The sequence below is a fragment of the Osmerus eperlanus genome, chromosome 7 (genome assembly GCF_963692335.1).
Source record: "Osmerus eperlanus chromosome 7, fOsmEpe2.1, whole genome shotgun sequence".
In the NCBI taxonomy this organism is placed as follows: domain Eukaryota; kingdom Metazoa; phylum Chordata; class Actinopteri; order Osmeriformes; family Osmeridae; genus Osmerus; species Osmerus eperlanus.
The window spans coordinates 10316443-10386952 of record NC_085024.1 but is presented as its reverse complement, the minus strand read 5'-3'; the positions used below and the strand labels follow the sequence as shown (position 1 = coordinate 10386952).

Here is a 70510-nt window from a genome sequence, read left to right as displayed (position 1 = left end):
ATCTACCTGACAGAAACTAACTGGAGTAATGCGTGCTGGAGACATTGAGGGGAGAGCCCAGTCAGAAACCTGAGGGCTTGCCTCTCCACTACTGAGGCAGAGACGACTCGGCAAGCCGCAGCCGTGACACAGGTCCGTCTCACGGTGCCTCTGTCAGACTGTCTACCGAGGCAGCCTCTTCCACTGAACACACCCTCACATCTCTCTCCGGCTCCCTGCCTCTCCCCCTCCAACCTCTCACACAGCAGGGATCAAGTAGCACAGGTGACCTGTCTCTCTCTGTCTCTCTCTGTCTCTCTCTGTCTCTCTCTGTCTCTCTCTGTCTCTCTCTGTCTGTCTCTGTCTGTCTCTCTCTGTCTCTCTCTGTCTGTCTCTGTCTGTCTCTCTCTGTCTGTCTCTGTCTGTCTCTGTCTGTCTGTCTCTGTCTGTCTGTCTGTCTGTCTGTCTGTCTGTCTGTCTGTCTGTCTGTCTGTCTGTCTCTCTCTGTCTCTCTCTGTCTCTCTCTGTCTCTCTCTGTCTCTCTCTGTCTCTCTCTCTCTCTCTCTCTCTCTCTCTCTCTCTCTCTCTCTCTCTCTCTCTCTCTCTCTCTCTCTCTCTCTCTCTCTCTCTCTCTCTCTCTCTCTCTCTCTCTCTCTCTCTCTCTCTCTCTGCCTTCCTCCCAACCTCTCTCAACCTCTCGCTCCTTCTCTCCAGTTTACTCCCACTCTACCTCCTCCTGGCCCTCTCCCTTGCTCCCCATTTCTCGCTTTTCATTCCATTTCCCTCCCACTCGTCCCTCCCTCGAACGGTCTGTCAATTGTGCGAGCTGCAGAAAACCTTCTATTCCATCTGAGTGGGCCACTCTCGACAGCAAACGAGGTGCTTCTCTCCTCTAACAGCCAGAGCAGCAGCGTCCCGGCAACCGAGCGGCGCTCCACGACCGGAGCGCGATTCCTATTGGACCACTGCAGACAGACACGGCTTGTGTTCCACCGCGAATCCAATTACAGACTCTCTGATCTAATCTTGTGAAACAACAACAGTAGTCAAAAAGATATGATGTGCCCGTGCTTGTGTATTTGATTTAAATGAATGAAGGAGCATTAACCGAATGACTATTGTCCTCCCAGAGTGGATGCTATGTGTACTCATTTGTTTCATGTAAATTGTTAGAAACCTCACCTCGGTGTTCCCCTGTTAGGCCCCTGTAAGCTTGTGTGTGTGTGTGTGTGTGTGTGTGTGTGTGGGGGGGGGGGGGGGGGGGGAGGGGGGTTTGGGGGGGTTAAAGTCCTCAGTTCTCTGGCTGTCTAGGGAGCTGCCCAGTTTGTAAACACCCAAACACCACCCCCCCATGTGATGCAGATGAGGAATGAAAGAGTCCCCCGGACTCTCCTCCTCCCCCTTTCTTTCTCCCTCCTTCTCTCTCCCTTTTACTCTTACTCTAAACTTCACTCTCTACAGCCCCCTGGGGGCTAGAGAGCTCCTGGGGGGGGGGGGGGGATTACAGAGAGAGGCCGAGATAGAGGAGTCGTATCTCCCGCTGTGTAAAGCTACACCGCGGCGCTGTAGAGGACAGTGCAGCACGGCGCAGGGGTGATTACATCAGGCTCAGGGGCTCGCCCGGTCTCCCCCGCTAGCACAGCGCGCTCCTCTCCCCTTTTCTTATCCTCCACGCATTCTCGGATCTTTCTCACACGCCCTTTTAAGCTCGCCCTCACCTTCTCGCACACAAAAACACACACGCGCGCAAGCTTTCTCCGTCACTTTACTTATCCATGACCCTCTCTCTGAGAGGCTCCTTCGCTCCACTTCCCCAACCCGGACACTACGCCCAGGCCTCCTAGGCCTGTCTCCTTGTGTTCCGCATCTCCTATTTCCTACTGAGAACCAACCGGAGCATTCCTCCCTCAGGTCTCCCAACTACTGCAGCTTATCAGCCCGCGGCTGGGAGGCCTGGGAGACGGAGAGCTGTGCTCGGCAGTAAACCGCACACCGACCCGGGGGAACAGAGTGAGAGCGATAGAAAGGAGCCGGGACCCGGTTTTCCAGTCACGTCGAATCAGTATGGCCTCGACTGCATTGGAACACGACACGCTAGGAAACCCAGGTGGACTAACAGTCCAGTAGGCCAGGCTCACATTTTGCCTGTCGGCCCTTTGGGATTATGCTTCTCCGAGTCTGGCGCAGTGCTGGTTATTTATTGGAAGAGGACAATCACAAACATTCCACTTAGCTTCGCTTCAGTCTATCTGTGTTTGTGATACGATAGATTAGAACACATATATTCCAGGCAAGGGAAGGGAATACCATTTTTTTCACTCCAGAAATATATAAAAGCGTGTGTTTGTGCGTGCACATTCCAACAGATCTCCTCCCTCCCTGGGAGTGAACGCGTCGAAGATAGCTGAGCTCAGCAGAATCCCCGAGCCTCGCTCTTCTATCTCTTTTCCACCCTCTCTCATCCTCATTAAGACCTGCTCCTACAGATGGGATTAAAGACGACTCGCTCCCCTCATCCTATCCTCCTCTGATCCCATCATCTCCTCCCCCGTTCCTAGCCTCCAGTTGGCTTCCTTTTCTCCTCGACTTCCTCGTTCCCTTTTCGTGCTCTCGCTACGTCTCCTCTCCATCCTTCCGCCCACCCCGTTCGCTCTGCTTCCCGCTCCACATTACACCGGGGTCTCTTCCTTTCACAATCTCGAGGCTACGTCCTCACGCAATCAGCCGAGAAATAGATGGAATACGTATCGCGCCGCCCCCGCAGTTGTCCCATAGCACCCAGCAGAGATCATAGATACTTCGTACCCTCGTCGCCCCCAAAGCCCCTGGACCATCATGCCTGTGAGAGCTGGTGCCTCGGAAGGTTGATTCGAACCCCAGCCTCAAGTCAGAGGAGGAGGAAAGAGATCTGTTGCTCTGGCAGCGTTTGCTCCCCCCTGGGCGCTGCCAGCCACTGTACCTGGCCTACTTCTCAGCCCCCACGCCGCCCCGATCGACCAATCACTGCCTGTCGCTTAATCAGTTCACGGCTGGTGGGAATTCCGCCCCTCCTCCAGTCATGGACCCACACTCACAGGCTGTGGCAGGGCCGAGAGAACCAGTCCACAATTAAGTAGAGTGTGCTTTACCAATATAGCACAGAATACTAGGAGTACTCCAAAGCGGCAAAGTTTGTATATGGAGTCGATAAAGCTATGTTGTGTGTAGTGGATGATGAGGATGCATAATATAGGCGGACAGATAGTGGACGAGGCTGCAGTCTGTGCGAGTACAGTATACTAGTACGAGGTAGTGTAGGAAGCAGCAGGCTGCATACATACTTGGTAGAGGCGGAGCGTGTGCGTAGACGCAGGCCCCCCGGGCCCAGCAGAGGGGAATGCAGCCGCTCTTCTCCATGGTCGCCCCCCCAGAGCCACCCGTCGCTCTGTCCCAGGCCCAGCGGCCACACGACTGCCCCGGCCCCGTGCCCTCCACACCCGCATAGAGCCCAGGGGCTGCTTCTGCCCCTCAGCACACACGCGCACTCAACTGTGGTGCCCTTGCCCACTTGGAGGGGCCGTCTACGGCCTGCCTCGGACCCCCACACAGGTCCTGACACGACGGGCAGGACGGAGAGCCAGGAGAAAGGGTTGAAGGCGGGGAGAGAGGTGGCGGATCAGTCAAAACGAGACGGACATTTTCCACAAGCCATTCTGCCTGCCTGGCAGTATCCAAGCCAGAGAAGGTGTTTGTCCCTCAGAGAGAAAGAGAAAAAGAGAAAGATGGAGGGAGAGGAAGAGAATGGAGAGACACACACAGGTGAAGGAGGGAAACTGAAGCAGATGGAAAAAGACAGAGGGAAAGATAAAGAGAGAAAGAGAGAGAGAGAGAAAGAATGAGAGAAAAAGAGAGTGGAAATTGATGTAGTCCGCCTCCGTGTCCTCTGATGACTTTCTCCTCAGGTCCACTGTTGGCTGTGGCGGCAGCACTCGACACACACCCGCACGCACACACACCCACACCTCACCTCCCCGCCTGGTGACTGTCAGTACAATCCGCAACGACACCGCTACGAAAACAGGAGAGTCCGAAAACAAAACAATCCTTCCATAGTCCAAAGGAATTACGTGTGTCTGTGTGAGAGAAAAACACCGTCTCTCGCAGGCGTTTCAGGCAAGGATAAGCTATGGCTGGTGCTGCTGCTGTCGCGCTGCGAAAAGCTGCCAAGCCGACTGTATCAGAGGAGCGAGAGAAAGATGGAGGGAGCCAGAGAGAGAGAGAGAAGGAGAGGGAGGGAGAAAGAGAGTGAGCAGGGTAGGTGAAGAGTGAATGTGAGAGGTGGGTGTGTGGGTGGGTGGGGGGGGGGGCTGTGTGAATTAATAGGGGCAAAGGACGAAAGGAGGGAACTTATTCGTGGAGCCGGCTTATTAGCATGCTAATCTCCTGCGTTCTCAAATTCACTCACTTGCGAGGGCTGTTTACTAAATACTCGGCCTCTTCTCCGACGGCAGGGCTGCAGATCAGGTCTGACCAGGGTCACGACTGACACCCTGCATCCCGTCAAACACCCTCCCTCTCACTTTCTCCCTCCCTGCCTCCCCCTCTCGCTAACTGCCTCCATCAATTCTATACTCTTCACCCATCCCTCCCTCCGTCCTCACTTCTCCTCCCCCAGCTAACAGCCTGTCCCTAGCCCCTGGCTAGAATCTAGTTTGGGTCCTTCTCACCCCCCTCCCTCCTCCCTCCTCCTCCTCCTCCACGTCCCCATTGGAAGCAGTATTTTCTCAGAGAGGCGCGGACAGGTGAGGAATATTAATTGCGTTACGTGAGCCGAGAGAGAGAGAGGTGAGACTACCTACCCCAGAACAGAAGACCTGCGGGCAGTCACTAAACCAGTCAAGGGACACGCATCGTAAACAAAACATGATCCTTGCTAATACTACACGTTAGGGCCGGCTGCCTATAGAACTATTAGATCTGTTGATATCCCTCCCTGCTTGAGGGGGAGCGTTGCAATGAAAACCAACCACTGCATTTTTACCCCGTTACAGTCGTGCGTGTGTGTGCGCGTGTGTGTTTAAGTGGTACACACGGACATGCTAAGCTCCACAGATCTCTGCTGTTAAGTGGTCATGATAATCAAACACGGCATCACAATCAATTATTCATTATGGAGAGCTACAGGGAGGAATACAGTTATCAGGCTATGCTTTTTTAGCATGCGTTCAACTGCACAGTATACTGCCTCTGGTTTTATGCCAATGAACTTTATGGCAGCAGCAGTGGCGCACTCCACTGTACAGCTCAATGAAACTGAATCTGAGGCTGCCCAGTTAGTCAAAACAAGGTTACCACGATAACCTTGACAATTGCTATGGCTACACCGGCGTCATGGCAAAACAGGATGCGTATCTTCATCATCCAATGCCCCAGTGTCTGTTTTGAGTCTCTGGAAGGTGTGTGCGTCTCCCCTGGCCTACATTTACCAGACCTGTCACATCTTGGGACTTATTTGGTTTTCACAATGTATGCTTCATGTTTGGCTAGCCGCAATGTTTGTTGCGGGTATTGTTATGATCAGTGACCTATGCACTTTTGTAAAACTCTCTCTTGGAAGTCGCTTTGGATAAAAGCGTCTGCTAAATGCGTAAATGTAAATGTAAATCTTGGCCTGGACTGGAAGGCTGGAGGTAGCAGGTCAAGAGCAGCAAGGTAACAGCAGGGAGCAAGGACAGCTTCCATAACCAGCACTCGGTGGGTGATTTAGGACCAGGATATCTCCCTGAAGGCTGAGCACCAGAATACCTGAGCCCCAGGCTGGCCGTCATGCACTGCAGGGTCAGTCCCAACACCAGCCAAACCCCCCTGCCTTCCTTTCTGCCTTCCTTCCATCTTCCTTCATTTCTTCTCTCTTTCCTTCATCTGGCTGTCTGCCTCCCTGCCTACCTACCTACCTGTCTGTCTATCTTTCTGCCTGTCTGTCTGACCTACACATGCACAAAGCCAGTGAGACAGAAGGGGGACGTAGCAGTGTCCTTCAGAGGACATGGTGACAGCCAGCCTGCTGTGCACAGAAGCAGACAGGACAGGGACACACGCGTCACCCCTCCACGCGTGTTTGCGTTTTCTCTTCCCGTTACCACGTTCGTCCGTACAGCGTGACGCGTCAACGAGCTGACCCCCCCCCACCCGGACCCTCCCAGGTCACTCCCGTGTCCCTCTGCGGCATTTAGGGTCGTGCCGGGCTTCGGTGCGTTAGTCCAGACGCGATATGGCAATACCGCCGAGTCACACTGCCGATCAATACGACCATTATGGAAGGGTAACTGGGCCCGGCTCTCGGGTCTGGCTCTCAGAGACAGGAGACCCGGGCAGGGTCCTCCCAGTCACTCGACACTCCCACTGGGAGGACGCATGGAGGCAGGCTCACATGGCATGATGGGAGCGGCCAATGCTATTCTTGAGAAGACAAAACCTTCTCAGATGCATAGAAACGCACACAAGGATGTCTCCGTTGTCAGAAGGATCTGCTCTGAGTAATTGGACACCCAGATGATGGAACCGCGATTCAATAGTTGATCTGGTCTAGGTCACCACTGAAGTTAACAACCATTAGTGAAGTGACTATAAAATGCATTTGGAATTTTTCCCATTTATTTTGTGACATTCTACGGACAGAATGTCTCCTGTTAACTACATGCAGTGTTTATATTTTAGAGATTAAATATGGATAAGGGATTAGAAAAAAGCTGTTTTCAAGTAAGTGAGCTAAGCCCAATCAACCAGGACACTGGTAACCAGGCTCTGCATCACTGCCAATACTTGGGCCCTATGTTACAATCTAGAAAGAAAAAAAAAACATGCCCTAACTGCATCTAGGCACCATCACGTGAAATAAATTCTGTCCCCGTCTGAATCCAAGACTTGTGTTGAATTCCCTTGGAAATTGTCTTTCCCACTTTGGTTCTCTCTGATCTAACACAACTGGATAGGTGAAAGCTCATTTCCCCTGCACGGCTGGTACACTCCAGTCAAGTCAGATGAGAGGTTTCCCTAAGGCAGGAAGGAAGCGAGCCTTTTGAAAGAATGAACACAGCCCCTGTGCTGGATCGAGACGTTTGTCTTTGTATGCATTTACAATAGTAGATGCAGCTCTATCTATTCCACTCAGCCAGCCAGCACTCCCATATAGATGTGAAAAGACAATCTCCCCTATAATTACACAAGATTAAAGGAAAATCTCAGCAAATTACAAGACGGCATAACATTCAGGTAGGTACTTACCAGCATAGTATGATATCCTGGAAATATCTGCAAGACAAGAAAGAGAGAGAGAAACAGAGAGTTAATTGGGTGTTACTATGGGGATTTTCACACATATAAACAGACAGCTTGTGCTCCATTCATAGCTAGCTGGGATTTCCTGTTGCGTGTGAGTCTCCGGTTCAGTGGCTCTGGCTGCTAGCCTGACCCTGGGCAGACAGACAGGCTGGCTGATGGGCAGGGAGCTGTGGCGCCCCCTAGCTGTGGAGTGTTTAGTGAAACAGAGTCTGGCACACAGAGCTGCCAGCGGCACTGCGATCCTGGCAGAACCAAGCCCGCTCCGGTTCTGCTGTCTCCATGGTGACCGCACAGCACCTCCTAACTAGTGCATAACCTAACACGGTAAACTAAGCATGTAAATACGAAGAACGCCCCCCCCATCAGAGACCAGCTATACATATGGGCGGAGGTGGTTTTACTTGGTGGTAGGCTGGGGTTAACCACTGTTCCTGATATGAGCGTGTAAGGAGACAATGGTTCAGGCAGACAAACATACCTAGACAAACATACAGAGCCCATCTCCCACAGCAGAACTATCGGTGAAAAGCCAGGCTCCGTATAGCTCATCAGTTGAAGCCGTTTATAATGACTTTGACGAGGCACAGCGGGGGTCCGGAGGAGGAGAGGATGGTGGGATGATCTGAGAGAGGAATGATATGAGGTTGCTCACCAGCTATTGCTCGCGAGACTAAGGCAGGATGAATTTTAAGCCTATTTTAAAAAGGGGTTTGAATGAAAGAGAGGGGTTGAAGGAAAGGTCAGTAATCCATTATGACTTTTGCTGTGAAGAGAAACAATGTTTGAACTATTCCATTCAAACGGTTTCATAAACTATTCATTTAACACCACAGTGCTGAATAATATTGACAAGGAAGGGTGAGTCATTGCACAGAAAGGGGCTACTGATATGTTACCCTTACATCAAGGGAAAAGGAAACAGAGCTTCCTTTTTACGTATCGACGTACATAACAGACGATGTTCAGGTTACACAGGTAGCTGAATGGTCAATAGTAGTGTGTGTCTTATTTGAGTGCAGTGTAGTGTTGGGGGTCAATAAAGGTGTTCTTTGAGACTCCAACATCTACACACACTTAGGTGCCACATTTCTTTAAGCCACACCGAGAGAGATAAAGAGAGAGCGGGAGAGGAATACACACACACACACATATATAAGGTCTCCTCTCCCATGCATCTTTATTTCGCTATTTGTTGAAAAGCACTGTCTGTCAGTTTGACTGGCACGCTACCAAACACCTGCTCCTCAAGCTGTCTGTTAAGATGGTGTTGAAGTGAATGGTGGAGAGGGCTGAGAGGACACTGGCACACCACACAGCTTTCCCTGAGATGGGGGCAGTCAGCTGTGTCATTAGTGACTCCCGCCTGTCTGAAGGGCTCCCATGGCCTACTGTAGACCGGCATGGTTGACTGACAAGCCTGATTGTACAATCATTTTAATGATAAAGTGCGTCCTGCTGATTGACAGAACTGATTATCCAATCATCATCAATGATTGCACAGCGATGATGTATGAGGACCACAGGTGTGTTCTGCTGAGGCGGCAGGATGTTCGCATAGCCTACCTGAAGACACACACACAAAGGCATATTATTGATAACCAGTGCCAGAAAGAAGCCCTGACTCAGCAAAGAGAAACAGCTCAGTGACACACTCCACTCACTCACCTAGACTGCAGTGACCCTGCCAAGGCCCAGCCTAGACAAGAGCCATCTATAGTAAAAGCTGCACAGTAAAACACCTTCATAACACACACCCTCATAACCTTGCTGAAAATTAAGTCAAAGGAAAAGTGCCCCCTCAGTCAGCAACCTTGTAAAAAATAAAGAAACAATTCCCCCGACAATGAATTACTGATTCAGCCTATGACATTAACTATCGTAATCATTAGTATTAACATTGGCTCTTTGCGTTGTGCGGGTGATTTTGAGAGAAGTATGTAAACTAGCAATGGAGGACAAAATGGAATGGAGTGTACTTACAATTTACATAATTTCTTAGTCTAATCACTTAATCCAATTTGTCTCCTGGCAAACATTTGGGTCACGGTTTGTTAGCTCCAACTAGCCGTCATCATTGAAGACATAATGTATCACCAAATGTATGGATAAGTCAGGGGTAGCATTTGTAGCATAAGGCCTGAATGCCCCTTGCTCGGAGTACCAGAACCGAGTAGCAGAACACTTCTTCGATTTTAGTTTAGTAGAAAGTCACAGCACAAACACAAATGAAAACCGAAGCGTTTCTCTTCGGATAGCAAACACTATGCTCATCTATGCACGAAACTTATAACAAACACGACCAGCACCAAAAGCACAGTGATACGCAGAAACCAAAATGGACAATGCCTCGCAGTTATTTAGGTGTTTTCTCTGAGTGGTAAAGGCTAGTAATTGGGTATAGAAGTGCTCCCAGCACTGAGATGATAAATGCTGGGTGGGACAGAATGCTGTGGTCTCAACGCTGGATTCCTGGGAGTCCTCGGCTTCCAAGGCCCGAGATTCGGTGTCAATGCTACAGGCTTAGTTAGCACCAACACTTTATTTTGAGTGTCTCATTTCATTTGGTCTTTGTATGTTACATCAGCTGAACTATGCAAGCTATCAATGTAAACTGTCAACAACCCTTAATATTAACCAAGTTGAACAAGTTGCATAAAAGTAAGTTGCATGACATCGTTTGTTGACAGCCGTGCCTGGCTTGATCATCTGCAAATCGTGTCCAAAGGCAACCTGATAGAGATAAACGGTCTAGCAAAATACAGAAAGATCTAGTTTATGCATTCTCTAAATGTGGTGAGGCGTGACATACCATGACTGCTCTGAGGACATCGGCTTGTTCCATAGTTCCAGTAGTGCTGGACCTACTGCCACAACCCCATCACTGCCAAGTTCATTAAGAGCCGAGTTACTACCCAACCACTACAGCTATGCTAGAATTCTCACAAGCTGCATTACAATTCTCACAAGACCAACATGCACTGTTCAAAATATACACATATATATATAGTAGCTATGCACATCAGGAGGCAACTGTTCCTGTGCAGCATGGTTTTGATTGATGGCCCTATTTTCTCAGTGAATGTTAAATGAAACAGAGCATGACAGGTTCATCTTACATACGCCTGAATTTTGATTGTGTTGCATGTTTCTCACTTACTCAGTGCTGTCTCAATACTGTAGTTCAGAGTTTAAGAGTAACTTTTACCATCTACCATAAGTCACTGGGAATGATGGCCTTTTCCAGTTGCTACATTTCCACACAAATCACATGCACACAGACAATTCCCTATGCTTCATAGAATCCCAGTTTAAGTTAAGTAAACTGAAACCTAGCTGGTGTCACAACAATGTTTGACAAGTGGTTTGATGTCTTAGTTTTGCATGAGGTATAGCCTACCTGGCCAAGGTTATATACTGATGTTAAATGCATCCCAGTGCAAAATCAATCCCAACCAGTATGTCAGTATCCTTCTGGGATAAGTCAGAAGTAAGTGTTTTTAACATGGAATCACGATGGACTAACGTGTTTAATACAAATAGGCCTATGTAACCATCTGTTAGGTGGTGTTTAAGGTCCTTGAAGCTAACAGATGGACAAAATCAACCAGTGGGAAGTGGCTGTAGATGAACTTGTGACTAGAAGTTCCAGACAGGAAAACTCATAACTGTGTATCCATCAACAACCCTATTTCCACCACGTCATCAGATACAATGGCAGTGATCATTCTCAAATACACTTAAACAAGAGTGCATGGGTCCTTACCAGAGTCAAAGAAAAGAATTTGTTGAAAACAAAGTGACGCAATTCTAAACATCTGGAACGCCCACTGACTGAGACTGGGGCATGAGGCCTCTCTGAGAGATCTCTCCTGTATTGAGCCTGTGAGTGCGTGTGCCAGAAATGTGTGTGTGTGCTTGCTAAAAGTAAACAACTGCAAAGGAGTCCCAATGATTATTTCAAACGATACAATCAAGACCACAATCATTCCTCAGCTCATACCCTAAGATAGCTGCATGGTAAATGTGTCAAGTTATTGCAAGCCATCATCAGATATACCTCATACCAGAATCCACAGCCTGAGGCAGCTTAGCTGCTTGAGGTAAGTGTCCTGGAATTCATCAGGTAACAGAAGAAAACATACCTTGACTTCATACCGGCTGTAGTTGCTTACAACTTTAGGTTTAGAAAGCCCTTCAGATGGTCCATCAAGGCAGCCTTGTCTAATATAGGTAATTGTCCAGAATGATTTACATGTCTAGGATGTTTCACATGAGACTGCTTGCCTGTCATGGCGAGACGTGGAGCAAATTCCATTTCACACTTATGTCTTCACCTCAGCTTCAAAATATTGTTTCAGCCCTTTAAAATCTAAAACACAACATATTTAACTACACCTACCTCCATTGGTGCAACCGAGAAAGTCCCAGAACTGCATGTTTGGCTGCCCGTAAATGTACACAATCCACCCGGGCTTGTTCACTTCCTATACTGTCAGAGCTACACACAACACCTCCAAGCTGACACACCTAGCCCCTTCTCTATCTACCTATCAAATCACAGTACTCCCACTCCTTTACCAGGCTCCTCCTCAGAAACCTTCCCTCCCTCTCCCTCACCTGGCTCTGAGTAAGGACAATGATATCAGCAGTATGTATTTCATATAAAGACATGGCCGGCCTTGATGCAGGACATAACATGATATTCTCTATGATTGTAAAGCTTATCTACATGAGCAAAACATACAAATATAGACTTGATTGGGCAGAGGTTCTTAACAAACTGATGTCACAACAAATCCATGCAACAACACAAACACATCCACAACAGTGGAAATATTGATTATTTAAATAGACCAGTTTGAAGCATTTTACAAGCTCTGGAAAAAAGCTACATTGCTCCTAGTTCTATGGTATACTGTATTGTTTGTTTGTCATGTAACGACAACCACAATAACGAGAGGTCAATGTTCGGCTAAATATTTCTCTTTGATGTGAATTCTAGAATTAATTAATTAATTTCCATTCCACGCATGATGTTACCAGTATGGTTTCCTACAATGTTGCCACTGCGTTCTGTTAAAATTCAGTATTCCCTGAACCTTGCACCTAGGCGTGAGACAAATTCGGACGAACACGCAAGCACACATGCACATACACACACTGCACCACTGTTAGAAGAGCAGTAGCAAGAATGCATTATCGACATAGTTATGATATTAAAGACAATATAGCCTAAAATGTCACAGTAATATCTTACAATGTTTTGAAAGGCAAAGGTCTAGCCGAAATGCAACCCCTTTATTGTCTGGGTCTTCACTCCTATGCTAAGCTGGCTAACGGTAAAGTTATTCAATACATCCCCACATCTTTCATTATAAGCGATTTTGATACTTACTCGAATATTAAATTTCGGTGTTCAACCACACCTTTTTCTCAAACTGGACGGTCCCTTTCCTGGGAATGTTTGTTTGTATTCCGTTTATAGCTGGATCCGAGTGGGGTTTCCTTTCTCCGTTAATCCACAACACCGTGCTCTCTCCTCGGTTCCCAGTGACGCTACAGCCCTGCATCCTAATCATTCCAATATGGCTGACGTGTAGCGCCCGTAGCCCTGGTAGCTATATTGCCTAGTTCCAGAGCGCAATGAGTTGAATGGATGGGCCCCTCTACATAGTGTAACATAACACTGAAAATGTGTAGCATAGTTGCTGCTACTGAGTCAAGTTATTATGAAATACGATGATGCCGAATGAGGCTAAATTGACTGTTGTTTGATAGTTGACAGTAATGAAATATAACATCAAATGTAACTCTCAAAGCATCAATGTTGGTGAATAGCCTACTAATATGATTATTTTGCTTTGCAATGCAAACAGTATCTTTAGACAAATGCATTTTCATATTTTCCCATGCCTAAAGGATACGCACAAATAGCAGTCTGTGGTCTTATAGTTAATATCGCCCACATACACAACTGAACTCAAAAACGTTTTGTGTTCCTATTGTCTAATAGACACTTTCCAAAACATTCCTTCCAATGACCTCCTTGACCCCTTCATAGTGCTGCCACACACACACACTAACTACACCCTGCTAGATGACCGAATCTGCCCACTACATGGCCACAGGAATTCTCTCGCCTATACAATACTCACTGCCAAGGCAGCTTGACGAAGCCCATACTTACTCTGATGGTTTAACCCATACGGCTTAACCCACAAATACCTCCATTGGGAATATAAGAGGATGAATTCATTTAATGACAGCAAATACAATAAAACAATGACATTTCCCATTTGTGAAAAGATAATGCTGAAGAACAACAAGGTTAGTACAGTGTTGAAGTACACTGATCTCACTATATTACAGTATATGACATACTAGAAAATGGTACCAGGAGAACTGGACTAAAGTAGAAATGTTTCAATGTAGTGTTATACAAATACATATAGAGCAAACTGTTGACTGGACAGTGAAATAGAAACTAATTCTGTGGAGTGGACATGGTTTTCTGTAATTTGACTCGAACTCCCTGAGACTCTCCCTCCACTGTATTAAAGATAAGGAGAAACAATAGTACTTCATGGTCTTTTTTCCATGTGCTTCTCTCTCTTTCTCTCTCTCTGTGTGTCTCTCTCTCTCAATTTGTTAACAGTCATGTTTGTCATGTTAACAGTCAGTAGTTCCTTTGGGTCTCCTCTCTAAACTCTCAAAATGTTTATCCGAGTATCACTGCACTGTATACTTTACACTTCCATTATTTGTGGAGTTGCTTTGAATACGCAAGAGCTCCTCTACAATATGTCACCTAGGACATGCCCCCAAACCAAAAATAACTTGCGGTGAGCTTGATTTAGCTCCCGGATCTTTAAACCAGGTCCGTCCTCGTTTACTCCACCTTCCAGATGGCGATCTTGCCGTCGAGGTGGCCCGAGCCACTGAGAACGTAGCGGTCCTCGGCGGAGCACAGTGATTGGACGTGATCTGTGTGAGCCAGCAGTTCTTTCTCCACTGTGTGCTTCTCTGTGTCTAACACGTAGATCTTCCCCCTAACTGTATTCTGGGCCTGGTCCCGGGATTGGGAATGGTCCCGATCCTTGCAACCACCGTCCTGACAGCCCACCCAAATCTGGAGGAAAGTGTGAGCACAAACAACAAGCTTTGTCACATTTCTAGAATTGTTCAGTGGGAGATGTCAATCCAACATGTTTGTACAGTGTGTGCACACAGTGAGTGCGTGTATGTTTGTATGTTAGCCTGTGTTTTCTGACCTGGTTCTTGACCTTAATCATACAGTTCACCCCAGCACAGTCCTGCATCTGCATCCTCTTGAATGGTTTGGTCAGATCTTTGGAGTGCCACAGGAAAAGCTCTCCTGAGTCACAGCTGCTTGTCCACAACTGGTCCTTCTGAAAACACATCCGGTTCATTACAGTTGAAATGTTCACCCCTCAAAATGTTATTTTATTTTATTTGAATTGGGAGGAGTGATTAATTGAAAGGAGGATGAGAAGAAGACCTCTGGGAAGAGGATGAAGCTGCTGAACGTAGGGAGAATGACTCGAAGGTTATCAGGGAGGGACATCTTGCGCTGTGGTGTTCCATTCCTTCCAAGTTCCATGATGCCATTGCTAGAGCCTAATGTGAAAGGGACAAAAACATTCAAAGAGTACAATACAAATACTTTCTATCCATTTAAACTGGCCAGCCAACACACATTCCTCATAAACCACATCTCTCCTAACGAACCAAGAAAACCTGTTTATTTGTGTGTGTTTGTGTGCAATACAGTACAATACAATACTTACAACACCATAGAGTTCCATTGTAGAGTTGTATTGAAGTGAGTCTTTCACAGCTGACCTGAAACTGCGTCTTCACTTTCAGAGTCGAGGCATCCCACAAAATAACCGTTCCGTCCACACTGCAAGAGTATATCTGTGTTTGGCTGAGAGGAGAGAGTGTTTGCCTGTTTTAGGTATTACACTAAAAAGAGTGTAATTTTGCCTAGGCTACTCAGCTGAGCTGGATCCAGACCACTGCTGCCATCTGCTGGTTAGAAAGAGTCATTGTAACTCTCCTAATACCTTTTAAAATATGGAAAAATATTTACACTTTGGATAATACTCTCATAATAAGTCGTAATAAAAGATAATTTGTCATTTTTTATTGAGGATATATAGGTGGTATGGGTGCCAGTTGAACTAGGACAGGCACGTGATTGCAGTCTGTGGAACACCAGGTGGAATGTGATGTAAATGAACCTTGTCTTGTCAGTGCTGTCATCCAGTGTAAAGGCTGTGACCTCATGGCGGTGCTCAGTCAGCTGTTTGTTGCATGACATGCTCCTTGTGTCGATGATGTAGATGACCGAATCCTGGGAGCCAATCCACACTTGATCCTGGTCCAATCCCAGCATGCAGTTCTGAGGCGGAGAATAAAGTGACGAAACAAGGTCAATAGTTACCACCAGGAGGCAACAGCAGAGCAACAAAGAGAGAGAGAGAGAGAGAGAGAGAGAGAGAGAGAGAGAGAGGAAGAGAGAGAGCGGGGGGGAGCTATGCAGTTAATTCAATTTACCAGTTTATTTATTGCTACGGACTGACATTTATTGGGGACTGCTATACATTCTGCATCTAAACACTAGATAGTACAGACAGTCAGTGAGACAAACAGACAGGACAGTAGACAAAAAAAGACAAAGTAGCAGACAGACTCACCAGTTGTGACAACCCGACCTGAATGCAGTTCTGCTGCATGGACCAACTGGCAGCGTCAAACACCACCACCCGCCCCCCGCTGAGGGCGCACCACAGTTTGGGGTTGCCGTGCCTATCCGCCTCACTGTAACTTAGGTGGCCTGGGGGGCAGGAGGGGGAGAGGGGCCAGGGAGGGTGTAAAGAGAGGAATATAGTCACCCTAAGAGCTAGATACTACACACATTTGTGCACCAGTGGCCCAAACTGTCCTGAACTTTTTTTTATGTTAAACTGCACTTGGTAATAGTATAAAATGAATGAAAATATGAGAAACAGTGTCCCCAATTCTTGTCTCGACTTCTGCGCTTTCCTCCAGCTCGAGTTTGATTAACAGTGGTTTCACAAAATAAGCCAAGGAAGAAAACCCACCTCGCTGAAGGCAATTGGCTAAACAGGATTGCTCGAACATAATTGGCTGGAAAATGGTGGCCACTCCAAAAAAAAATAATTTGCAGCATGATTTTTACTACCGCAAACCTCCTTGTCTATTCTTTGTCTATGAGTGCAGCAACTCCCTTTCTCATTGGCTATCAATTAGGTGTGCGTTGGTAGTACAACTGTCTCAAATACAGATGTTCTACATTGTGTAGAAATCTGAAGCAGCATGCCTAAATGTTCATACACGTTAGCTTTCAAACAGAAAGTTATGTAGGTCCTTCATGTGTAATAAATACTGGGGTTGAATTTAACCAATTAAAAAGGCGTTTTCAGATTTTTTTGTTGCAGCGTTTATTCGAGGGCGGTGTTTATTCGAGGGCGGCGTTTATTCGAAGAAATACGGTATGTTAAGCATAATGTCTGATAACCTTAACATTGAACCAAAAACCAGCCTTTCTCATACTCAATTACATCCCCATAACATGGTCCTTCAGCATACAATGGTTAATTGTTCATGTTGAAAATCAAATACAGAACCATGTCTCCTACATTGTTTTTCTGAATTACATGACAGTAAATAAATAAATAAAGCCTGCCAAAGTTAGCACATAACCTTGGTTTACACACTTGGTTCACAAGGCCTTTATTCAGAGGCGTAAACCAATTAGGTTAGCTGCAGGATTTCTGCCACGACAACTGCGGCCAACAGCCCTGGGCCTCAAAGCTCCTTTGTCTCCACTTGGCTCTGCTAATGCAGTATTGGTCAATTTAACACCATTCACTGTTATGTTGTCTTGTGACCGTCCAGGAGAACTGAGCTAAGTACACAGAGAGAAAGAGAGAGAGAGAGAGAGAGAGAGAGAGAGAGAGAGAGAGAGAGAGAGAGAGAGAGAGAGAGAGAGAGAGAGAAAGAGACAGACAGACAGACAGACAGATAGATAAAGGATGTAAGGCTAGGGGACTAAGAGGGCCAAAAGGAGTCATGGCTGGCTAATCAGAGAGAGAATAGGGAAAGGCAGAAAGTGAGAAAGAGAAACAGCCTGAGGAAAGGAGAATGGCTTTTTAGGAGTGTTCAGTCTTTTGAGACAAGGGTATGGCTGGCTAAGGGGAAACATAGGGCCCACAGACATAAAAATGGGTACAAGGACAAAGAGAGGTACAGTGTAATGGTAAGCTCACGCCAAACTTTTGATCAAACTTGAAAGCCCAACATGTCCTTAGTTTGGAAATATTTTAGTCTCGAAATACAGGCAAGCAAGGCGGCAACTTGCAATGTGTGTAAAGAGCGTTCCAAGGGGTGGAATTACGTTAGCGTTGTGTAGGCTACCACCAATTTTATCAAGCACCTGTAAAAGTTTCACATGAAAGAGCACCACGGCTTGTTGCTATCCCATTGGCGGAAATCCCGGAGGGGATGGGGGGTGGGACACGACCCCCCCAATATACATTACAACGTAGGTAATGTGTTACAGCACTACTTTTGGTGTCCCCCCTCAACAATTGCTCTTGAGAAAATGTCATGTCATTGTCCCCCCCAACGTATATATGAGATTTTCGCCCCTGTGCTAGCCAACAGCCAAAAGAGCAACTCCAAGCAGCAGCAGACACTCACTGAGGCCTTCAAAAGACGCTTTTGATGTGAAATATTTCTCAGTGGCATTACTTTTATTTCAAATATTCAATTTGAAAACGTTGCAGTTGTTGCTGCTACCTGTTTGTATGTCAAGCCAAACAAATTCAAGTTTGTTCAGAACAAATAAATTGCTTTGGAATAAATTTAAATGGAATGCGTGTGTATTAATAAGTGATGTGTGGTTAATATAAGAAAGAGCTCTGTATCTGAATCAGTATCTAATTAGTATAGGTAACTGTAGGTGTGTATCGGAATCGGGTCGGAATTGAAATAATGTGGATCGGTGCATCTCTAGTTATTACAGTACAGTAACTTGTGGTACAGTAGTACAGTACAGTAGCAAGCCTATACTCGCTGTGTCTCACCTGGTGTATAGAGCATGACATGTACAGTCTGTGGAGCTGCCAGTTCTGAAGAAGGGTAGATCTTGTGTTTCAATGTCTCCAATGTTGTCTTTGGCACCATCATGGGAACTGCTCACACCCAATCCCAAAAAACGAAAGAGTGCAAAGAAACCAAAAGGTACACAATCTAGAATGAGAAAGCTCAGAAGAAAATTTGACTTGTGCATTTTTATTTTATGAAGCAAGCGGTTCGTTTGCTGTAGCCACTGGTATACCTTCGTGTTTGACCTTGTCAAAGTAGGCCAGCTTGGAAGCTGCCTCGATGGCCTTCTGGCTCGACAGACAGCCCGCCACTGCGTCCATCAGAAGCACGTTGGTCAGGGCCTGCTGCATGTACTGGGGGTCCTGGGTCGATGGGGGTGGGGGTGGGAGTGTGTGTGTGTGTGTGGAGGGGGGGGGGGGAGTAAAGACAGAAAGGAAAGATGGAATCCTGAGTAAGTAAGTAAGTAAGACTTTATTTATATAGCACATTTCATACAAGAATTGTAGCTCAAGGTGCTTTACATAAAATCAATAAAAACAATAATACAAGTGATAAACAATTCAAACAAAAATAAAAATCCCAATAAGATCTCTGTTCAAGAGAGAAAACAACTTTAAACATGCATCTTAAAAGTAACATATACATTTGGTTCACCCCTGGTCTGTATATATAAAACCATACACTCTGTTAACAGATCCTTTCCCCAGGTCAAGAGTATGGGCCGTATTCTCTGTTAACAGATCCTTTGCTTCAGATCAAGAATACAGATTGTTTTACATATTTGTTTAAATACTTCACGCGACCAGAGTTCTTGTACGCTATCAGAGTTCGCCAACTCTGACCTAGACAAAGTAAAATTAGCAAGTCAAATAATGACCCAAATTTACTAAACCAAGATTCTACAATAAAATAACTAATAAAAGTAGGATTACAAGTAACACACATACATTTGGTTCACCCCTGGTCTGTATATATAAAACCATACACTCTGTTAACAGATCCTTTCCCCAGGTCAAGAGTATGGGCTGTATTCTCTGTTAACGGATCCTTTGCCTCAGATCAAGAATACAGATTGTTTTACATATTTGTTTAAATACTTCACGCGACCAGAGTTCTTGTACGCTATCAGAGTTTGCCAACTCTGACCTAGACAAAGTAAAAATAGCAAGTCAAATAATGACCCAAATTTACTAAACCAAGATTCTACAATAATATAACTAATAAAAGTAGGAAAACCCTTTTGAGATAAAATTACTTAAATGCTTCGGTAAAAAGGTAGGTTTTAAGCTGTCTTTTAAAAATGTCTAGAGTGTTTGCTTCCCTAATATTTATGGGTAATTTGTTCCATAGTTTTGGGGCGTAATTGACAAAGGCTGAATCACCAATCTTCTTATGACTGCTTCTGGTGACCTCTAATAGGCCTGCATTTGATGATCGCAGTGTTCTAGCTGGTGTGTAGTTTATAAAGGAGTTAGCAATGTAGCTAGGTCCTTGTCCGTGTAGGGCTTTGTATGTGAGGAAAAGGACCTTAAAGTCAATTCTGAAGGTAACAGGGAGCCAGTGTAAAGTAGCTAGGACAGGACTAATGTGTTCTCTCCTTTTAGTTTTGGTTAATAATCTAGCTGCAGAATTTTGAATGAGCTGTAGTCTTTCAGTGGTTTTCTTGGGAAGACCAGTGAAAAGTGCGTTACAGTAGTCCAGCCGGCTGGATATAAAAGCATGAATTAACTTCTCTGCATAATTTTGGTTTATGAATGGTCGTACCTTTGCAATATTCCTCAGGTGAAAGAAAGCTGTTTTGGTCACTTTATTAATGTGAGAGTTGAAATTCAAATCTGAGTCCAGGATTACACTGAGACTCGTCACCTCTGGTTTAAGACAGGGGGTTAAGCCTCCAAGATTCTTAATAAGCATCTCTCTTTTAGATTTGGGGCCACATAGTAGGACTTCGGTTTTGTCTTCATTTAATTTAAGAAAGTTATCATTCATCCATTTGTTTATTGCCAACAGGCAGTTGGTAATGGAATTGATGGCCGTTGCATCGTTGGTTTCAGTGGATATATATAGTTGTGTGTCATCCGCATAGCTATGGAAATCTATGTTATGTTCTCTGATTATGTCTCCGAGTGATAACATATAAAGAGAAAAAAGTAATGGACCTAAGCAGCTTCCTTGAGCAACCCCGTAGCAGTTCTCATGTTTCTTGGACCTATGGTCACCTAAACTAACATAAAACTTCCTTCCTGTGATATATGATTTCATCCAGTTCAATACACTATCCGTGAACCCAATAAGCTTTTCCAGTCTAAATGCTGCACTGAGATCTAACAGGATAAGGATAGAGACTTTATTTGCATCAGAGTTTAGTCTGAGGTCGCTAATTATTTTGGTGAGAGCAGTTTCAGTACTGTGATATTTCCTGAAACCTGACTGCGAGACTTCCAGGATGTTATTTTCTTCAAGAAAATAATTTAATTGGACTAAAACTATCTTTTCCAGTACTTTACTAATAAATGGAAGGTTTGATATTGGTCTGTAATTTGCAAGTAGACTGTTATCCAATATGGGTTTCTTTAATAGGGGCTTTACAACAGCTGTTTTGAAGGCATCTGGGAAGACGCCAGTTCTAAGGGATGTGTTTATAATCTCTAGCACCGGACCTGAGACACTATCAAACACTCGCTTAAAGAATGTTGTGGGTATAGGATCAATATCTGAAGTTGTGGAGTTAGATTCGCTGACAATTTTGGAAAGTTCACTAAGTGTGATACAGGTAAATGTGCTCATGGTTATGTTGCAGAATCTACTGATGTCAGTTTCGACACCACTATTAATAATACTAGCTCTGATCAAAGTTATTTTGTTCTTGAAGAACAAAGCAAGCTCTTCACATTTAACTGCTGAGGATGGAGGTGGAGCAGGGACAGTGTTTAGCAGCTGGTCAATGGTGGAGAAAAGAACTCTGGAATTTCTGGCATTTTCTGTAATAATGTTGGAGAAATATTCTCTCCTTGCTAGACGGATGGTTTTGTTATAGGTGGTTAGTGTATCTTTGTAGATATTGTAGTGGATAGTGATCTTTGTTTTCCTCCATTTTCTCTCTGCTGCACGGCATTTTCTTTTCGTTTCACTAACATTTTTATTTCTCAGCCATGGGGAGGTTCTGCTTGTGCACTTCTTTTTGGTTTTCAGTGGTGCAACAGAGTCTAACACAGATAATAGTGCATCATTGAGGTTCTCTACCATTTCATTCAGAGAGCAATCATGGTTAGTCGGCTCATATAGAGCAAATTGTTCCGAAAATGTCATCATAGCTGTATCGTCTAAATATCTTCTATGGACTAAGAATTCTTTTTTGGTTTTTGTTAGGATAATTTCCACATTAAAAAGTATATAATGATGGTCTGAGAGGGGTAGATCAGTTATTGAAATATTATTGATATTTAGTCCAGTTGTTATCACTAGATCTAGTGTGTTTCCGTGCCGGTGTGTTGGGTCTGTTATGTGTTGAGTTAGATTGAAACTGTCAAGGAGATTTAAGAGCTCAATAGTTCTTGGGTCTGCTTTTTTATTTACTTGGATATTTAAGTCTCCGTTTAAAACTACTTTGTCATATCTAGTGACACATAGTGATAATAGTTCAGAGAATTCTTGTATGAATATTGGCGAGTGCTTGGGTGGCCGATATATAATAACAAAAAGTATTGATTCGGTTTTGAGCTCTATAGCAAGATATTCATATGATGTGAATTCACCTAGCTCAGTGATTTTGAACAACAGTTTAGAGGAGAAAATAGCTGCGACTCATCCACCTTTTTTTGATGTTCTAGAAACTTGGTGAAAGCTGTAATCGGGCGGACACGCTTCTATCAAAGTTGCTGTTGCCGTGTCATTGTTTAGCCAGGTTTCTGTAAGACAGATGCAGTCTAAGTTGTTTGCTTTGACCAGATCATTAACTAGAAATGTTTTGTTATTTAGTGATCTAACATTTAGAAGGGCCAGTTTCATCTGTGGGGTATTAACAGATAAAACAGGGGCTGATAAATCTGTTGGAAGAATATGGATAGTTCTGTGACTTCTAACACTAGTTTCAGGTTTGTAACCATGCATTTTACCATGCCATTTTCTGTTTGTGATGATGACCGGTATGTCCAATGAAATAGCATGGTGGCTGTCCTAGCGTAGCTTTTCTTTGGGAAAGTCTCTGTCACTGAGCTGTTCCATCACAAGGGAATTCATCCGGGGGGTGCAGACCTGTGCAGGGCCCATGTCCTTGCAGGAGGCTGTTTGAATGTTCTGTTCTGTTCCATGGGAGGTTGTTTGGGATGCGTCAGTCAGCTTAGACACAACAGGGATAGGGAGAGAAGCTTGATTTGTGGTCAGGAGCACGTGATTGATGTTTGCTGTTAGTAGTCGAGATCCTCTACGGTTTGGGTGGAGTCCGTCAGCTTGAAAACGGTCTGCACAGTTCCAAAACACATTGAAGTTATCGATAAATCTCAGTTTGTTTGTCAGACAGACAGATGCCAACCATATGTTGAAAGATAGTAGTCGACTGAAGGCTTCTTTTCCTCTGCGAAAGCATGCAATCGGTCCACTGATGATACATCTTGATATCTGTTGAGTGTGTTCAGTAGCTGGGTGAAATGTTTTTTAAGTATCTCAGTGCCAGTTTTCTTGTGTAGGATATCAAACGAGCCAGTGTGGATGATAATCTTAGGGTTGTTTGGTTTATTGTTGAGGATTGTTTGTACCTCTGAGGACAGTTCCTCGACAGATGTGTTGCTAAGACAAATATTTTCTGTCTTTGCCAGTTTAACATGTGCTGTCATGGCATCTCCAATCAAGATAGTGGCCATATTTGGTGTTGTGTTTGCATTTCTAACGTTTGCCTTATCAGTAGCTGCGGGGCCAGTTCTTGTCTTATTTGGGTTAGCAATGATAGGACCTTGTGCTAGACCAAGGTTAGACACTGCGTTAATGCTAGCAGTAGATTCTATAGTGCTAGCAGTGTTAGCTCCTCTAAGTGTTGATGGGCTGTGGGTAGTCTTAGCATACCTTGGATCTTGATAATCCTGTGATATTGTTGTCTGATTAGGCTCGATAGGGGGTCGAACAGCGCCCCGAGTGGTCCGAGAGGGGCTTGGAGTGAAATGGGGGACTCCCGGTCGCAGCAGACGATGATGTGTTGGATTTGCATGTGTGTAGTAGCTAAGATCATGGTGTGTCGGCGATCTGGGCCCTTCATGTTTGTTAGCTGAGTGGCTAGCACTCCTGTGCCTCTTCGCCTTGGATTCCACACACAAGGGAGAGAAAGTTCCCAGTGGTTCGAAACTGTTTCTGAGTGTGACAGGAGGAGAAGTGATGCGGGAAGAGTTTCTGCCTCGCTTTTTTTGCTGTTTATCCTTGGTGACAGTCCTATCTCTGATGAAGGTAGAAGCGACGCTAGGCCTCTTTGGTTTAGCGCCGAGAGCAGGCCATGACTCATCCGGTCCAACGGCCGGTGGAGAGAAAGCTGGTTCCAAGGGTGGCTCATTGGCAGGTAGCTTAGCCTCCGGGCTAGGTAGCATGGAATCTATAAAGTCTTCGGTCTCTCTGATATCTAAGAGGGTTCTGACTCTTAGCTCCAGTTCGACTATCCTCTGAGTAAGTTGTTTGCAGTCATTACAAGCCATAGTTCTACAGGGAACAAGCTTTAGTTTGCTTGCCTGTGGTCAGTCTTGGAGGGCAGCCCAAAATACTTCTGTTCTCCTTGGGCTTCAGTCCTCTCAGGTTGTTCGTTTTTGTAGTATTTGATTTTGAGTAATATCTTCAAAAACTATCCAAATGATTGAAACTTCAGAGCATTTCTCCGTGAATAACTAGACAATACGATAGAAGCCAAGCAGGGAAGCAAGCAGGGAAGGTCAGGGGGAGGAGAGGGAAAGAAAATGCGACTGCCTTCGTTGAGAGCGTACTGAGGGGGCCTGCGTTGATGCAACTGTTGCTTTTACACAAAATTAACAGGAAACAGGAAAGTTTCCTCTGTGGAAAACGAACAAGTTGTCGAAAACAACCTGTAGGTTTACTAGATAGGCTACTGAAGCAGCATACGGGTGTAAAACACTGAGGTTTTCTAACCGTGCTTCCACACTGCTGTGAACGTTCTGCCAAAACCTGCTAGGATCCATACAATTTGAACTACTGTTATTGTGTTTTCCAGAAAAACTTACCTGGATATCAGACATTTGTAATGTACAAGATCACTGGTGTCTCTTCTCCCCTACCTTGTGATCATCTGCCATCCTTCTGCCGGCCCACATTTCCTTGACCATGAGATTCCAGAGGTCGCACTCGGCCTTCAGGTTGGTCTCAAACACCTCCCTCCGCTGGCTGCTCCGGATCTTCAGCGACGGGACTCTCAGCAGCAGGATCGGGGCAGACGAGATCTTCACCTCCTGAGAGAGAGTGAGAGAGAGAGAGAGAGAGAGAGAGAGAGAGAGAGAGAGAGAAATGGTTGTCCTACTGTCAACGACAGGTTTAGTTTTACTTCGAGGGTGTCGTTACATGTGACATCTTCATGTCTTAGAACTCTCATGCTGTTTTTGAAATTTTTTTGTTGTTTTGTAGGATAAAGCTCAATATGTGTTCGTAATACCGGAACCTTCCTCTACATATGTAAATAAGAAGCCATCGCATCTGAATTTGAATTGAAGAATTGGTATGGTATTGAGTTGTTGTCCTCTGTAACCCACCTCAATGTCCCTGAACTTGGTGATCTCCAGGAAGCCTGGCCGTCCCTCAGTAAGCAGGAACAGTCTTTTCTGGGTCATAGCGATCTTGCCCACGCCGCTGCTGGTCTTGACGGAGGACGACAGCTTGTATACGCTCTCATTGTTGTCCAGGTGCTCGATGACCGCGGCGGGCAGGTTCACATCCTGTGCCTGGGACTCGGCCTCCTTCCAGAAGGTGTAGAACACCCGGAATACCTCGGGGTCTACCTGCTTCTGTTGATCTATAGAGGACAGCACTCTGGTGTAAACAAACACTATCCTTACAAAAGCACAAATCCAGTCCGGTTATGGTATGGTACTTCTGTGCACAACCTTTATACAATGCATAGTTTGTGTATAGCTTGTGAAACTGTTTTTTTCACACACTGCTGCTGTAACGTTGCAATCTCCCCTAGGAGTGATTACAGTACCCATCTACTCCATCCACCTGGAAAACCTGAGTCTACCTACTTCTGTTGACCTGTAGATAGCAGAAACACAATTCTACCTACCGTCCTAGACATAGTCAAACAGAGAACAGTACATTACATTATGCTATCCATATAAACATTCCCTATCAACATGTAAATTGTATTAAGAGCTGTTCCAGAATTTTTTGGTTTAGATGTGCAAAGTATGAGTGTCTGTGTACAGTAAGGCGCAAGTAAAAAGCTCACAATGCGTTGGATCGACGCCCGATGTTAAAGGCACCCAAGGCCACAGAACCGAAGGGATTGTGGTTGTTGATGTTTTGGGTCGGTGGCTGCATGGCTAACTAGCCATGCAGCCTCTGAGGCCTTCTCAGCGCATGCTCATTAAACACAAATTACGGCCATTCTCATGCATGCAAATGTGTCCTTTTTTAGTCTAAATTCAAATCGCATGCAACAAACCAGTTGCAAGCAGCCTGGTAGAAGAAGAAAAAGTGTGCGGTGCAAGTCGTGTTAGCGTAACGTATAGTGTGACTTTGAAGACTGGAGTTCAAACTAAGCAGAAATAGTCCGAGAGTTGATTATAAAAAGAAAGCTAGCACCCGTCACAAAGCTAATCGCAGATCAGGAAGCTAATAGTGAACGGTAGGGACATGCCGTCCTGTAGGTTGGCAACTTGGCTTAGGCCGGACACGGTCTCTCGATCCTTACCCTGACCAGTCAAGTCAAAGTAGAACACTGACTTGGAAGCATCCGTGGAAGCAGCCTCTGAACCCAAGTCAGTTTTACCCGATTCTATTAAGAGTGAATTACAAGATAATCAGATGATATGCTGGTGTGAGCTATCATCAAGACACTGCTATAGCCTGCTGTACAGTACTATTTCACAATAACCTGCAATAGAACAAAACATTTATCACAATGACTGACAACTTATCTCCCATGATCTAGGCTAAAGTACTCCCGATCTCAACTTAAGGCTATTCACATTCAAATCCTTGTGAATTTAAACCTGCTGGCTCTTATGATAAAGTTAGTGTGCTGCTCTGTTCATCTATCGTCTATTGTGATCCTAGCATGTTAGATTGTTGGCCTGTATATAGCCTAAGTCAGACTTTAAGATCATCAGACAGCTCACAGTGACTCACTTAGAGAGAAGTATCCGGTAGTGATTCTGTAAGTGTGGGATACATGGAGAGACATACAGGCACAAACGGGGTGTTGGCATGGACAGGGTTTTTATTAGGCTCGCCAGCTTTAACAGCTGGTTTACAACCAACACAGTATCATCCTTAAAAGTAGTTCCTATTGTCAAAAAAGTGACCATAAGGCATACACGAAACAGGTGGTTAGAAAGCTTTAGCATCAACGTTCGATCCAAAGCACCGGAGTTTGAGACTTACCAAGCAGGAGGGCGTTGAACAGGCGATGTATAGTCGCCACATCCCTGACTATACCGGACTCTTGGACGCGCTTCACAAACTCCTCCCTCGGCATGTGGCTCCTCGGCAGCTCAAACTTGGTGACGTTGTCGTCAGGCTGGTCGGCCACCTCCTCCTGGTCCTTCTTGACTCGGCAGATTAAGCGCTTGAGCTCAGGTCTCCGGTTGGCCAGGGAGTGCTCGTCCTTCTGCAGAGAGTCCACCAGACACCTTACCAGCTGGGAGGGGAAGATCTCCACATCCGTCTGGCAGAGAAGAGGACAGGAGAGAACAGTAGAGTACAACAGAAGACAGTAGAGAGGACAGTATAGTGTAATTAAGTCAATAGAATTCATTGTATGACCTTCATGGGGCTGCCAGTTACTCTGAGAGCCCTAAACCCCCAACTTTGAAGCCACAAGTCTAAATTGTAACCACCTGCAACCACCCACACCAACCCCTCTCTCCATCCTCAGGTCCCATGTTCACTCTTTCCCCAGTCCTACTGTCTAACATCCGGGCCACATCCCCAGTCCCACCGTGTAGAGGTTTTGAAAGTCGCTGAGGGCGTCCAGGTATCGGGAGCAGAGGGTGTTGATGAAGCCCCTCAGGTAGAGGAGGCGGGCGAGCAGGGTTGAGTTCTCCGGGGGGACACAGAAGATGGCCTTGCCCAGCAGCAGGATCAACTCACTGTAGTAGTTCTGGACGTAGTGGTAGACCAGGGGGGGAGGGAAGTCTGGCAGCTTGAACAGCTTGATGGGCTTGGATGGGATCTTTTGGTCTGGATCGGGAAGAGAGTGGGAGGGACGGTTAGTGTGTGTGTGTGTGTGGAATGTACAGTGTGTGTGCATGTCTACTGTATGTGTATGCTTGGGCATGTGTGTGTGTGTGTGGCTGACCCAAACATTGTTGAGCCAGATCTGTTGGGGCAATGTGTGTGTGAGTGTTTATTGTATATACAGTACCTGTGTGTGTGTGTATCGAGCCTCTCTCAACGGTCTCAGGTATAGAGAGAGAGGTCTGTCGAAAGTAGGCGATCGACCTCTCCTCCCCCAGGTTGGGCAGGCTCATGCCCAGGCGCCTGTTAAGGCGAGGGGGCTCGGAGCCGGTGCTGTTCTTCCTGGCCTGGATCTCCCGCATGGTGGGTCTCCGGGGGTTATCTATCATCGCCTGCATTCTGGACGCCACAGGCTGAATACGTTACTAAACGACTAGGTTTTCAGTTCCTGATCATGAAAACGTGTGTCGTGCTGTGTGGGTGGAAAGAAATGAAGGGGTAGGGTGAAGAGGGAAAGGTAGAGAGGAGGAGATCTCACCTCTGTGTTTCTGACCTCGTGCTGAGCTCCATGCGAGTGAACGCGTCCATCTTCCTGTTGAGTCTGTCCTTCAGGAAGGAGTGAAAGATGTGCGTCTCCAGGACCTACAGTACAACAACAAAAACATAGAGATGGTAGCTACTGCAGGATGTCCTTGAGTGAATGTCTTAGAAGAAGTTATTCTTGGCCGTGACTATACCTTTTTGTAAAAGGGCTGGTCTGCAGGCTCTCTGGTCTTAAGGAACTCTTGACTGTTGAAGACTCTATGCTCAAAGTTGAGATGACCACTTACGTCCCTGATAGAACGACAGGAACAGTTCTGTACTGTCAATTACCAGGCAACAGAGAATTCTGCTCTCATCAAACAACAACCTATTCCTTGGCAATACTGACCATTGCTTCAAATGCTGATTTTATGTAGTGGTTCATTTTCGCCTTTAACCCCTTTTTAATAGTTCAACATAATAAAAAAAAAATCGTATTTATTGTTCCCTGTGTGGAAGTCTCCTTATTTTATCATGGAATCTAGGAATTTCCCTGTTTCCAAATGCATTAACTGTGTCGCTATAAAAAAGGGGAACTTACACACGCAGAGAAGGAAATTCACATTAGCAAACCCTATTGCACAAATTAAACCAATGTGTTTATAGACCAGGCCATTCCAAGCATGTTCTAGCATGTTAATGTAATTTAACCGAGCGTGTACAGCCGTACAAACACAGCGTGTACAACCGTCGAAAGGCCAAGAAGGAGACCTGAAGATGTTGACGATGAGCTCCAGGGTGAGCCTCTGGACCTCCCCGTTCAGGCTGTGCTGCCACTGCCTCCTCTGGGCACGAAGCTCGTTGAGGTCCGGGCTGCTGGCCTGGTGGCACGTCTGCAGGTCGTAGTGGAGCTGCAGGCTCTCCCTCCTAGAGAAGAAAAGAGGAGAGAGACAAACACACTGCAGGATGCATTGTGACTATCTCCATATCTGTTGTGTTCTACATAAATGAATAAATGAGTCTGTTGGCGAAATGGGACCAATAAAGTTGTATTTTATTGTATGATTCAATAAAATACAAATACGATGTGTCATATTGTATCAAATCATATTGAAATGTATTGCATCATTTCACAACATATTGTATGATGTATGATATGTCACACCGCTTCATACATTGCACAGTGTTGACTGTGGGAGACACTATTAAACCTGACATCCCTGTTCATCACCATGTGACTTTATAGCACCAGTGTGGCTAAGTAAGCCCTACCTCTGTATGAAACACTGTTTGGCAGCCAGAGGAACAGCCGGCACATCCACGATCTCTGAGCAGGATGAAGACACTGTCCCATTGTCGATGTTGATTAGGATCAGGTCATCTGTCTCCTGGACAGAGAGAGACAAGACAGAGACCGAGAGAGATAAACCAGAGAGAGGGAAACCAAAGAGAGAGAAAAAAAGTCTAACACACCACATGACATTTACATTTTCCATAAAAGTTTTTTTGTTTAGTAGACACTTATATCCAAAGCGACGTCCAAACACATGGACAAAGCACAACATCAACGGGACCTCCCAAAACACCACTTACACAAGAAATAGTGAGCATGAGAGATAGAAACAAAGAAAGAGACAGTTGTCCACAGTACTCCTGAGTCGTCCCTCCCTGCACATCTCCAACCAGGTGTCTGAACCGGAAACTGGGGCTTTACTCACGGAGGCCACCTCGTCGTAGTGGCTGAGATGGCACCCCATGAGGAAAGCCGTGGGTGCCATCACAAAGTCCAGCATCTGCCTGGAGAGAACGGGCACGTAGGGGTGCTGCCAGCTGAGAGGGTGGATGTAGAGAATGAAGCACTCCGCCATCAGGGTGAGGCGGGACCAGTCGGAGGAGAAGAACACCAGCCTCTGCTCTGTCAGGATGCTGCCGATGATCTGAAAAAGTCCCCCACGCACAGACGCGTACGTAAAAACACCCGTAAGTGTGGAAGACATCAGGGATTCTTATATTATGCTTACGTTCAACACATTCAGTAGATCAGCTATTGCCTTATCATCTGTTTACGTACACTGTTTTATTATTCATCCATATACTTTATATGCATTCCTACTGTAACCTATTATTATGTTGTAACGACAGTCACAGGTCTATGATGTAGTTCCCGCCTGATTGAATAAGGAACACATGTTGGCTTTGTGTTATCTTTGGTTTTCCCTTTCTACTATCCCTTTCTACTATCATGTTCCATGACCTTGAAGAACACTGAGGGGTCAGGTGTTGACTTTCTCATCTTCACTCGTCAAGTCTCAGCTAAAATGAAGCCTAGAGAGTCTCCATGGCAAGCAGGCCTTCTGAAGGAGAATCGACCCCCCACCTGTAGCAGCTGTGTGGACCTGAAGCAGAGCAGGGGCAGGTGCAGGTCCAGATCCACCACAGGGTGCTCCTTGTCCTCCCTGGAAGGCAGCACGATGGTGAGGGGTCGCAGGCTGAACATCTGCACGTCAGGAGATACACAACGTCTCTGTCAATGTCAATACTGAACAGGGAATTTACTATAACACTGGCAACGTCAACACAAATATACTATACTATTCACACTGACCAGGAAACATACAGCATTCTCATATGCTGTATGTTTCAGCAACTCATGCCTTTCACATTGTTCCAGCCAGCTATGCTCGATCCACTCCGTTTTTCAATCCTAAACACCAACCCGCCTCTCACCACATGGAGCTGTCCAGGTGGAGGGATGGGCACCAACGCCAGCTTGGCAGCAAACTCTTTCACCCGCTCCTCGAAGTCCGACATCCGGCAAGTCCGCAACTGCAACAGCAAACTGCAGAGGCAGAGACAATGAGCTGCTACGGTTACTGTCCAAACAAGACATACCAGCCTTCATCTGGCTTCAGATGCCAGAGATCGTTTATGAGTGTAGAGAATATATGTTCCCCATAACAATGACAGTTATTTTTGTGAAGACTGTAATCTATAAGACTTATATTCATACAATCCCAGCAGAGACAGTGCATGCCAGAGTATGTGTATCAGGGCTCACCATGACAGGCAGTCCCTCAGAGCGGTGTAGTAGCGGTGTTTGGAGATGACACAGACGGCGTAGCTGGTGAAGAGCTTCTCTGGCTTCGCAGAAGGCAACTGTCCGTTCTGGTGGAAGCTTGTCCCCTTCTACAAATACATAATTAATACCCCACTGGTATGTACCAGAAACCATACAAGCATCTATCAAAAAGAAATATGCATAGCTTCAGTTACTGTTTATTACATAATTATGTCTCATTTATGACTATTACACAAGAACATGGAAAATATACTTCTGGTTTGCTGAAATTAGGTCGTACAATACATATTTCATTTCATTTCGTCATTTAGCAGACGCTCTTATCCAGAGCGACATACAGTAAGTACAGGGACATTCCCCCTGAGGCAAGTAGGGTGAAGTGCCTTGCCCAAGGACACAACATCATTTTGCACGGCCGGGAATCGAACTGGCAACCTTTAGATTACTAGCCCAATTCCCTAACCACTCAGCCACCTGACTCCCATATGCCTGACATATGCCTGACATATACAGTATGTTTAAGTTTAAGTTTACTTTATTATAATATTATAATATGGACATTCAGGTGTCATGGAAATGAACATGTGTCCACTATACCTGAAAGGGTCTGCTACACTGGGCAACTATGCCATGGGTCTGGTTCCCAAAGACATCAGTGAAGACCAGGAAGTGAAATCGCTCCTCTCTCTGCTCATTGGTTACTTGAAGCCCACCTGATCCAAAAAATATTTGTTATGGTAAACATCAAAACCTCTAGCCTCTAGCCTCCACTTTACAAGTTGAACTCCCAACCTACCAACTGTTGTCCCAAGTCTGTACCCTTTTAACTCATGACCCCAGTATCTAAATATCTATCTCTAGATTCCTATTCCAGCCACCAGCTTCCGACCTCCTTACCTGGAAAGCAGAGCTGAGGCAGAGCCATGAGGTCTATATCTTTGGGGACACTGACGTCCTCAGTGAGCCCTCCTCCTCCCTCTTCTCTTCCTTCAGCTTCCCCTCCTGCTCCAGGGTCACTGGGAGGCGCTGCAGGCCTCTCCTTCTTTTTCTTGATGAAAGAGCGCCGTTTCTGGACTGCTCTGCTGAGGGCCCTGTAGCCCTGGGGGTTCCCAGCATGATCTTTGCTTACGAAGGGAGGCACGTGCACGTGAAGCACCTCAGGGTCCAACAGGATGTCGGCCAGACCACATCCCTGCTGGGCACACTTAGACAAAAATGAATTCAAATGAGTTTTTCAGGAAGGGCACACACTGATGGCTAGAAATGTTTAAGTTTTAGGTTGCTGTTTACTTGAACAAAAAAGAACCCCACTATTCATTATCTTTCTGGCTTTATACACGAGTTATACATTTTATTGGAGCCCTATAAAATACAATTACAATATGCATCGGCCTACATATCTTATGGTATTTGTTTGAATTATTGTACAAAAGCCTAAAAACACAGCAACTGTGTATGTGTACATGAGTGTTCCCTACAATTCCAGCTCTCCCACAGGCTCTGCTGAAAATGAGAATATACTGTATCAACAGAATCCTAAAGAGGGTCCCATGTGTAATCCGCAGAGAGCAGGCGGTCCTTACCTCGTAGACCTCGTTGAGTTTTTCACTGGAGGCTCCCACCACCACACAGGCTTCCAGCAGGCCTGGAGGGAGATGCTCCGCCATGGAACGCTCCTCTGGAAAAGGGTGACGGAAGGTACTGATTGCAAGGAGGGGATAGCATCTGGAGGAGATGGCTGGATACTATAAGGCAGAAGGGGGAAGAGTGAGAGAGACACCCGAGAGTGAGAGAGAGAGACAAAGAGCGAGAGAGATGGAGCGTTCAAGCATAATACACCACACAACATCACCCCCATTACCGTACTGTGTAATAGCCCCTAACCCTGACAACAAGAAAACAAACCAACTAAACAGACAAACACCTTGCTAAAACGCCTGCAGGCCAGGAAAAAGTTATTGTGATCTCTAAGGCTCTAAACCACATCTGAGACATTCAGCCTCAACAAGGAAGATCATTAGAGAACTGTTAGACAGTTATTGCACTGGACCCAGCATGAGCTGGTGTAAGGCTGAAGTCAGTATAAACAGAGTTCTGTTAAGATAGAAGAGAAGGCTGGAAAAGTGTATTGTGCCAAAGGTACATGGACCCAAATAAGGGCTCAGGCGTTTACTTTGCATGTCCTTGGGTGCAACACTCCCTGCAAACTGCCCCTGGAAACCTTGTTAACACAAGAACTGTTCGCACTGTATGAGTTATGTAATATCGGAGGTAGAAAAGTGAGCGTTCAGGTTATGTACTTCCATGACAGGTACTTGTTCGTGGGAATAGGCTGTGTCTACTTCAGAATATACTCAGCAATACTTCTGCTGCAGGCATGCACCTTTGGAGGAGTGCGATAAACTGAACTCCACTCTAATCTCATATTCTTGCTCGAGAGACCCCAGGGACAAAATTTGATTAACGCAGTGCTGACGAAGACACACAAAGACACTCTTTAACGGGTCGGGGGGGGGGGGGGGGGGGAATACTGTGGCTGAGTGGAGCGGTTTGCTTTAGATGGAAGGAAGGGACGCCTTAAGTCTTGTGGTGGTTCATTGGAATCTGCTATTGAAGAGTTGGACCAATTTGAAATGGGGTTTGCCACCGATATAGGTGATTAAAACAGACTGTAAAGATTTGCATGTGGTCACTTTGTAGTCAAATTGTAGTTTTCTAGTCTGGTTAGCTGTCAGTCACTCCACCAGTCTCCTCATCAGGTTTCACATGATCACCATACGTCACCTCATTATAGCAATGGAAAGAAAAGCATGACATTCTGATCAGCTAATGATGACAGTGTACAGTCGATGTATAGAGATGTACCTGTGTACGTTCCTTTGAGGTATTAGACTGGATGTTTAAATATCTATGCAACTCAACTACATTTGTTGGAGGCCCAGCTGACACCTTGCTTAAAGGTAAAAGGTTATACCTGTTATGTTGTTCACAGAAACACAAAATGCATAGGCCTCATTAACTGACTATGGGTTGACTGATGTTTGAACAGAAGTAAAATTAAATAGAAAATAATGGAATAGTAAAAATAATGGAATGCATTATAATATATTTTTTAGCAGAAGCTTTTATCTAAAACGACGTCAGGGGGGTAAACCTGCGACATATTGATCTTAAATCAAATGCTCTCTGCACTGAGCTGTAGCTATCCTATAAGTGCATAGCCTAAATGTAAATCTGACTCGAACTAGTCCAGACAGGAGCCATAGAGAGCAGACAAGGCACCAGCAAAAAAATCTTCTTCAAAACATTTACATAATATCTGATGATCTGCGAGGATTATCTGCTCAGAATTCCTTAGACATTGTACATAAAGAAGGAGGCAACAAATACAAGCCCTTCTGTAACTTCTGGCTGTGCCGGAATATCAATGCAATTTAACTCTTTTCAACTAAGTTATATTGCACTGGATCATGTGATGAGCAAACTCTAAGTTATGATCTGAGTCACAAGCCCTGGGTCTAAAAGGATGAGTCGATGCTGGAAATCAACTCCTGTTTTTTGTAGTTTTTTTGTGACTCTTTTAGAAAACGAACTCTTTTCGAAAACATTAAATGAAATGTGCATACAGTAGGCCCTATAGTTTATTTTGATTTGCAGTAATGCAAAAATAACCAACCTGTCACGTAGGCAACTCCGAATCAGGAACCAAAACGACCGGTCCGGCAGACAAGATGCACAGCCCTACAAATCGGAGTCCAGTAGAATCTTTCTCCTCGTTTGAAGCACTGACAGCTGATCGACCAGTTCCTGTTTCTCGGCACTCGAGGATAGCAAACAAACATGCGCACTGGTGAACACATTTTTATTTGAACAAGTCTGGACTGCGCCAGGCGTTTCGTGAGTTTCTTGATAACATTCCAGTCTGGTAACACTGTAGAATAATGGTCCGTTGTTAACGAGTAGCTATGCAGGAAGTAATAGGTAGTAAATCCTACTACATTAACACCGAATTGAATACTATTAACTAATATGGAACCAAGATTAACTAAGCAGTAAGTAATAGCTAATCCTCTTAAGCCTCCTGTTAAATGTGCCTAAAAACGCCTAAACAGCATACCCAAAGTAAATTGGAAGCTGTTCTTGAACCATTTGGAGTACATGCATGTAAATGATCTCTTTTGAAAGCTGACACTCTGAAGTTATGTCCCCTGTTGTCAGGACCCCTGTCAGTCCTTCTAGTGTTGAGTAATAGAAGCTTGAACACAAGGAAAGTGAAAATTTCTATTTCCGCCTAGATTTTGTTTTGAAAACAGAGGCCTGAATAGGCCTAGAGGTGGTAGGTATTATCTGGAAGACTAAATTGGACCACAGGTTGAAGCCTTACCCAATTCAAATCAAAAGTCAAACATAATACCACAATATATTCATATTTGACACATGTTTTTATAAGAGTACATCCAGGAATTTTCTAAAAGGGTCTTTTGGAGACTCCAAAATGACCCTTTGTAACCAAGGTCAAGGTCAAATAAAAAGGTATTATTTTTCATAATTGTTATCTCTGGCCCATCTCTGGTACTTAGAAATATCATATATAATAGCTAAATCCCTAATTAGTAATACTGAAACAAAAAAACTGAAGCATGAACACATTGGAGTGCTTTATCTGATTCCAAGGATTGGCGCACAAAGAACACTGATTCTGTCAACCATATTGCGCAATCGACTGTTATTTTGAAGGCTCCACAGACGCATACAAATGAGGTATTGGCATTTTCAGCTAGCTGTCAGCTACAAGGCTAACGAGCTAATTTCAGAGCCAGTCGAAGCCAGTTCGAGAAATTTGTTTAGATCGAGTGTGGGGGGGGGGGGCGGGGGGGGGGGGCAGGACGCACAGACCTAGTTGGCTTTAGAGGGCTGTCAACGGGGCATGGAAGCTCCTATTGGGTCGAACAAGGTGTCAATCAAAAGGGGAGGGTTCAACGGACATTTTGAGACCTTCATTTTGTAAATACTCCGTTGATAAATCGGAGAAAATAACACTTTTATGTGAACAAGTTGTTTCTTCCGTCGGCTAACTTGCATAATGAAACAAAGGATAATGGCTATTCATGAACGTAAAACATTGTATTTGGACGAATTACTTTACATGGTTAGATACTTTGAACCCTTGGGACTTACGCAGATCAAGTTTTGATGGCATGATTTGCACACCTGGACCTATTTGAACAACTTAGGGTGAGTACAACTTTTTTCTTTGGCATTGTTGAAGGAATGTTCACCGGAAAAAGACGTTGACTTTGCTTGCTATTGCGACTTGATCTTGAATTGGTTTATTTCAATGGAAGCACAAGAATCGTAGCTTTCCAACGATGTATAACATGTGTAGCGTCTAAAAAATATATTTTTTAGAATTTAGTGCGTAGTAACTGAGGAAGGGGGAGGCAGCATTTTTGTCTCTCGGGCGAAACAGGAGCGTAAACAGGTTACTACAAAGGTCCTTGGTAGGTATTTAATTATTACTAAATAAATATATCCTCATTGAGAACTACTTAATTGTGAATGACCAATTAAGAAAGAATAACCAATGAATTACTAATCACGTAATGTCTAAAAAGTGAACAATTGTGTTTTTTTTACTCTTATGGCCATAACATTTCAGAAGCTTGTGCCTCAAATGAGTTCTTTGCGGAAACCAGTTTATGAATATTAACGTTATAACACGTCCCCCCCCCCCCCCCCAATATTTGATCTTAGGCCTACTGTATGATTATGGGACATGTCCCCCCCCCCCCCAATATGTTATCATACTGTATGATTATGGGACACGTCCCCCCCAATATTTGATCATACTGTATGATTATGGGACACGTCCTCCCCAATATTTGATCTCATACTGTATGATTATGCGGGCAATTTCGATGTGACCGCTATTACGTCTTTCTGCAGCTCCGAAAATATCAAATCTCGCCCGGTCTATTTTCCAAATCCAGTCGACTTGGTTTACTGAAACCTATTTGTCCTGACATCCAGGTCATGTTTTCCCTACACCTATACCCTGGTGTAACGTCAATGAGTGAGTTTGGAGCGCGAAATCGTTTGGCACATTTTTATGGATGGTAAATATCCAGTATTTGGCTAACATAATCCCCTAGATTAGAATTTTGAATTGTAGAGTTGAATTGAGCGAATTTCGATTGCAATACTACAGTTTGTATGAAATGGACTACAAGCTAGCCGACAGCTAGCCTGGCTTTACAGCTAGCAACAACTATAGCTAGCGTTTTGGGCCATGTTCCTGTTCTCTGAATTGGGTTATCTAGCGAGTTATTTTAGAGTTCTGCCATTTGTTATTTCTTCATTTTCATCCCTTTGGAATTGCGTTGCTGTTGTATTTCGCAGTAGTGGCCAATGACTCATTATAGAGTGAGTAGGCCTATGTACTTACTTATTACTTATTTAGCCATTATGTTTGACTCCGTTTCTCATCAGTTTGTTGAATGTGTTAAATGTTTCATTCCAAAATACAGAATTTGTTTAAATGCTAGGTTTCATCATTGTGCCAAACAAAGAATGTTTCATTAAGACATATTTTACAAAGTGCTTTATTCTTGCATGACCATTTGCATTATGTAGGATTTTCTTTTACGATTTTATGGAAATCTTCCAGCTGGTGCATATAATAAAATGATTATATGTATATAAAATGTTACCCAATCACTGCAGTTGTTTTATGTTGTAGATCTTGCGGGACATAGAAGATCAAGCTTTAGTGTCCCACTTTACCTGTATTCACCCTATATAGGTATTTTTTATATTATATATATAAAAAAATATATAACAGACACAGTTTGGAGAGGTCAGGAAATGTGGGGAGAGGGGATGACATGCGGTAAAAGGCCTGGGCTGGAATCGCACTCAGGCCGCCGCAGTGAGATGATCTGCAGCGACATCTAGTGAGACAAATCTGCAAACAATGCACAAGTAGGTTAAATAAAGTATCGACAATTCTGAAACTTCACTGCAGCGCAATGATGCGCAAATAATAAAGACTCAATCAAAGAGTTTTCATATTCAAAGGTGCATTCTTTGTTTCTTTGTTATTGTTTGTACAAAACATCTGTACATTTCAACAGCAGCACAAAGGTAATATCAAAGACTTAATCAATCACAGAATCAATGATTGACTTGAAAATCTAGGTTGGTATCATAGAATTAGATACTGACACAAATGTTAGCATTCACTAGCATTTTGATTTCTCATCCACAAATATTTCTCAATTAAAACTATTCACAATCAAGACATATCCATCTTCCAAACAAGCAAAAACTTGAACTAAAACGACACTGTTCATATCACAGAATTAGCGTTTATGTTGTATTTACTCTTTAATTACCCATTTCAGAGACAGATATCCCCAGTGTGCAAGCAACGCCATTTTTTGGCCTCGTCACTCAACAGTGTATTCTGGAAAACTATCCAAGGCACTACTAGACATCTAGTTACAGTCGATCTACCTATAGATCAAGTGTATAACCCATGGTTATAAATAAATTATATGGCACACACACTCACAGAAACTAAAAGGTTGCAGTATTTAGTTATGCACGTCCCCAACGTGTTTACAAAATGTGCATTATCATCATCACATATCACTTATTCAAATTTCCAATAGGTACTTATATCTATTATTTCTATGGCAGCTGTTTTAAAGTGTCCCTTTAAGCACCAAGATAACATTTTGTCGACTGGCCTACAGTACATTGAACCTGTGATTAAAATGTCATGTTAACAGGAACGTCCTGAGGGTCTACAGGTGCTTTGGGTAAGGTAGGTGGCTCCCCCTATGGGGAGGTTTGGTGCTGTGCATAGAAAGGCTCGATGGATTTTAGGCTATGGAATGGCCACACGCAGACAACATCAACCTCATCATCATCGTGTTCTCCGATGCAGCATTAGTGTGATTTACCCTGAGTGTCTTCATGACATGAATGTCCACAGCTATGGCAACCCTCACTTAGGTAGTTTGGAGGGTGTGTGTGTGTGTATTTGTACATTGTAGTGCAGATGTGTTTGTGTGTATCTGGTAGAAAAAAAGGTGCATGCCTACACCAGACAATGTAACATATAGATCCTGTACCTATTTAGTGGCAGCATACAAATATATTGAGCTATATATTGAGCCCACTGGCACAGCTTGACAGAGAATGCACGTTTCACAACCTGGAGAAGCCCTGAAGGAGTTTCGGCTTGTTTTACTAAGATTAGTCTGAACCCACCCATCTGGGCTACCCCAGGTTTTGAAACATATGCTCCCAGAAAGTCTCTATGCTCTGAATGTAAACGAAAGATTTTTCACACCAACCGACCTGTTCAAGTGTTACAGGTGCCACTGTGTTGCACGTCAGAATGCCTTCAGACCCTACTTGACCCTTTGTGGGTTTATATGTAGGTTCTTACACCTGCCATTAAGTCACACCAACTTTATCCAGCTCCAGTATACCACTGAAAAGTGAGTTTGAGCAATTCAACTCTCTTAGCACATTATAAACCAACATAACTTTCTTATAAACCAAAAAGTCTCTGTGGAAATGTTGTGGTCACATGCGTGTATATATAGGTTTTGATCTATAATATTAGCGAGGTGTACATTGAGGAGAAGGAGATGTAGCCGTGTTCCGAAGTGTGTGTGAATGTAGAGCTGAAAGTTCTCATCGAGCTTGAAGCATAACCTTCAGCCAAGGGATCAATCCCTATCCCATGGCTCACAGCTCCCCTCCTCCCCCTTCCCCCCTCCCCTTCTTCTCTCGTCCATTTCAAGGATCTGACACCCCAGAAGGTTGGGTGAGTCGCGGTCAGATCAGGTCAGAGGTTTTGGTCCTGCTCTCCCCAGCATGTCCTCTGGTTGGTTTCACACAGCAGACTGGTCACCGTACTGGTAGGTCAGACGGAGGACTGGCAACTGTTCTTGGGCATCGACCCGCCCACCACCACCATAGAAGACCTCGTGCTGCCTCCGTCTCCTGGCCCCGCCTCTGCCGATACCTGCTCCTCATTGGTCACACTCTCCGGGGCGGGGTCTGGATAGATGACCAGGAAGCAGGCGGTGAGGAAGCCGAGGAAGGAGCCCCCGGAGGCCAACATGGGGATGACGCGCACGCTGCCCACCGCGTCCACGATTGCCCCGAGCGCCGACGCCACCATGATCTGGGAGACATACACCTGGCAGGTCAGGATGGCACAGTCGATGCCGAAGCCCCGTCTAGAGTTGCCCGGGCTGTGATGGATGTACTGAGAGAGGAGGAGGAGGAGTTGGGAAAAAACGAGGAGTTCACTCCAAATGCTCACACTGTTTACCCAGCAGGGTGTTCAAGGAGCATTTCACTCAACAACAACAAAAATCATTCTTTCACCATGAACACAATACATGCAAATAAGTTTTGAAACTTTTGGGGGGGTTCCTGAAACATTCGCATTTATCTAATTCACATCGTAAATCAAAAAAAAAATTGTCATCATATAATACATGCAGCATTGATGCAAACAATATATACAGTATACTTGACTCAGATGTAAATACATTTGAGTCGAGTATTGTCTATGCAGTGTTTAGGACGCCGTGACGCCTACCTCTTTAATCTCGTGGTACTGCCCCAGCAGGGCGTAGGGGCAGTAGGAGATGGACATCGAGATCACTCCCATGGTGCTAATGCTCACCATGGCGACGTACACATTGGGGAAGATGGCCATGATGGCAGTGCCTATGGAGAAGACCAGCGTGCCCAGGGTGTAAATGATCCGGATGCTGAGGTCCGAGTTGTCCAGGATCTTCTGGAGCAGGGCTGAGGGGTGGGGGAGATGGGCAATTGCAGCAGTAAAAAAAAAAAAAAACACAAAGCACAAACAATCATATAACATGATATCCCAATACACGTGCGATATCACAATATATCGCAAAGAGAAGTAAAAAAGCACATAATAAGATGTGTTAAAGCTACTACAGAAATTACAGCAATATTTCCAAAGCGTGCTCGAGCTGATATGACCTTTTACTATTGGAGTTTTGCAGTGAGATGACTGAGGGTATGAATGACTGTTTGTGTCTGTTGATTTTGGCTAGTCGGTGTTGAAGTGGGAACCAGAAGCCAAGGTCTGACACTCAGAGGGGGGGCAGATGGTGTCTGCTGTCAGACAGGTGGGATTCAGTGTGTTTCAAAGCAGCAGCGTACTACCATGCAAAACATCAGCCGTGGCAGTGTGTGTGTGTGTGTGTGTGTGTGTGTGTGGGGGCGGGGCAGGGTCGTACCAGAGCAGACGGCAGCCGTGGCAGCGTAGACCACCAGGCCCCAGCAGCCCATCTGGACTCCTTTGTGATAGTTCTGCAGTTCTGTGGAGTTAGCTGCAGCCTACGGATGCGCACACACACACACATGCATACACAGACACACGCATACACACACACACACACACACACACACACACACAGGTTACATTTGAAACAAACAGACAGGACAGAACCGACCAAGCACAGGATGTCACGGGGAGATTCCCTTTGTATGTTCCCAATTCTACACCTAGGCATTCTACACCGACAGACCAACAGCCAGTGTGCGTGCGTGTGAGGCGCGCACCGCTCCCCACCGTGGGATCTCCCCCGTAGATGACCTGTCCCATGAAGTCGGTGTAGAACACGGCCTCGCTGATGATGGAGAACCAGGTGAGCAGGTGGCACACGCACAGCCTCCACAGCTGGGGGGGCATCTTCAGCATGGACAGCCACAGCAGCCTGACCGTGGTGCCCTCCTCTTCCTCCTCCTCCTCCTCCTCCTCCGAGCCCTCCTCCTCCTCCAGGCTGCCGCCGCTCTGCGGCAGCTTCCGCCACACCTGGCCGCCCCGCAGCGGGTACAGGTCGTTGAGGCTGCGGGACGACGTGATGGGCTGGGCGGCGGTGGGGTGAGGACGCCTCTGCCGGTGGCGATGGACGACCACGCGGCCGTAGTAGGAGAAGGTGAAGGAGGGCTGGCGGTAGAAGGTGTGTTTGTGGCGGCGGGCCGGCACGTTGACGTTGGAGGGGCGGGGGCCCGCGCGGGTCTGGGCGGGGCCGCCTGTGCGGGCGTGGTTGCGGGCTTGGACGCGGGCAGAGCTGCACGACAGCTCCCCTGTCCCATTGAGTCCTTTCACCTGGTTGACCTGGGGCAGAGGAAATATTTAGTACAAGGGTTGATATAACAGAATGACCAGGTAGAGGACGACATACTAGTTTGTGTTTATGTGTTTGTGTGCATGTACGAGCCAAATAATAGTTTTCTTATATTTATGCAAACGTCTATGAGTATTTTGGAAGAAGTATGTATTGATATTTTGTCCCACCCCTTTTTTTCTTTTCCCATGGCTATATATAGGGAATTGAGAACAGTGACCACCGGGTCTAGGTATGGCAGTACCTCATAGCCTTTTGATATTAAAGGCAGGTATGTAATATAGTTGAGAAGCACTTTTTGTTCCATTTGCTGAAATAAACTTCACATCCTAAAGGTTAGACAGTAAAATGAAATCAATTTCTAAATCTGTAGGCGTCACAGGACTGTAATAAACACGACCAGTCATTGAGGTAGGACCGGCACTAATGATTGGACGGATTCGGACCGAATGCAATGATTGGACGGGCTACTTGTCTGTCTGTCTGTCTACCTCCCGGCAGTAGTCAGGCAGCGCGTTTGTGTGTTTTGGATGTGTTTATCTAAAGGGAAGGGCTGGTAAAACTAAGCTACCGAGCCTTAAAGTCCCAACATTGCATTTAGTTTTATCTTGTCACTTGTATTGGAATACTGTAACACTGCAAAATCTTACGGTCGGCATTATGGGTTACAAAAGAGCCCGTCTGAACTGTCGTGTTGTCACCAAGACCAGGGCAGCATTGATACTGGGACTAACCTCAGTGTGCTCCAGCATGCTGCTCTTGTCCTGGGTGAACATGTTGCCGTCTGTCTGGTCACACCAGCCCTGGTCGTCCCTGTAAGGTGGAGGGGTCCCGGTGGGGGTGCCCGGCTGTGGGCTCGACGGCTCCAAGTCCTGGAAGATGGAGGGCTCGATGTCGGACAGGAAGTGCATGTCGGGGTTCAGATCGGCGTCCAGCTGGATGGTGGCGTCTGGCATGGCCAGCACCGAGTCGCTCTTGCTCCGCCCTCGCTCCACGCTCAGCATCCCGAGCTCAGGCTCAGGCTCCGGCTGGCTGGCATCGGCGGGGAAGAAGGAGTCCTCCTCCCCTATCAGCTCCCCTGCGCCGGGGGGCAGGTCGTTGGGATGGATTGAGGCCAGGCTGTTGGATTCGTCTCCCTGGGCGTCCCGCTGGGGGCTGTAGCGCTCCTCCTTGATGCTGAACATATGCAGCGCCACCGACACGGTGAAGATGACGGCAGCAAAGAGGAAGAGGACCTGTTCCTGCGACCCAAAGGCCTGCCCTAGCAGGGTGTTGGACCAGTCCAACCCCCCCATCATATACCCCACCGCACCCCCCAGACCTGAAAACACACAGCCACAACAGATTACTGTTAACTGTAACAGCTCACATGCTAACTGACTCCTGTCATAACATACAATGTACACCAACTATACACCCATGTCCAACAACTGTAACTGTAAGCATGAAAGAGTTTCCTACAGCATTACTGCTTCAGTGACTGGTGATCTATAACTGCTTTGATGTTTAATTTAAGGGGGGAGGGGTGGTGGGGGTCAGTCCCTGTGTTTGACCTCTGGTCGAACATTGTCAGGTGTTCTGCTGATACTTTACAGCCACACTAACATGCAACCATCAGAGTTAGTGAGTGTAAGAGAGGAGTGGAACAGATAGGACAGTGAGACACAAGAAGGTTAATCTACAATGAAAAAGCCCTATGATGCTAAATGTGCTAAAGATGTAAAACGCAAAATAAAATAAATTCTAATTATATAAATGCTAAATGCTAATGTGCTAATGATGTATAATACTAAATCTGAATGTGCTGTGGAAACAGACAACAAGCCAAATCCTATGGAAATACAGAGCAGGCACGAAACGTCAAAGGCATTTTTCCTGGGTTAAAGGGTGGAGATGGGTACCGGCGGAGAAGGCATGGATGTTAAGCGCCATATCCTGCTCGTCTGTGTCGGCCAAGTCCAACAGGTACGCTCTTATTGGTCCCTCCGATGCGTCTGCGGAGAAGTCCAAAACGACAACGCCCAGCACCGTCAGCACGATCCCGATTGGCTGGTGATGTGGCACGTCTCCGATAGCTTGGCCTGTGACAGCGGACAACCACCACCATGGTTGAAGATGAGGCATGGACATAGTGCTGAGCCACAGACGGACTGATATAGCATTCTAATACAACGTCTCCATAGTCAATAAAACAGACTTCATAAACCTTTCTCATAAAAGTTGCCTCGGTTGCATTTGAAAGGTGACAGGCAGACCCTTTATGACATGTCATATATCGATGATGCCGAGTGAAGTGAGTAGACGGCCTGACCTATCAGAGAGCCGTTGAGAAAGAGCGCCACGCCCAGCAGCACGCCCACGCACAGCACCAGGATGAAGGGTCGTCTCCGTCCCCAGCTGAGGGTGCAGCGGTCGCTGGCCGAGCCAATCAGAGGCGTGAAGATCAGCCCCAGGATGGGACTCAGGAACCATGTAAGACTGTTGTACTGCTCGGGGAGACCTGGGGGAATCACACAAACACACTTCAAATGATGTCACGTGGCAGAACGTAATGTTCAAAGAAACAGGATGTGATACTCTGATGGCGTGAGTTGCCAAAAACTCATAGGAGTACATCCTCTTTCTTTTTGTCTATAACCTCCAGGAACTTAAGAGCCAATAGAGCTAATGCATGTCCTTTCTCTTTCCACTATATTTCCTGTCAATCTCAACTGTGTCTGTTCAAAAAAAAGTCCAAAATGATATCCATGATGCTTGACCATGCTTTGGTGAAACTTGGTGACAAGCAGGTTGGAAAGACTGAAAAGCACAAACACCCTTATGTCAACATGGGAGGGCTCTGTGTGTATGAGCATTGTACTGTGATCAATTATCATTTTCAATGGCTCTTCAAACATATCACACATGCCAGGCCCAGGTTGCACATTCATGAGGTCACAGAACACAGGGTTCCCAGAGCACTTCCTCTCCGGTAGGTTCTTTCCAGAAAGGAAGAGAGAAGAGCGCTGAAGTATTCGCATGTCTGGACAAGTGTGCAAGTCATAAGTTACAGCATACAGCCTACAAGATACAGCCTGCTGGCAAACACAGAGTGCTGGTGGAATCACTGTGCCCTGGTTATTACTTTTTATACACTAGAAAAAATATGTCCAGACATGGGCTGAGGACCTGGGTTGAATGGCTATTTAGAAAAGCTTTTGGTTACTTTTCGGCGCATGTCTGTCACGATGTGGCTAGTGGACTATTCCAAAATATGTACAGCACCGGGCAGAATCGATGAAAGGTGATAGTTCAAATACAGTACATAACGTTGACATTTTATCCAAAGCGACGTACAATAAGTGCACATAGCGCTGGAGACGTTTCTGATTGGCTGGTAGGTGGCATTTAACTTTGCATAACTCGAGACAACTATCAACTCAGCAGATATTTTCCCTCCGTATGCCAGCGGCTCGTCCATTAATTGTACTAGTGCATAGTGCCCGTGAAGCAGTTGGTGATTAAGATGCCAGTGAAACACACAAATACAGATTACTTAAACTATAGATAGTGCACAGTGCCCGTTATAAAATTGGTGGCACACACACACAGATTCCTGGAAGTATAGATGGGCAATTGCGGATATCTGCAACTGAATTGTAGATATATGTAACTGATCTGCAGTTATCTGAAAGTGAATTGTTGAATTCCATTACAAGATATCTTTAACTCCCCTTAATGTCCTTTTTGGATATAAGTTTTAGCTAGTCAGAATGACGTTTTAGATATCCCAAACTGAGTTTTGACTAGGCAAATTGACATTGCAGATAAAAAATACAATAAAATAAAGCCTTTGGGAAATTAAACCAAGATTCGATAAGAACCGGATTTGAAAACCAGAATCGGAATCGATAAAATTGAAACTACTCAACCCTAGTCATGGGTGGTGTTTGTCTATTTTATGTGCATACGAGGCTGTGTGAAGTATATGTCCAGTTAAACATCATTGACTGGCTACTGAAATAACTGACTGGCTTGGGCTCTAGGGAATGGTGGGAAACTTGGCCAACCATGACCGGGAGGGGGGATAAAAAAAGACAAATAATATAGTGTCAGCGAGGCTAGGGGACCTTTTTTTCCTACCCGGATTTCTCAACGTGGAAATGTAGTCTGTGAAGTTAGGCAATAGATCAAGTTTCCCCATTGTCTGTTAACCTTCGCTAGCAGAGAACAGGCTCCTCGGTGCCAACTACATTTAGTCATTTAGCAGATGCTCTTATCCAGAGTGTCTACACTATGTAAACTGCTTTATGTGTAAACAGACACACATAGGGCCCTGCATAGGAAAGCATTCCCAGGAGAACCCTATTTTTATTGATCGAATGCAAAGGTATACAGTAACTTTACGTAAAACGCAGGGGGAAATATGGAGTTTGGGGCAATTTTACATCAATATTCCTCCCAGTGGGAAAGCAAACATAGTGAAATGTGCCAACTCACACATTCCAGCCATACCTACCAAACGTAGTATAAGCTTTTGTTCTTTTCTGCTTTGGTGGCAAACCTGGCAACCACGCCTGTCATGCTGCCTGTGCAGATAGTTAACATACCCTTTCCTCCATCCAATCCCAGGTCTAAACAGAGGGGGGGCAACCTTCAGCTGAAGACACTGTAGTATTCAACAATGTCAGTACTGCTGAGAATCAGCACATGCGTCACTTTAAGTAAGGTGTTGGTACTTCCGACTGCAGTTTATGTGCCATCTGTCATCCGCTGTGGGACAAGTTGTTTGGTTTGCTACCTATCTGTAGTAATTTAGGTTGTTTATAGCATATTATATTTTACTAATGGCACTAATATAGTTAAAACATTTTTACCAATCCGCTGTAATACAGGTAGCACTGTATCATTTACCAGTATGCAGTGATACAGGTTGCTTATGTTATTTTGTAATACCAATCTGACAGGTTAGTTGTCATACTTTCAACTTTAAGTAAGACAGGGAGTTAGTATGGTTACGTACCAATCTGTAACAAGACAGGTGTGACCAGCGCAGTCTCCATGGCATAGCAAAACTCCCGTCCGAACATCACAGCCCCGTGCATGACCCAGCGACGCAGGGGGATCTTGTCCCCGGTTTCCCCCTCACTGACGACGACGTCATGGCTGTCCCCGTCCCCTTCACTCGGTGCCTTCACCTTCACCACCACCTGCCCCGCTTCCAAAGGCTCCAGCTCTGCCTTCGGAAGAACCATAATGTCCGGCTCAACAACTACCATACAGGGAAGACCCGACTATACGAGGCGTGATGAAACAAGGCAAGACAAGGCTAGGCCAGACTAGAAGAGCCCAGACCACAGCTCTCCCAAGTGTGTATGCTCCTGTTACTTAGATGTAGTTGCAGCTTCCCGTTGCTTTCAGTCAGAAGACTTCAAGTCAACCTTCAACACAGCAACAATATATATCCAACCTCGGTTCTCCTGTGAGGTACTGGGGGTATTATTGTTTTAAGTTAAATGGTGACATAAGGCTTTTGCGAGAGACTAAATGTCTCTACTGTCTGTTGTGCTGAATCATTATCCAAGTAAAACGCCTTTGAATAAGAGCCAAAGTCATGTGGTAATTGGACAAGAAGCTGAAGTGGGGGAAGGCAAGGAGGGGTGTGCAGGCAAGGATGAGGCCGGAGAGGGTGAACGATGCTTCTGTGTCCATCCCCATTGGTGTCAATCAGTAACCTGCGAGGTGGAGGGTGGAAAGATTTAGTAAACAAAACTGCATCATCAACATGAAATTGTTTTACCTTTTAACTTTGGTAAATGGGTCATAGGTCTACTGAGATGGCAACCAGCAGGTTACTGCTAAGTTTAAAAGTATATTATCATGTCATATTAAATGATTTGTACTAAAACGTCATGAAAAGTGCCAAAAGTTGGCAGAAGTTTAAGGCTGCCGGTAAGCAAGAATATAGTATCCTGCCATAAAGCTATAATGCTGCGTCATTGCATTAGGTAAGACTTCCTTCGATGGATGAATAAAATCATGCAACCCATGAATAGGTTGAGTCAACCACTAAAAACTGTTCACATGACTGAAAAAATAACAGGAATAGTTTTGCATAGACAATAAATAGTCTATTCAAGCACTTACCTTATATAAGAGGTCGACACAGTAACAATAACCCACAGGTGGCTCACCGATCAGGAAACAATTACTCCTAAAATCATGATAGTCAACAGTTGAAACATAACTACATTTCTTGATGCATGCGTTTTTGCTCTGATTCGGGTACGTTTTGCTAACCCCTTGCTCCGCCCACACTTGTTCTGACTGGGTTCTATCAGAAAATGGAATGTCAAAGGCCCCCTAATTTGTATGTTGCTGTAGGTTGGCGTAGCTTGGCTGGCGTAGCTTGTCGGGCCCGGTCAGGGCACGTTTGAAAGTGGTCGTTTCCAAATGATACGGTATCCTTTGTGCGATTAACCAGTACTACAACAGACGTTTCACTACCAACTTGATATTGTCCACTCGTATCATCTCTTGCGTCAGACAGCTGTGGTGATTGAGATGTTTCTTTGGCTGATGCTAATGCGTAATGACAGGTGCCTCTCTTGTTTGGCCGAAGTTGAACGGATGCTTGACTGGATGGCCAACATATTCTCCCTAAACATCAATCCACTAGTAAACGCTAGAGTTCAGCCTGAAGCGTAGCTGGCTGGCAAGCTGCAACTAAATGTGAAGAGTGATTAAGTGTATTAGTTTCACTAGCTAGGTAGCTAACGTTTGATAGCCGCAAGCTAACTAGTTTTATCCAAACAGCGAGCTAGCTAGGTGGCTCGTTAGCTAGCGCGCTAAATATGAGCCAGCAAATCACAGTTGATCGTTTTGTGTCGTTTGGTTTTCACTTGATACTTGTTGATAACAACATAAAACGTAGGTATACTTGCTAGCTACTTACCGAAAGGGTTTTCTCTTGTTCAATCAAACATCCCAGTTGCATTACTTATCGTTCATCCACGCAGATCTATCCGACCGTGGTGTAGCCTAACTACAGATGCGCAAATGTCTCTCGCTCATTTCTCATTCATTGCTACACCGACTGTAACAACTACCTAGTTTACTCAAAGCGGGGGCAACTACAGTAGTACTAGTAGCAAGCAAGCTGACATCATCAAAACGGATTACTCACTTTCCATCCACACCTTCCCCATGAATTTAGTTTCTATATATAGTCTAGCTGCTTTAAACTAGTCTACCTGCTTTATTACTAGCTATCAAACCCAGTTGCATTTTAAATCTGAACAACCTTTTAAAAGCCATTTGTGTACGGATTGCCATTTTGAATTTATACTGCTATAGGCTATTGGCTATTTAATAATTAACATATTACAAAGGTAATTGCAAAATTACTATTTAATTTAGCTTTAGTAAACAGTATGGACACAACAGTGTGTATAATCTACTGAAGTGTCACGTCTACAGTTCTTATGGTTTGTAGTTTTGTTAAACTAGAAAAGATACAGATTCTTCAGAAAGTGTGTGTGCTTCCTGAAAGCAGTTTAAATATTTTTTTTATCAAAATACTTTAATAGAATAGGGATCAAGAAAAAAGAAATTGGTAAGGGGTAAGTGAGAAAACGAAAGAGAGCCAAATAAATATAAAGGCACGAATTCTGCAGCTCTAATGTTCTATTAGAATAGAAGGTGAATGGCATTGGGATATTTTGCACAAGAGGCATACATTCGATATTAAATATTGAATAATGCTATGATGGATAACATTATATAGAGAAAACTATAGCTGTAGAAATATAAATGAAAATAAATAGTGTCTAATAATTGTAATAATGTAAATGCTTCATGTAAAGACATGAGAAATGGTAAGATTGAGTGAATTCATGATTATAGAGATAGTAACAGTTAATACTCTAGAATTCTTTTTTAATTTGAAGACTCAAGAGCAAGCACAATGAAATAAGCACGCAACAACACTACCATAGCCTTATAAACAAACACCAAATGTTTGCATATAGTCTTCAGGTCTTATTGCAGTCATGTGGTGATTATTTCTCTGTCAACTTCTCTTGTGGTTGCCAAGAGGAGTAATGCATAGGCTAAGGCATTATTTGGTAAATGGCACATCAAACTGTAAACCAGGAACAGTCCACAGTGGGTTCATTGTACTGACAGTGGGCTAGATGTTCCCCATGACTTGTAAGCCTATAAGAAGGATGCAACAATTAGTTCATTGGGCCTAGTTCACGTTTGCCATGGCTATGCAGGAGAACATGGATTTAAATAAGGTGATACAGTACAACAAGTCACATCCAATTGTATATGTACTATTCCCAGTAAGGTTGATATCCTTAATACATTAGATTGTGATTTTCAATATGTGTTGTCCTGTCACTGTGCTGTTTTGAAAGTTTTTGCAAAGTGTGGCAAGTCTGTTGTACATGAGTCCACTAAAGCCTGTAGGGCATCAACACGGACATTGGACCCACTCTTTCCACAGGTCTCAGTCGCCAACCACCTTTGCTACACAGTGAAGTTGGCGCCCATTTCACTGTAGCTCTTGTACAAAGAACGACTTTATTCGAATAAGTCTGCAAGCATAGTCCATCGGTCTCCTTCCAAATCCCCTCCGCTACACCGCATGGTTACTGGCCAGCTGGGGCGACGAGGCCAGGCCGATCATCATCACGTTGTGAGCGATGGCTGTCACGGCCCCCGCAGAGCCCTTGGAGCTCTTCTGCATGCTGATAATCTCCCCGCTGCTCTCCTCGGCCGCGCCGCGCCGGCAGAAGCCTCTCACGGTGGCTTGGAAGTTGTTGGTGACGAAGCAGTACACGATGGGGTCCATGCAGCTGTTCAGGCTGCTGAGGGTGACCGTCAGGTGGTAGACGATGACCTGGTGCGGCATGTCGGGGTAGAAATACACCAGCACTTGCCTCACGTGGAAGGGTGTGAAACACACGGTGAAGATCACCAGCACGGTGCTGAGAAGCTGCACCGCCCGCATCCGCCGGACGCGGCTCTGCGGCATGAGCCGCCGGTCGGCCAGGGCGCACATGACCCGCGCGGTGAACGCCACGATGACCACCAGCGGGAGGAAGAACTCGAAGACGGTGAGGAAGAGGAGTTTGGAGAGGCAGCAGCCCGTGTGGCGGAAGACGGACGTGAGGAAGGAGTACGTGACCACGATGGCGAACACCCAGATGGTGGCGCACACGGCCTTGGCCACGGTGGGGCTCCTCCAGCGGCGAGATGCCTCCACCCTCACTACCGCCAGGTAGCGGTCCACGCAGATGCTGGTGAGGAAAAGGATGCTGCAGTACATGTTGACAAAGTAGCTGAAGATATGAACGTAGGAGCAGTTGATACACTTGCCCCCGCTGTAATAGAGCATGATGCGTGTGGGCAGCGAGAGGTTGACCAGCAGGTCCGTGACTGCTAGGTTGATCGTGTAGATGACAGAGGTGGTCTTGGGTTTGGTGCGGAAGCAAAAAACGTACAAGGCCACTGTGTTAAGGACCATGCCCACCAGGAAGATGAGGGTGTTGACTACCACCAAGGTAATCCACAGGCTGTAGAAGTCATTGTAAAGACCCTCATCTAGGTGGGCTAGGCTGGCCATGTAAGGGAAATTCTCAGTGTCAGTGTCCGAGCTGTTACTACTGCTGCTGCTTGTACACAGATGCATTGTGGAAAATGTAGTGTCGATGCGAGGTGATGATGTCACAGAAGTGTTAAGCTCCATGGCGCTCCTGGGTGGCCCAAATCTGGAAGACAAATAAAAATGTTATTACGTACAGTCCTTCTCAAAACTTAACACAACAACAAAATACCTATTTACTTTCTGAGGATTTATTTTTCATTAGAGGTGCAAAGTTGTTGACAGTAGCTCCATAATGGATGTGAACACATTATTAGGGTACAGTTTACAATGTTTTCAATCTAATCCGTTTAAAAAACAGTGATGGTTATTGTTTAATGGGTCAGATGGCTGATTTGTTATGGAGTCGGGCTATTAATCAGAAGGTTGCCGGTTCGATTCATGGCCGTGCAATATGACGTTGTGTCCTTGGGCAAGGCACTTCACCCTACTTGCCTCAGGGGTAATGTCCCTGTACTTACTGTAAGTCGCTCTGGATAAGAGCGTCTGCTAAATGACTAAATGTAAGTGTTTCATATATCCATGATATGAAGCTTGCACTAATAAGCCCTTAACTATTATCCTACTGGAAGCCATTGGTCTCTGTTGACATTCTGTTGGAGTTATAGTTCTTTATGATCCAAATAAATACTTGTTATGTAATATGATACTAGCTGGGAATAGCCAGCCATTATACTCCAGAACGCTGACATATAGATAACATCAATATCAAACTGTGGAGCCCATTAGCACGGGTATAAAGTTATACGGCCTGGGTACAAATATTACTATGAATAATTTCCTCTCAATCAACCGTCATCAGGGTGTTTATTTCCATTGGCAAAATCCCATCAACAACATTACTGAGAGGGGCATCTGAGGTATTGGATTAATTTAAAGTGTTTATTTACCTCATAGGCACTCTTGGCTTTTCTCAGACATGGGAATCAGTCACTGACGTTACGTATTTTTGTGTGCACGTACTGGATGTTTGTGTTTTTGTAGTTATATGCCTTTTCACGCATTATAGTGGACAAACCTGTTCATAAAAGCTTTTGGACATTAATGTCATCCTTAAGATGCTCAATATATTTTTAAGTGAATGTTATTGTTCTATGTTAAAATCATACGTCCTGGAGTTTTTGAGCTTAAACACTTGAACTGGATCCTAAATCCATTCCTGTCCATAGCCACTGTCTTTCAGTGACCATATTTGGGCAGAGCAGGGAAACCGCAGTTATAAGGAGACATGGTGAGGGAGAAGTCAAGAGTTGTGTACTAACTCGAACACAATCTGTCAATGTTCTCTGATGAGGATGATGACGATGATGATCCGACTTAGGAGTATCCGGTCAGTATTTACCTGGTTAAAACCAGATCGGGCCTGAGTGCATTTTACAACAGTCAACACTAGCCCACATTAGATTAACAATTGAGTCCACTGAAGCTAATGCATATAACATGCTCAGCTGAGGGCATAATAGGAATAATGTGATTTATCACATATAACAAGCAATCAGAGGGCAAAAGCACTGCACACATTCTGCTTATGCAAATAAATGGGAATAAATGGGTATTTCATTTTCACTCCCATATTGTTGCATATTAGTCAGTCCTCAAGACCAAGTTAATCATCATTAGTGAGAGCATGTCTTAAGAGAGTGTAATTCAGGGGAAATTCGATATTAACTGCCTCTCGCTTCTGAGGGTACAGAGATAAATGATTCTTTACCCAACTCATTACAGCCCAGTCATTCATAAACTACTATTGCTGATTCTCTAACAGCATGGTTTACATTTGAAAAAAATCACTGAAAAATGAACTGCCAATGGAACACACACCAACAAACCGTGATTTATGGCTGTAACTATAAAAAATAATTATAACAGACAAAGAAAATTTAGTAAAATTGAGGACTGGAGTTTCACCTTTTAATAAATAAAGAGAGGGTCGTATATCACATATAGGTTTCGGTTATGCTGCGCAGAACGATATCATAGGATTCTTGACAAACAAACAAGAACATAACAAATGATTACATTGACGCTGAAGCTGAACTTTTTATGTGCTTACGGTCGCTTTGTGTGCATTTTTACTAGTGTTCGAGCAAAGAACGTAGCTACGTTCAACATGTTTAGCCTTCTGTTGTTTTGGGGAGCATGTAAACTCGGATCAGAGATCCCCACGAGTCAAATCTCAACAGGTCTCTGGGGTGAGATATGTTTCTGGTGCCAGGTCTGTCCCTTTGTACATCAGAGGCTGCCGTTATGCTAACAACACTACTTCATAAAGTTCTGTGGGGGTTGTGACCCGTGCATTCGACAATGTTGTACAAATAAACTGCTCTGTGTGAGTTTTGAACGACTCATTGGCTTAGACAGGATGTTGCATTTTCATGAGAACGATCCCACGGTGCTCTACATAAACAATACATAAAACAATCGTGAATTATCCAGTAGTTTGGTAAAAGTGAAAGTGAGAATACACTAAGTGAATGATAGTCTTAAAATAATTATTAAATGTTTGGGTCATCTTTGCCTGCTGATAGAAACATAAGTACCCCACCTGATCATAGCAGAGACAGTTGTGATGTGATGGTGTTGACTGCAGTGTTCAGGTTTTACCTGTTGTCTTACCTGTTGAATGGGAAGCGCAGGTTAATCTCTGTCCTCAACAGGGCCTCGTCAATCCTCAGTCCTCCTCCTCTTGTCTCTCGTCCTTTCTCTGACCTGTCAAGCACTCATCCCTGATTTTTTACACCCAGAACTCCTCAGCGCACCACTGTCCCAGGATGGACCGGTCTCCTCCCTAACATTAGCAGGGAAACTTCTCCATATTGTTCTCTGTCTCTTTCTCTGTGTCTCTCCCTCGATTTTTCTATCTACTCCCTTGATCAGCATCCCCAGCAACTCCTCTCCTCTGGATCCTTTCAGAGGAAGTCTCTCTCTGTTTACTTTGAACCGTGACATCACTGCGCAAGGACGGCATGTCATGAGGGACTGAACCACAGAGATATTAACGGTATAGGGCTTCTATTTTAATTCTGCAAAGGTCAACTTGAGTCAACTTGAGTGTAGAGAGACAGAATGTAGGCCACTGTAAGAACTAGGCACACACAAGTTAGGGTACTGCTGACTCGTGTTGATGGGGTTCCATCAACGCGTTTATAAGTGCAGGATATTACAAAATTATTGAAAAAGAGCCTTCAGTGGGCTCGTCCTACAGACTCTTTGCTGACCATCTAACCCTGTTCATAGTCACTATACAAATGGGATTTTTCTTAGAAAAAAAACACAATTTAATGTGACTGCACTTTTTGTGACATGATACGATTTCAGTCAAGTGTTAGCAGCAATAATAAGCCAGAGAGAAAGAGAGGCCCCCACCTAGACACATCCATCTTCGAAAATGAGCTTGGGCCGGTGCTTTTTCCACATTTCCTGCTCAGGCAGCTCGTTTGTCTCGCTCTGTCACAGCTTCGTTGTGATGTTCCGGAATTCTCTCTCCAATAACGGATTTGCAGAGTACCAGTGGATTAATGTGAGAGTGAATACGGGGAGACGAAGGAAGGGATTTTCAGACACAGAGCTCCATTTCACCGCCACAAAGACTCCCGAGGACGTGGATGGATGACGGATTACTTTGGCTCTGTGTAACTGAAAGTATCCGTGTTCAGCAGAATGGGATGAGCAGTGTTATATAGGGTAAGCAGCTAGCTGGTTCACATCCATACCAGGGAGATAGAGGATGAGAGATTTGTACGAAATTCCTTTTTAAACACGGGGCCCCTGTCTAACTATGACCACACTTCTACCATTAGACCAAAAGGACTTTATCTAAATTTGAGGTATCTTGAGAGTAGTGCTGGATGTCGGGTCTGTGAGGACAGCAGCTCCATCCTGCCTGCTGCTTTCAGACTGCTAACAGTGTGTTTAACACTGTGTCAGTGTGACAAAGTACAGGTTCCTGTGCTCTTAGTCATGTCCTCATCTCCTTTAGGTATGTGATAAAACACAAGTCACCTGTGACCAAATGTGACTTGTGTTACCTTCAGCCTGAGCTAAGCACGCATACCCACATACCTACACACACATGCACACACACACTCGCACACACAGACAAATGCATTACCCTGAAAGGTCCAAAATGCAACACAATATTATTTTTTTGTTCTGGTTCGGGCCAATCTAGGTTGTGCCAAATATGCTAAGTGCTGTTTAGACAGGCCCTTCACTGCAACATGAATAAACAACCATTTAGTCTTCTGTGATCTTTACATAAACACTGTTAGATTGAAGGACGATAAACAAACTAGTTTAAACCACCTCATACCTTAGCCATGAGATACGTTTGGATCATGGATAGTATTGTCTGGGGCAAGGGTAAGAAAATAATAGTATACAAAAGGGGTTTTGGTCAAAAATCCTAAGCAGAAGGGTTTTACGTGCGCATATATATATTTTCCCCTTCTCAGGTGGACAGGCTGTTTCTGAACCCTGTGTTCTTCTGGCATCAGAATGGAAAGCCATCCATCTTCCTCCCCTGTCCGTCTTTCCAGTCACTCAACAGCACCGACCATGTCCCAGGTCTGCTTTCTATCTGAGGCCTGACTAAAATGTCACGGCACAGATCATTCTCCTGACAACCTACCATGGGATGGTGTAGAATGTGCTGAGGAAATCTATGTATACATATACATCCCACTATATATTATGTATATTTATATTCCATACATAATTCTGCTGGGGAGATGTAGTCTTGAGGGTTTTGAGTGTGAATATACTGTCAGAATGTGATGACATTGGTGTGAGAGAATACAGAGCCTCCCAAGCATCAATCTCTTCAACTGTCTATCGGCCTATGCTCCTTTCTGGAGAGTCGCTTCCTTCTATGTCCCCTAATCCTTATCCATGTCCCCTGTTCCTCTTCCATGTTCCCTGTTCCTCTTCCATGTCCCCTATTCCTCTTCCATGTTCCCTGTTCCTCTTCCATGTCCCCTAATCCTTATCCATGTCCCCTATTCCTCTTCCATGTCCCCTAATCCTTATCCATGTCCCCTATTCCTCTTCCATGTCCTGTTCGCTCCTTTTCACCGATCGGAGACGACTAATTCTCCATAGAAGCCACTGTATCTTTTTCATGCACCATACATTAATCTGCCTCCATCTTGAAAGGACATCCTTTGAGGGAAGTTAATAAGGGAACATGCAAGGAAACTACTTTTTATGATGGAACCAAGTCTGCCGGCGTCTGCATGAGGACCAGTCAGAGTCCAGTCCCTGCTGTTACAGTGTGAGAAGTGCCTCAGGATGTTTTCATGATCCTTGCAATGAGAGACTTAGAAAGGGGGATGTTTGAGTTTTTCTGTTTTGTGCTATACTTTCAAGACATGGATTCTCCATGTCTTGCTCCCTATTTATCCACACACACACACACACACACACACACACACACACACACACACACACACACACACACACACACACACACACACTTACAGAACAACAACTGCTGGTCAGTCCGTTTGGAAATATTACTAGAGGAATGTTAAGAATCATATTTTATTGAGGCCATCTTAATCAGTCTTTAGAATCTATAGCTACACTTCACTGCTGATTAAAGGATAACTTTGCTAAATGAGATTTAGCATCTATTGAGGTTAGGAAACAGCTGCAGGTTATATCGCTAACGCAAAAAGAATGACTTGTGTGACACACACACAAACACTGTACACACATACTGTACACACACACACACATGCTTTCTAAGTCTTCTAAACTCTCTCACTCCTCTGGAATCAAAAGGAAGTTTCCAGTGAAGAGCTGCCTCGGTGCTGGGTGAGTTGCTAAACATGTCAGCATGGCAAGGTGGCAAAGAGGAGACACAGAACCAGCCAGTGCATGCCAATACACCCTGCTTCTGATCACAGCAGCACCTCTCCTGACCACCGGACACCTCACCTGTCAGGACTGGAGGAAAGCTGATGCACGTCTGGTGACAGCACGCCCACCATCAAAAAAACAACGGCTAAATGTACTCATTGTAGACATTTTATTGACATACCATTCAAACTCTATTTATAAAACGATATAATGCCCTCTGTTACAAAACCTTGGCAGTGTTCAATGTGGCCGATAGGAGGAAGTACACAAACTACTTCTCTGATTCCTTGAGGGAGACCTGACGAGATGATTTTCACTTTCACGATGGTTGCTCAAGAACTTGCTTCCGTACTACTCCTAAGTTCACTTCTTTAAATAGAACAAATGTCAATAAGCTAAAAAAAGGCCCCATATCCACTGTTCCAGACAGCTGATACATCATTCAGCCAGGCATGTAGGGGGCACTATAGTGTTCCAGGAGCCTCTGTCTCCACCCTGTGGTGAAGCACGTAGTAGTCATGGACGTACATCAGAACGGCAATGGGCTGGCCAATGATGAGTGAGATCCAGACTGCCGCATTGCCGTAGTTCCCGCTGAGGAAGCGGGCCACAAACCAGGCCAACGGGAGCTGCGTTCAGAGAAAAACAAATCAATTAACGAAAACTAAACATTCGCCTGTTGTTGTCATGTTTCCTTACCTGGGCCATCATGCCCATGAACGCCCACAGTCTAAACATCTTCAGAGGAACACTGACCAGGTACTGTAACAAACAGAAAACAGTATCAGGATCTACACTCTGTAGCTATACAGACACCTAAACAGACATCTAAAAACCCTCAAACACACACATCCACATGAATAGGCTCACACACCAAACTACTATTGGATAGCACAAACATGTTGCAACATTGGTGTATTATTGATGTAAAAAGAGGGAATGGAAGAGACAGGGTAACACATTCAACCACCCCCAGCCCAGAACCATGTCTTCCCCGTCTCTGAAGGTGACTGTGTGTCCGTCCGGTCCTGTCCGCCTGTATCCTGGACTCTCTCCTATCTCAGCCTCTCCTCCCTGCTCTCTGAGCTAGGTCTTATCTCCTCTACCACTACCCAGATAAGCTTCCTTGCCCTGTATTCCTACTCCCTACTCTTTTCTTCTCCCCCCCCCCCCCTCCCCTCGGCTGTCCTCCTCATCCCTGCTCCTTTTTCGCACCCTTCCGCTCTCTTCTCCTCCATCTCTCCTCTCCCCCCTCCTATACCCCTCTAGTCTGTCTTCTTCCACTTATCTCCTCCACTGCTCTGCTCTCCTCTCGTTTCCTTTCTGCTCCTCTGTTCTCCTTTCCTCTCCTTATCTCCTCTCTCTCCGTCCTCCTAGGCTGACCTTCATCCCTCAGCGAGGAAGGGGACTGGCTAGCTGCCCAAAATGCGACACCTCAGGGGGGGTTGTAGTCTCACTGCGACCCCTCGGTCTCAGCGGGATGTGAGGTGTGCAGGTATCCACGCCTTAAAAGCGTCCAAAACGCGAAATGAACGAGGCTGAGAATAAACACCGCCAACTGTGTCTCGTGAGTCTCACCTCGTGAAAGAAGGCAGAGGCAAAGAAGACGGCTGATTGGCTGGCCCACTTGCTTACACCCTTCCGCAGCAAGGGCTTATAGAAGTGGCTTTGGGGGAGAGAGAGAAAGAGAGAGAAAGAGAGAGAGTGGAGAGAAACAGACATAACACAACACAATACATCAGACACCCTTCCAATCAAGAGTCCTTCGACATCACAGCTTACTCGAGGAAGAGAGGAAGACAACGTGTGTGAGAGGGAAAGAGAGAGTGGATATCTTGAGAGCGGAGGAAGGCTTTATCTAACTCACCGTAGGCACCACTTGTGGACAGGGATGTTCCAGTTCTGCCAGAAGTAAGTGACTGTCTCAGAGTTCCTGAATCAAACACAGAAACGTGGATGTCCAGAGATCAATTAGTCCTGTAGTGCAGGCGTAACCTGAGTGAATGACTCTAAATGAGTCCATATGAATTATTGGTGCAATGGATTTATTTCCCTATTTGCAGTCATTGAACTGATCCATTGGCATCAATGCATTGGTTTTGAGAGAAGTGAAACCCAAATATTTGACTGTATTTGCTAATAGTATTTGACGGACGTCATCGTACCACCAGTCTCGGTAGAACTCCCTGTCTCCGAAGCGCAGGAGCTCTGCCGCAAAGTTGAGAGTGGAGTGGAAGAAGGAATAGAAGAAGATCAGCCACAGCAGGTGATTAGGTACCTGACAGAGGGAAGGAAATGATGTAAAGTCGTATCCTTTATAAGTAGCCCTTCCTCATTCTGTGTTTTCCCAACTTTCAACTTACTGCTAGCCTGAGAAGACGCTCCACCATCAGAGACAAGTCCATGTCCTGGAGAGGACAGGAAGGGGTTAATATATACAATGATATTGAAATGGGGGGGTTGAAGAGATGAAATGCTTGTAAAGGAGGAGGGGAGAAGAAATAAACAGATGGAGGTAAACAATGATGCCATCATTACAAAAGTCCCCCATCTGTACCTCCAATGGCTTCATCGAATTCCGTATTATGGGGATCATCCACTGATGAACAGAAAGTGAACAGACACTCAGATCAGAGCACTCATCGTGTAAATATGTGCATGCATATGTAGGTCACAGCTATGCTAATGTACAGTGGATCAAGGGCCTGGATACCGTTAGAACAGAAATCTAAGCAGTATATAACATGCCAGCGTGTTTCAGGCATACCTGCTGTGTTAATCCCACCAGTAACTGTGTGAAGAACAACTGTGGAGGGAGAGACGGAGAGAGCAAGAGAGACAACAGGATTTAGACAACCTTGTTTGAGCCAAAGAAATAGCCCGATATGACTACAGTGTATAAATCTAATCCTATTTGTATTCAGTTATGATGACAATCTGTTCAGTATTCAGTCCCCAGTACTGTGACCCCTGGCGACCAGAAGTTTGCATGCATCTGACCATGTGTGACACTCACCATCTCAAACAGTCGCCTCAGCAGAAAACTCACACGTATCTGCGGTGACCGGGGGAAGTTTAACTCGTAGCACAAGGTTGGAGCCAAAACAAAATAATACAGATCTAGGGAGGGAGGGAGGGAGGGAGGGAGGGAGGGTGTACGAAGGCAGAACGTGAGAGAATGTCTAGTCTGAATATTTAATAGGGTGATAGCAGGAGTTTTATATGTGTGTGTTATTTTACATTGTGTTGACTGACCTCGGATTGTGAGGTTGCCAGGGTAGCACACCTGGCTCTGTTCCACGCCTCCTTTGGAGCTCTGCCAAGACGGACCTGTAGAGGGCGGCATCGCACACACGCTAACTCAACATCAATTCAACCGTAATCCAAAAACATGACCACAGCCATCAATTACCAAGCCTAAAACACTTGAGGTCTTACAGCATGTCAGGCAGTAGATGGCAGTGTAGGAGAGAGAAAGATAGAGAGAGAAAAGGAGAGGGAGAGACTGAGAGAGACAGAGAGATGGCAATTTCAGCAATACAGAGTCGGTCTTGTGTTGCTATTGCTGGCTGGGTACGAATGGAGGAGGAGTCAGTTTAGAGAATGCTGGTTGGCTAAAAAGTAGAAAGATTGGGGAAGTGTGGAGGACACACACCCACACGACTCACAGGACAGTGACCTGGCCAGTCTCCGGACCTTGGCATGACTCATCTCTCGACACCACCTGTTGACGTCCTTATAGGAGTAGAGCTTCAGGAACAAAATGGTGTACACCCCCAGCGCCAAAGCCCCTCCCACTACAGACACACACAGACATCAAACAGACAGATATTTAACAAGGTCATTGAATACCAGTTTGCTTTCATGGTTAGAATTCTCGAGTGTATACAGACAAACACCACATGTCTAAACAATATTGGTTTTACAGAGTTGGAATGTAGTTAACATGAAAGCTTTCAAATACAAAATTTATATTTAAGTACTGCAATCTCAAGGTGGTGCAGGCTTAATGCAATCTAGTGTCACTGGGAAGCAACAGTTAGTGAAGAATGTCTAGGTAAGTGTAAGTTCAAATAAATTATTTCATCCCCCTCAGCAAACTGGTACTGTAGTCTTTTATAACGTATGTGGTTAGCTGTCAAGGGCTAACAAGAAGCTCAGGAATGTCATTATTTTGGGTCTTCTCTGCCATCTAAACAGTTACATTAAGTCTTTATCTAGAGATGACATTGCACATTAATCTCTGCCAAGGGCTATAACACTTAACAGTCCTCTCACACCGTATCCAGCCAACAATCCTGCAGAAGAGTCAGTAGAACCAGACTAAGCCTTTTATCCCATACCCCAGGCACCTCCAGTTAGACCACTGGTCCCTGTGTCCTTGTAACCCACTGTAGCACTGTATCCCCCAGTGAGACCCCTCTCCCAGCCTAGCCTAGCTTAGCCTAGCCTGCCACAGCTTTATCAATAGCAACCATATGCTATGTGCTACGACGACATCAATAGCGGCCATATGCTCGATGGAAACGGCCGTGCTGGAGTCCGCAGGATGGCATGGGCACAGAGAGACAGAGGCTGGCGGCCGTGCCAAGCGGGGCCTGCACGGACCTCTCTCCTGACCTTGATGTCGGAGCAGTGCGCATGGAGGAGGTACAACCGGCAGATGGCACGTCTCAGTGCCCTCCCAGAGAGATGGCAGATGAGAGGAAACGGGCAGGCTGGGGAAAGGGGGTATGCGACCTGTGCTGGTGACACACACTTACACATCCTCTGCTGACAAGAGTTGAAGGCTGAGTAACCTGTATGATTGAGTTGTTTCGTGAAACGTAGACCCGAGTTGTTTTAAAACGGGAAAGTATGGAGAAAGATGTTTTACGGCCAAAACTCTCGCTGTTGCTTGCTGTTGTGGTTAATGTTTGCCAGATGCCACCTGTGTCTGGGTACATGTGACAACCTTGTCGCACACTGTTGAGAACATACTATGTTCCGTCTCCAGTGCAAATAGCTTTGTCGTTACATGGATTTTTCCTGACGATTGCCATGATGACAGTGGGCCAGGGGTGGCCATCTTGGCGGTCCAACGGCCTGGCAAAGTCAGGTTGACGTTGACCTCTCCCTGACCCTGCCTTTTCTGGCACCTGACATCTCTCTATGCCACTCCTCTTCTGGCACTCTGACTTCCCTCCTACTCCCCCCCTCCTTTCCCCCCTCCCCCTGGGACTCATTCAGTCATGACTGACTAGGCCCATTCATGTACTAGGACACACTGGGATGAGCTCATAACACACCAAAGACAGGGAATACAGAGATTAGTCTAGGAGTTAGGGCAGGAGTGAAGCCAGATTTGTGTTGTGACAAAAGATTTATTCTACCCTTCCCTGTCCTATCCTCTCGAACCTATCACATCTCAAATCCTACCCTAATTTAGCAGTTCCTTTCTCCTTCTCTTATCCAAACCTATACTTATAACAAACATGATTCAGCTAGTCAAACAGGATTAGGATTGAAACAAAACAACCAAAGGTCGGTAGCTTTCCATGAACAGGGTTGGGCAGACCTGTCATTTTGTATCCTATGCATATCATATCACATCATACTGTATCCTATAACACAATCCCATTGTATTGTACTCTATTTGAATTCTATTGTTTCTTCTCCTAAGCGTACCTGGAGTGATGGAGTCCACCATCAGCACCACAAACACAGGGAAGGCCAGAATGATTGACAGGTTGGTGGAGTGGATCATCAGGCCCAGATGCTCTCCAAACCTGCCCTGGAAGAACAGAAGAACATTAACATCACTGCTCCCTCTCGGCCAACACATCACACAAGACAGGGTGTGTGACGTGTGTTCACCTCACCATCGAGAGCCATCTCTCGGTGTACAGGGTGACCAGGATGAAGACGTTCGCCACTGGAAGAAAAAACAAACGGACCCCTTTAGTGTCGCTTCTTGTGGTTTTGGTGTTACTGTACTGGTCTCCCAATCTGAAGCTGCAGACCCACATCAGTCACAGAAAGAAGACGAACCAACCCTAACTATACAGTATGTTCTACACCCACATGATACAGTATGTGCTAGACTTTTACTGCAATATGGGAGAAAAAAAAGTTGCACAGTGAACACACACACAAACTCTCCCCTGAGTTGTATAGTGGGTTTATTTCTTAACAACCAAGAAGCAGGTTGCACCAGTATGTCATCTGATCTGGTGTTTGGTTAAGATGATTGACTTCCTTTGTTCCTACCGGCGTGTTCTTCTAGTGAACACCCACAAAAAAACTAATAGTTTGTACAAGAAACAGTACACTGCATCCAAAATATCTAGTGTAAGAAGTTGTTGAAAACCCACAGGGTTCTGTGTATGAATCTATCAAGGTTTGCCTTCAAATCAACAGAACGACTTGAGCGTAATAACGGGTTGTAAAAGAGGCCCTACGTTATGTCTGAATGAACTCTGCTGCTGCAGTGGATCTGCCTATGGGGTCCTTTCGAGGACAGAGTTAGATAGTCAGCTCCTGGCCAGGAATCTCCCCCCCCCCCCCAAAGCCCCCCCCCCCCCTCCCCCTTATCTCCGGGTCTGCAGTAATAGTGCAGTACGGTGCAGGGCAGTGCGGTAGCGTACATTAATAAACTGGAGCAGGTGTATGTTCCTCTGGAGAAGGCTGCAGCACTGCTGACTGTTACTGCCCTCCTCTTCCTACTTCCCTCCTCCTCTATCTTGTCCTCCTCTCCTGATCTGGAGGAGGGATGGAGGGAGGACTGAGGAGAGGGGAGGTAAGGGGCATTGAGGTGTAGAGTTCTGCTGTGGCTAATATACTGTACCGATGACGAGGCATCCCGCTGGCCAGCTATAGGGGTCCTTCACGAAAAGGGAAATCACTTGTATTGGGTCCACTAATATGCCATACCTGAGAAAATAGTGCATTCAGTTTTTAAAGCATTTGAGTTTCGCAAGATGTCAGGGTGACTACTTTCTCACACTTTAAGTGGTATGTTAGCAGTACTGTAACTGTAAAATCAAGTTAGGGACTATAGCATGGTTTCAATGAATAAACAACAAAGTATTTTGTTTTCATAACACAAGGGTTATTATGTATAGGTGTACAAAACCGTAATATATAGTTGTCATCTGGGCAACAGCAGCAGCATGCTAGCAGTGGACACCCCAGCATATGGACACAGCAGTAGGGCTACAACATCATACACACTCCCTCCATAGGAGACCTGGCTGTTCGCCTCATGTCACTACGCACACACACTCTCACACACACATACAAAGACACAAACACACACACACACAGTCACTGGGACAGCAGCATTGCAGAAGACATTTCATCCCATAATGTCCTCCTACCTGTCGGGTGCACTTACTTTAACAGGTTTTCAAGGAAGAGTCGAGCATTGCTCAAGACCTGAAACACAATGTTTGGCAATGAACTTATGAATCTAATATACAGGACTGTGTTGTGATACATATACGTTCTATGACAGCATGGATCTGTGTGAGTCTGATAGGGATGAAGTTCAGGCTCTCTCCTTTTTGTGGATCTTTTTTTATCTCTTTTTCCCCATTCTCTCTCTTCCTTCCTCCACATAACAAGACTGTATTCGAATATTTCATTACGGGGCACAAAGACATTTAGTGGGAATTAGATAAAAGTTCACAAAGTATGAAAAAACTCCTCTGACGACAAAATGATCTTGTTTCAAAGCACGGATTAGCGGCTGCCTCAGGAGCTCAAACGTATTCTCTGAGGGTTTGAAACTCGCTAAGCTGGCTACAGCCCTGATCTGACAAACACTCACATAAACTAGCTGTTGCAGAATGTTTATTTTTGGATGTATGATTAGCCTGAAAGATATGACGTGTGTATGTGTGCAATTTGCCTCTAGGGGTGCTGTTTGGCTTAAAAGGTATAGAAGAAACGGCTAGATAATGCTTGCCTACACGTTTTCTAATAAGAGAGAAAGGTGGTTCACAGGATTCAAAGCCAAAGAGTAGGATGTATAAACATATTTAAAGCCAAAACAACTGACTGAGATGAAGACCAAGTTATCGTCATTTAAACTAGCACTAGATCCTAATTTTAATTGTGTGTGATATGCTCAGGGGACGACTATCCACAATGACCTCAGCATCATTTGCAAATCCTTGAACCCAACAACTGTTTCCACCATTCAAACAAACATGACGGTTTTAGCCTGTCCTACTGGTAGAGGCTGGGGAGTCAGAAAAATATCCTGCTGTTTCCCCTCCCTCCTCTCTGACTTCAAAGCCAGTTTGAATTAGCAGCAACAAAGCAAGGTTATTAACAGAGTGATTAGGCAGCTACAGAAGTTGTCCCACATTCAGACGGAGAAACTGAGACGACTCGGGCAAATAGCAACAGTCAGAAAAATGAAGCAGTGGGGTAGCCTATATCTGTAGTTTTGTCGATCGAGCATGAAGAGACTCCATGTTTCTAAATACAAATACATGCTGTATTTTCAGAAATACACAAGATAAACAGGATAAATGGTACTGTAAATAGTTAATTATCAACCATTTTATTGACCAGCAATCTCCCCTTTGGAGAATTCTTTTATTTTAACGTATTTGTGAGTAAAGGTCTCTGGTAACCTTGTGAGTAATTGTATGTTTTCAAGTGAAAAAAGGTCTTGTGCAGAATTAAGAGTGAAACAGGAAGGGGGCAGATGATGAAAATGAATCGGTTTGTCAACCTATCAGAGGGATATCGTGCCCCTTCTGGTTCTCCTCACAGCATCTGTTGGAACAGATTCCATCCAAGGATGGAAAAAGGGACAGCCCTACTCAGCTTCAGGGCCTAGAATGGTTTTGCAGGGTGGCTATTGACAGGGCCTTGTGCCTATGTCAGACATTACCTACAACACATTTAGTTTACCCCTCAAGAGGTGAGGAACATATTAAGACCCAGAGTGCTGAGCAGAGGAAACAAAGTGCTGAGGACTTCCCAAGCCCATTTTGTGGATGCATGTTCGATTTTTGCTCCCCACCCCAACGACACCAATGCACTGTAGCGTGACACAGGGTTAGGAGGTTTCAATTCACTGCTCCCAATGGAGTGTCATACTGAGGGGTGTGCCTGCTGTATCACCCAGGCCTGCATTGTCACACAATACTTGCCACCGTGTATACTGTCTGTCTGCATTGATACGTCATAGCATAAAATACATTGAGAAAAAAATAAAATCTAAAATGCACTCTTTAACCACTTGCATAGTTTTGTAAAGTTGTAGAAGGTTTTCGTACTAAAAGGTTTGCTTGAAACAGATCAAATAAATAGAAAATGCTCCTTCATATTGTAAGCTGCGGTAAGGTACTTCCACACAATGTGAAAAAATGATTTATTTATTTAGATGTTAAATAAAACAGACATACAACTCATGGAAATATATCTACTGATAGTGAACCATGTTCTTACCAACATCACAACACACCAGTTGAGGACGCCTCTGTAGTTTCTGTAGCCACTAGTGGAGCTCAGAAGGGACTCCTGCACAGAGTGGCAACTGTGGATAGGTTGGGAGGGGAAAATATATTGAACAAATATTAGACCACTAAATAAATTCGGCAAATAAGTGCGAAGAATCTGACGCAGCCCCCCACTGTCCAAGTAATACTTGACAACGTGCGCCGGAGTTCAAATCAAGCATTACTCATAACCTAAAATGCCCTTTCCGCTGCTCAACACTGGACTTGGTAGCCAAGGCTATGGGCATAATATTTCCTTCTGTATAGCACCATTGTTGTAAGCGACGTATTAAAAATATTTTATAGATTAATTAGAAATGTACTTTTCTGTCATTGCCTTGCCAAGTTATCTTACCTCAGTGACTCAATTGGAGCAGTCTTCCGATTTCTCCTCTCCGTCGGAGTTTTAGAAGACGGAATTTCGGATACATTTTGCTTAAATACAACGTTATTACCGTTTCCCTGTACGTTTTGAATACCCTTTCTATTCATTCGTTTTAATGAAACATTCTCTCTCGCAGACGTAATTGTAGCCCTCCTTCTGCGGGTTATTGGCCCAACTTCGTCCATGTCATTCATTTTCACAAAGCAACATTTGTGTCGCACTTTTTTCCTTAGAATTTTGAGTTGTAGCCTGTTGCACTTTACCTTCTCTCATTTTACAAGCAAAGTTCGTCTGACATTGCTTAACACAATTGCGAAATCACATAGTGGTTCCGTGTCTAGGCGTGACTCAAGTGCAGGCGTGGCAACAATGAAACACTTTTGGTGGCTCCCTGTACCCCTGGCGTCGAAAATAGGTGGTAGGTCGGTGAAAAAATGTATAGCAAAATGCTACTTTTACGTCTTAAAACCGGCATTATATAGGTCACTTCTATAAATAGTTTATAACCCACTGTTGTGCATTTTACTGTGCAATATACCTGTAGCCTGCATTCTCTGAGAGATCAGTTGACTATGGAAGGCTACTCCAGCTCCCATCAAAAGTTGCTTGTGTAAGTCAATCAATTTAATTGATTTTCCTTTATCAGACTTAGCTGCCCAAACTCTGATGAGAGAGACCTTGAGCATAATCAATTGGACCAAATTTAGTATTCCATCCATACAACTGATAACATTCGAAAGCACAAAGGGCTCACACATTGTAACGCTGCACAAATCATCATTAGATCAGAGGGACATTCGTGGTCAAGTAATTATTCATACCTCTCTGCACCCATGCACGTCTACACATGCAGTTAAACAGCCTATGAGGCCTGCAAATGGACAGAATAGGACCACCATGCTGTATTGTATAGCCCAAATACACGTCAACAATCCCTCCAGATGCTCCAGTAATGTATTTGAACACATTGGATTAGATTCTCAATACAGCACATGGCTATGAGGCATTTTGGTTGTTCTTTGTTGCCCTCTTGGCGCGTGTTTTGAGAGGTGAATCAAGCAGGGCAGCCTCTTGCGTGCAGTCTTTTTAGCCCTCCACATAAGAAGTTATTTTTGATAGCGGGAGGCATTTAAAATTTAGAGAATAAGAGGTTTGTCGATCAATTATTAATCTGTCTTCGGTTTGAACAGCGGAGGAAGGTTTACAAGCTTCTGTCTGGTCCGAAACAGGCTGGGGAGGTGACCTCAAAATGTGCCTTCCAATCCCCCTCCCCCGACTTCTCCCCTCCCATTCTTTCTTCCCCTGTCCTTGAGTGGAGATGAACCGCGCTGTTTTTCAGACGGGGCTTCGGAAGATGGAGTCTGTATTTTAAAGGGGATAGGCTAGGGGGTTGTTTTGTTTATGCCTAGTCACTGCATGGGCCCCGCTGAGTGTATCTTGCAGGGGTGGGTCTGTCAGACATCCAGTCGGGCTTTAAAGCTATGCGCTACAGGATCCCAGAGTGGGGAAGGAGAAGTATGGGTCTCGGTGGGAGTTTGTCCTTGGGTCTTGTAATAGAGTTGTAGTAGACGGATTACTCATTCTAACACGAGGGGGAAAGACACAAGGTCCTTCATCAAGCTGGTGCCACGTTCACTCAGAATCATTAGCGACCCATAGCTAGTTTATCTGCGCTCAGATCGGCAGCCGGGCGGACTGATAGAGCCGTCGCCGTGGAGGCAATGTCAGCACTTTTGCAGTTCAGTCAAGGACTCAGTCTGACTACCGTCTTTCTTCCCAGACAGGCCGGGCGGAGACAGATGGGTAACCTCGGAAACAAGCCCGGTGTCGAGAGGAGCCCCACTCCTCCCCCTTCTCTGTCTCCCACTCTGGGTGTCTCTCGCTCTCCCTTTTTTCTGTTCTCCCACTTTCTCTCTTTCTGTTTGGTCTCCGTCTAACTCCTATAACATGGAACATCTGCTGCCTCATGACCACTCAACTGGTCTGGAATCCATTAAAGCTTCTTCATTATCAGCAGGCCATATACAGTACTCCCGTCTGTCTAGTGATGCCAGTTTTCTAGGGAGAGTGGAAGGATACGAGGCTGCGTGACATGGCGTTACCTGTGACTAGGCTTACGAGACGGTCTTTTTGACCCAAGGGCACTTTATTCCATCTGAGAGGTTCCGCTTTGTAAAGTGGTCAGACAAATGAGGATGCAACAGCCAATTTTCTGCCTCCTAAAATCGGGTTACTTGCTCGGCGTTTGAAAGGGCACGATGGAAGTGGAAATTCCCTGTGTGAGTGAAGCAGACCGTGTGTGTGAGTGTGTGTGTCTGTGAGTGTGTGTGTGTGTGTGTGATGCTTCAACTGCCCCGAGGAAATGTCATTCACTCTTTTATGTCTGTGTGTGTTTGTACGTCTGTGTGTTCATGCATGCATATGTGTGTGTCAGTGTGTGTATGTGTCTGCATGAATGCCTGTGCCAGGAAGCATGTG

General features: G+C 45.1%; 4 protein-coding genes across 6 annotated transcripts; all 4 read right to left on the bottom strand.

The window, feature by feature from the left end:
* Positions 1-13538: 13538 nt before the first annotated feature.
* On the bottom strand, positions 13539-35242 carry LOC134022999 (DENN domain-containing protein 3-like). 2 transcript variants are annotated; one of them, XM_062464772.1, is made up of 26 exons: positions 35115-35242; positions 33022-33183; positions 32336-32642; positions 32036-32151; positions 31418-31545; positions 31087-31198; positions 30737-30856; positions 30078-30296; positions 29632-29747; positions 29131-29286; positions 28575-28671; positions 28376-28479; positions 28025-28236; positions 27599-27840; positions 27043-27325; positions 26351-26434; positions 25191-25450; positions 24723-24893; positions 18689-18818; positions 18435-18542; positions 16020-16159; positions 15564-15724; positions 15108-15247; positions 14819-14937; positions 14571-14708; positions 13539-14428 (listed from the first exon to the last, which is right to left on the bottom strand). In XM_062464772.1, the coding sequence occupies exons 2-26, from the start codon at positions 33103-33105 to the stop codon at positions 14189-14191; spliced, it is 3987 nt and encodes a 1328-aa protein (XP_062320756.1). In that variant the 5' UTR covers positions 33106-33183; positions 35115-35242; the 3' UTR covers positions 13539-14188. The 2 variants fall into 2 exon arrangements, with proteins under 2 accessions (XP_062320756.1, XP_062320757.1); XM_062464773.1 differs by lacking the exon at positions 26351-26434.
* A 2929-nt stretch (positions 35243-38171) lies between these two features.
* slc45a4b (solute carrier family 45 member 4b) lies at positions 38172-49736 on the bottom strand. The gene is made up of 10 exons (XM_062464771.1): positions 49571-49736; positions 48763-48829; positions 47639-48350; positions 44948-45136; positions 44538-44717; positions 43371-43957; positions 42078-42626; positions 41743-41842; positions 41067-41278; positions 38172-40727 (listed from the first exon to the last, which is right to left on the bottom strand). The coding sequence occupies exons 3-10, from the start codon at positions 47892-47894 to the stop codon at positions 40380-40382; spliced, it is 2421 nt and encodes an 806-aa protein (XP_062320755.1). The 5' UTR covers positions 47895-48350; positions 48763-48829; positions 49571-49736; the 3' UTR covers positions 38172-40379.
* A 509-nt stretch (positions 49737-50245) lies between these two features.
* gpr20 (G protein-coupled receptor 20) lies at positions 50246-52380 on the bottom strand. The gene has a single exon (XM_062466275.1). It carries the CDS (start codon positions 52370-52372, stop codon positions 51260-51262), a length of 1113 nt encoding a protein of 370 aa, XP_062322259.1. The 5' UTR covers positions 52373-52380; the 3' UTR covers positions 50246-51259.
* A 5924-nt stretch (positions 52381-58304) lies between these two features.
* dgat1b (diacylglycerol O-acyltransferase 1b) lies at positions 58305-68396 on the bottom strand. 2 transcript variants are annotated; one of them, XM_062464769.1, is made up of 17 exons: positions 68003-68396; positions 67598-67685; positions 65526-65566; positions 64977-65062; positions 64012-64064; positions 63818-63923; positions 61819-61947; positions 61406-61480; positions 61167-61270; positions 60918-60956; positions 60708-60749; positions 60514-60558; positions 60316-60428; positions 60018-60083; positions 59729-59816; positions 58850-58912; positions 58305-58779 (listed from the first exon to the last, which is right to left on the bottom strand). In XM_062464769.1, the coding sequence occupies exons 1-17, from the start codon at positions 68224-68226 to the stop codon at positions 58615-58617; spliced, it is 1527 nt and encodes a 508-aa protein (XP_062320753.1). In that variant the 5' UTR covers positions 68227-68396; the 3' UTR covers positions 58305-58614. The 2 variants fall into 2 exon arrangements, with proteins under 2 accessions (XP_062320753.1, XP_062320754.1); XM_062464770.1 differs by lacking the exons at positions 65526-65566; positions 67598-67685; positions 68003-68396 and adding an exon at positions 65265-65477.
* Between the last annotated feature and the right edge of the window lie 2114 nt (positions 68397-70510).

Bases quoted from the DNA above. Each gene is read 5' to 3' on its own strand.
- LOC134022999 (XM_062464772.1), bottom strand. From the start codon at position 33,105: ATGGCGGAGCATCTCCCTCCAGGCCTGCTGGAAGCCTGTGTGGTGGTG. The intron at 31,199-31,417 runs GTGAGCCCTGAT...CTGCCTCTGCAG, and splicing joins CTGAGGGACTGCCTGTCATG to TTTGCTGTTGCAGTTGCGGA. The intron at 14,709-14,818 runs GTCTTCTTCTCA...ATGTGTTTTCAG, and splicing joins GCTTCATCCTCTTCCCAGAG to AAGGACCAGTTGTGGACAAG.
- slc45a4b (XM_062464771.1), bottom strand. From the start codon at position 47,894: ATGGTAGTTGTTGAGCCGGACATTATGGTTCTTCCGAAGGCAGAGCTG. The intron at 43,958-44,537 runs GTACCCATCTCC...GTGTGTTTTCAG, and splicing joins CATCCATGCCTTCTCCGCCG to GTCTGGGGGGTGCGGTGGGG. The intron at 40,728-41,066 runs GTAGGCGTCACG...CTCCTCTCTCAG, and splicing joins AGTACCACGAGATTAAAGAG to TACATCCATCACAGCCCGGG.
- gpr20 (XM_062466275.1), bottom strand. From the start codon at position 52,372: ATGGAGCTTAACACTTCTGTGACATCATCACCTCGCATCGACACTACA.
- dgat1b (XM_062464769.1), bottom strand. From the start codon at position 68,226: ATGAATGACATGGACGAAGTTGGGCCAATAACCCGCAGAAGGAGGGCT. The intron at 61,271-61,405 runs GTCAGTCAACAC...CTCCCTCCCTAG, and splicing joins TGGCAACCTCACAATCCGAG to ATCTGTATTATTTTGTTTTG. The intron at 58,913-59,728 runs GTGAGACTCACG...TGTTTGTTACAG, and splicing joins CCTCTGCCTTCTTTCACGAG to TACCTGGTCAGTGTTCCTCT.